This window comes from Lolium perenne, chromosome 2 (assembly GCF_019359855.2).
Source record: "Lolium perenne isolate Kyuss_39 chromosome 2, Kyuss_2.0, whole genome shotgun sequence".
In the NCBI taxonomy this organism is placed as follows: Eukaryota; Viridiplantae; Streptophyta; class Magnoliopsida; order Poales; family Poaceae; genus Lolium; species Lolium perenne.
The window spans coordinates 53,917,115-53,989,203 of NC_067245.2; the positions used below are offsets into that span (position 1 = coordinate 53,917,115).

A 72,089-nucleotide genomic window follows, 5' to 3' on the forward strand; every position below is an offset into this window, starting at 1 on the left:
TATTGAAGTACATGGGGGAGAGTATACCGACATAGCTACTGCTAGAACCCGTAGTCCATGGGGGAACTACTCACGGAGCATGGTGGAGGCGGTGGCGTTGATGGAGATGGCTTCCGGGGGCACTTCCCCGTTCCGGCAGGGTGCCGGAACAGAGTTCTGTCCCCCGAATTGGAGTTTCGCGATGGCGGCGGCGCCCCTGGAGTCTTTCTGGAGTTTCGTCAATTGGTGTCGCGTTTTTAGGTCGAAAGGGATTTTATAGGCGAAGAGGCGGCGCAGGGGGGCACCTGGGGGCGCCACACCATAGGGTGGCGCGGGCCCAGGCCAGGCCGCGCCGCCTTATGGTCTGGTGGCCCTCTGGCCCCTCTCCGACTCCTCTTCGGTGTTCTGGATGCTTCCGGGAAAAATAGGAGGTTTGGCGTTGATTTCGTCCAATTCCGAGAATATTGCCCGAACAGCCTTTCTGGAACCAAAAACAGCAGAAAACAGGAACTGGCACTGTGGCATCTTGTTAATAGGTTAGTTCCGGAAAACGCATGAAATCATCATAAAGTGCAAGCAAAACATGTAAGTATTGTCATAAAACAAGCATGGAACAACAGAAATTATGGATACGTCGGGGACGTATCAGCATCCCCAAGCTTAGTTCCTGCTCGTCCCGAGCAGGTGTAAACGATAAAAAGAATAATTTCTGTAGTGACATGCTACTTACATAACCTTGATCATACTATTACAAAGCATATGAAATGAACGAAGTGACTCAAGGCAATGATCTATAGTTGCTAACAAGTAGATAACATATAGCAAAACTTTTCATAAAGAGTACTTTCAAGACAAGCATCAAAAGATTGCACAAGAGTTAACTCATAAAGCAATAAGTTCATAGTAAAGGCATTGAAGCAACACAAAGGAGGATATAAGTTTCAGCGGTTGCTTTCAACTTTCAACATGTATATCTCATGGATATTGTCAACATAGAGTAATATGATGAATGCAAATATGCAAGTATGTAAGAATCAATGCACAATTAACACAAGTGTTTGCTTCTAAGATGGAAGGAGATAGGTGAACTGACTCAACATAAAAGTAAAAGAATGGTCCTTCAAAGAGGAAAGCATCGATTGCTATATTTGTGCTAGAGCTTTGGTTTTGAAAACATATGGAGAGCATAAAAAGTAAAATTTTGAGAGGTGTATGTTGTTGTCAACGAATGGTAATGGGTACACTAACTACCTCGCCAACCGGACTTTCAAGAGCGGCTCCCATTTTATTTTATTTTTGGGTGGCACTCCTTCCAACCTTTCTTTCACAAACCATGGCTAACCGAATCCTCGGGTGCCTGCCAACAATCTCATACCATGAAGGAGTGCCTTTTTATTTTAGTTTTATTATGATGATGACACTCCCCCCAACCTTTGCTTACACAAGCCATGGCTAACCGAATCCTTCGGGTGCCGTCCAACAATCACATACCATGGAGGAGTGTCTATTTAGTTTGATTAATTTGGGACTGGGAATCCCATTGCCAGCTCTTTTTGCAAAATTATTGGATAAGCGGATGTGCCACTAGTCCATATGAGAGTCCGTCAAAAGTAAATGACAAGGTTGAAAGCTAAACACCACATACTTCCTCATGAGCTATAAAACATTGACACAAATCAGAGGTGATAAATTTTGAATTGTTTAAAGGTAGCACTCAAGCAATTTACTTTGGAATGGCAGGAAATACCACATAGTAGGTAGGTATGGTGGACACAAATGGCATAGTGGTTCGCTCAAGTATTTTGGATGCATGAGAAGTATTCCCTCTCAATACAAGGTTTAGGCTAGCAAGGTTGTTTGAAGCAAACACAAGTATGAACCGGTACAGCAAAACTTACATAAGAACATATTGCAAGCATTATAATACTCTACACTGTCTTCCTTGTTGCTCAAACACTTTTACCAGAAAATATCTAGACCTTAAGAGAGATCAATTATGCAAACCAATTTTAACAAGCTTTACGGTAGTTCTCCACTAATAGGTTTAAACTACATGCAAAAACTTAATGATCCACTTGAGAGCTCAAAACAATTGCCAAGTGTCAAATTATCCACAACATATGAGGCATTTTCTTTTCCCAACCAAATAACCAATAAGTGATGTAGCTTCCAACTTTTATCATTGAACATTAAAAGTAAAACGAAGAACAAGTGTTCATATGAAAAAGCGGAGCGTGTATCTCTCCCAATCAAGGATTGCTAGGATCCGATCTTATTCAAACAAAAACAAAACGAAAATAAACACACAGACGCTCCAAGTAAAGCACATATGATGTGACTGAATAAAAATATAGTTTCAGGGGAGGAACCTGATAAGTTGATGAAGAAGGGGATGCCTTGGGCATCCCCAAGCTTAGACGCTTGAGTCTTCTTGAAATATGCAGGGATGAACCACGGGGGCATCCCCAAGCTTAGACTTTTCACTCTTCTTGATCATATACCATCCTCCTCTCTTGACCCTTGAAAACTTCCTTCACAACAAACTTCTCATAAACTTCATTAGAGGGGTTAGTACTCAAAAAATTTGAATCCACCTCGGTCCTGTAGTGGCACATTGCAAGAGCTCAATAAAACATTAGCTACAGCTCTCTACGTCTAGAAAACCTCGCTTAAAGTCCACAAGAGACAATGCAAAAAACAGAGACAGAATCTGCCAAAACAGAACAGCCAGTAAAGACGAATTTTAATAAAATACTTCCGTTGCTCAAATCAGAAAACTCAAAACTAATGAAAGTTGCGTACATATCTGAGGAACACGCACGTAAATTGGCATATTTTTCTGATTTTTCTACAGGGAAAACAGCCCAGATTCGTGACAGATAGAAATCTGTTTCTGCGCAGAAATCCAAATCTAGTATCAACCTTCGATTAGAGGCTTCACTTGGCACAACAAAACACAAAACTAAGATAAGGAGAGGTTGCTACAGTAGTAAACAACTTCCAAGACACAAATATAAAATAAAGTACTGTAGCAAAATAACACATGGGTTATCTCCCAAGAAGTTGCTTTCTTTATAGCCATTAAGATGGGCTCAGCAGTTTTAATGATGCACTCGCAAGAAATAGTATTTGAAGCAAAAGAGAGCATCAAGAGGAAAATCCAAAACACATTTAAGCCTAACATGCTTCCTATGCATAGGAATCTTGTAAATAAACAAGTTCATGAAAAGCAAAGTAACAAGCATAGGAAGATAGAACAAGTGTAACTTCAACAATTTCAGCATATAGAGAGGTGTATTAGTACCATGAAAATTTCTACTACCATATTTTCCTCTCTCATAATAATTTTCAGTAGCTTCATGAACAAACTCAACAATATAACTATCACATGCAGCATGCTTCTCATGATTTCCAAACATATAATTTTTATCAAGTTCAAGAATAGTGGAATTAAAACTTTCAAACTTACTTTTATTAATAATATAACAAGGTAGTTGATCAATCTCAAGAGATATGGGACTCCTAGATAAAGTCATGAACTCTCCAATCCCATTTTCATTAGTAGTACAATTAATATTATCAAGTAACATAGGACCATCATCTAAAGCTTTATCATAAACATTTGCTAAGCAAAATTCTTTAGTACCATGCATTTCGACATCAGACACAAACAAAGCATTATCATAAGATTTATCAAAGTAGCATGGATTATCATATATAACAGTAGCATAATTATTCTCAGAAGTTTTACTCATAGGGAATATTTCAAGAGAATCCACAGGAACATAACATTCAACCTCTTTCGGTAAGCATGGAGGACAATCAAATAATGTAAGAGATAAAGAGTTACTCTCATTAGGAGGTTGGCATGGGTAGCTAATCCATTCTTCCTCCTTTTGTTCGTCGCTCTCCTCTTCTTTTTCATCCAATGAGCTTTCAGGTTCATCAATTTCCTCCTCTTTTTCATCCAATGAGCTTTGAGGTTTATCAGTTTCTTCTTCCACCGGTTCCTGCAAATTGTGAGTGCATTCTTGTGCATTAATGTGTCTCTCTTTATAATCAAGGATATAAGGATTATCACCGAAGCATTCTATGCAACAATTAAGGATAGAAGAGACATAATCTTTAAGGTCCTTACAAACAACACAAGTTTCATAATTCTCAACCATGAAGGATTCGATCTCAGAGGCTCCCATAAACACGACAAATTGTTCTACCTCTTCGAACCCATAATGAATATAGCAATTCCGATTATAGTTCTTAATTAAAAATTCCTCACTAAAGCCACATTGAAATTTAAGATGTTTAGTATCCTGTTGAGAGCAACAGTTTATATCATGGCGTTTAAGCAAGATTTTAGCAATTGTATCCACTTTTTCTATCATAGCACTCATTATTTCACCAGCTCTTGATTTCCTATAATTATTATAACATTCTATGAGCTCCAAGTAGGTTGTTGGTTCTCCCATAACAGTAGTTTTTAATTTTTTGGTTTTTCAAATTTTTATGGATTTTTGGGTATATGAGACAAATAAAACAAGACAAAAATAAACTAAGCAAAAGTAAACTACGCAAACTAATACTAGACAGAAATAAACTAAGCACAAATAAACTAGACAAAAGTAAACTAAGCAAAACAAAATAAAACAAAATAAAAAACAGAGAGAGCGGTAGAGTGTACTCCCCAGGTGAACTTATGAGTAGAGCTATGCCTCCCCGGCAACGGCGCCAGAAAACAGTCTTGATGACCCACAAGTATAGGGGATCGCGATAGTCTTCGAGGGTAGTATAACCCAAATTTATTGATTCGACACAAGGGGAGGTAAAGAATACTTATAAGCCTTAACAACTGAGTTGTCAATTCAGCTGCACCTGGAAAAGCACTAGCAACAGGGGTGATGTGAAAGTAACAGTAATAGGAGAGCAGTAGTGTGATAACACAGCAAAGAATAGCAATATGAGAGCGATGGCACGAGAAGATAGTTGATACTACTTCCAATGACATGTAGAACAGGTATATTATGATGAGAGATGGACCGGGGTTCCCAGCGATCTACACTAGTGGTAACTCTCCAATAACAAGTGTTGGGTGAACAAATTACAGTTAGGCAATTGATAGGAATCAAAGCATTAAGATAGAACATCAGGCTTATTAATTATGTAGGCATGTTTTCCGTATATAGTCGTACGTGCTCGCAATGAGAAACTTGCACAACATCTTTTGTCCTACCAGCCGGTGGCAGCCGGGCCTCAAGGGAAACTACTGGATATTAAGGTACTCCTTTTAATAGAGTACCGGAGCAAAGCATTAACACACCGTGAAAACATGTGATCCTCACATCACTACCATCCCCTCCGGTTGTCCCGATTTACTGTCACTGGGGCCATTGGTTCCGGACAGTGACATGTGCATACAACTTGTAGATACAATCTAAGCAACAATATAGAGCTTAAATCTAAGATCATGCCACTCGGGCCCTAGTGACAAGCATTAAGAATAACAAGATTGCAGCAACAATAACTTCACAAACTTTATAGATAGACTAATCATAATGTATCATCCATCGGATCCCAACAAACACAACACCGATTACATCAGATGAATCTCAATCATGTAAGGCAGCTCATGAGACCATTGTATTGAAGTACATGGGGGAGAGTATACCGACATAGCTACTGCTAGAACCCGTAGTCCATGGGGGAACTACTCACGGAGCATGGTGGAGGCGGTGGCGTTGATGGAGATGGCTTCCGGGGGCACTTCCCCGTTCCGGCAGGGTGCCGGAACAGAGTTCTGTCCCCCGAATTGGAGTTTCGCGATGGCGGCGGCGCCCCTGGAGTCTTTCTGGAGTTTCGTCAATTGGTGTCACGTTTTTAGGTCGAAAGGGATTTTATAGGCGAAGAGGCGGCGCAGGGGGGCACCTGGGGGCGCCACACCATAGGGTGGCGCGGGCCCAGGCCAGGCCGCGCCGCCTTATGGTCTGGTGGCCCTCTGGCCCCTCTCCGACTCCTCTTCGGTGTTCTGGATGCTTCCGGGAAAAATAGGAGGTTTGGCGTTGATTTCGTCCAATTCCGAGAATATTGCCCGAACAGCCTTTCTGGAACCAAAAACAGCAGAAAACAGGAACTGGCACTGTGGCATCTTGTTAATAGGTTAGTTCCGGAAAACGCATGAAATCATCATAAAGTGCAAGCAAAACATGTAAGTATTGTCATAAAACAAGCATGGAACAACAGAAATTATGGATACGTCGGGGACGTATCAAGGCGCCAGGTGAGGAAGTGATACCATATAAAATACCTATGAAAATTATTGAACGTGTTATGGATAACCGCTATGAAGGGGATGGAACTGTCCATCCTGGTGATCATTTACTGTTTTTGCATGAATTATGCGGTTTATTCAAATGTGCAGGTATTGCTATGGATGAAGTGAGGAAGAAACTATTCTCTTTATCGCTGTCTGGTAAAGCGGCGCATTGGTATAAATTACTGGATAATGGGGATTTTCTTGAATGGAATGATATTGTGCCCCGGTTTTATTCTAAGTTCTATCCTCCAAGTGAAATTCATAAGGATCGGAATCGCATATATAATTTTTTGGCCTCATGATGGAGAGAGTATTGCCCAAGCTTGGGGGAGATTGAAGTCTTTAATGCTCAAATGCCCCATTCATGAGCTTCCTGGTAATGTTATTATTGATAATTTCTATGCAAGACTTTCTTTTCAAGACAAGACCTTGCTGGATACTTCTTGTTCTGGATCATTTACACGCAAGAAGAGTTTAAAAGGGACCTTCTTGATCGGATCCAAGAAAATACTGAAGGCTGGGAGAACGACAAGGATAGAGAATCAGGTATAATTTATGATTATAAATGCATTGAAGCTTTTATGGATACTGATAAATTTCGTAATATGAGTGCTACATATGGTCTTGATTCTCAAGTTGCTGCAAATCTTTATAAAGCTTTTGCCTCTCATTATGAATTGCCAAAGAAGAATTTTGATAAGTATCATGAACCTTATAAAGATAAAATTGATTCATCTATTAATAAATGCGCTGTAGTTGAAACTGCTGATCATGTTATTCCTGAAGCTTATATTGAAAAAACTCCTTTCCCTGCTAAAATGAAGGAGTACTCTGTTATAAATAGTGCGGTTCATAAAAGTGAAAAGAAACCTGTAGAACCTGAAGAACAAATAAAAGTTGAACCTGCTGTTGCAATAATTAAAGATCTTGTGACTGAAAATGTGGAGGATGGTCATATTATTTTCTGTGAAGATGCTTCTAATATTGTTTCACATCCTAATAAACCCAAACAAGCTAGTGTTCCTATGCTATCTGTTAGAATTGGTGATCATTGCTATTATGGATTATGTGATATTGGTGCAAGTGTTAGTGCTATTCCTTATGAGCTTTACACGGAGATTATGCACGAAATTGATTCTTGTGAACTTGAAGATATTGATGTGGTTATTCAGCTGGCTAATAGAGAAACTATTTCTCCGATTGGTATTGTTCGAGATGTGGAAGTTTTATGCGGTAAGATTAAATATCCTGCTGACTTTTTGGTACTTGGTTCTGCTGCTAGTGATTATTGTCCTATTATTTTTGGTAGACCTTTTCTAAATACTTGTGGAGCTATTATAGATTGCAAGAAAGAGAAAATTTTGACTAAATTTGCTGGTGAATCTTATGAGTTTAACTTTTCTAAATTTACTAAAACTCCTTATAAAGCTGATTTGCCCAGTGATGATTTTAAAATGGAGCAGTGTGCATCTATTGTTCTTGTTCCTAATAATCCTTTGCAGCAACATTTGGAGGATAGCGAGAGTGAAGTTTTTAGGAAAGAAAGAGATGAGCTTGAGGAAATTTTTCTTCGCCAACCCATTCTCAAGCATGATTTACCGGTGGAAGACTTGGGTACAACACCTCCACCAAAGGAAGATCCTGTTTTTGATTTAAAGCCTTTGCCTGATAATCTTAAATATGCTCATATTGATGATAAGAAAATATATCCTGTTATTATTAGTTCTAAGCTTTCAGAGATTGAGGAAGAAAGGTTATTGGAAATATTGAAGAAGCACCGAGGAGCTATTGGCTACACTCTTGATGATTTGAAAGGGATTTCTCCTTCTATTTGCCAATATGCTATTAATATGGAAGATGATGCAAAGCCTGTTGTTGAACATCAGCGTCGTCTAATTCTGAAGATGAAGGAAGTGGTAAGGAATGAGGTATTACGACTTCTTGAAGCTGGTATTATATATCCTATTGCTGATAGTAGATGGGTTAGTCCTGTGCATTGCGTTCCCAAGAAAGGAGGAATGACTGTTGTGCCTAATGATAATGATGAGCTCATCCCTCAAAGAGTAGTTGTAGGGTATAGAATGTGCATTGATTTTCGAAAAGTTAATAAAGTTACTAAGAAAGATCATTACCCTTCTACTATCAGCAAGAGGGATGTTAAAGGAATTCGTAGTGTTCTTGGTCATGCTGGGTTTTATAGGAGGTTTATTAAAGATTTTTCCAAGATTTCCAAAACCCTTACTAATCTTCTTCAAAAAGATGTACCATTTGTTTTTGATGATGATTGTAAGGAAGCTTTTGAAACTCTTAAGAAAGCCTTAACAACTGCTCCTATAGTTGAACCTCCTGATTGGAACTTACCCTTTGAAATTATGTGTGATGCTAGTGATTTTGCTGTAGGCGCTGTTCTTGGACAGCGAGTAGATAAAAAACTGAATGTTATTCATTATGCTAGTAAAACTCTTGATGCTGCTCAAAGAAATTATGCTACAACTGAAAAAGAATTATTAGCTGTAGTCTTTGCTTGTGATAAATTTAGATCTTATATTGTTGATTCAAAAGTTACTATTCATACTGATCATGCTGCAATTAGATACCTTATGACAAAGAAAGATGCTAAGCCGAGGCTTATTAGATGGGTACTTCTTTTGCAAGAATTTGATTTACATATTATAGATAGGAAAGGTGCTGATAATCCTGTTGCTGATAATTTGTCTAGATTGGAAAATATTGCTTATGATCCTGTTCCTGTTAATGATAGTTTTCCAAATGAACAATTGGCTGTAATAAAGGTGAGCTCGCGAGACAGTCCTTGGTATGCTGATTATGCTAACTTTATTGTTTCCAAGTACTTGCCTCCAACCTTTTCAGCTCAGCAAAGGAGGAAGTTCTTTTATGACTTGAGGCATTATTTCTGGGATGACCCACACTTATATAAAGAAGGAGTGGATGGTATTATGCGAAGATGTGTTCCCGAATATGAACAACAAGAGATATTGAGTAAATGTCATGGTAGTGCTTATGGAGGACATCACGCCGGAGAAAGAACCGCGCAAAAGGTTCTACAATCAGGTTTTTATTGGCCAACTCTCTTCAAAGATGCGAGAAAGTTTATTTTATCTTGTGATGAATGCCAAAGGGTTGGTAATATCTCCAGACGTAATGAAATACCAATGAATTATACTCTTGTTATTGAACCGTTTGATTGTTGGGGATTTGACTTCATGGGACCTTTTCCCTCTTCAGAAGGTAACACTCATATACTTGTTGCTGTTGATTATGTTACTAAATGGGTGGAAGCCATACCTACTAAAAGTGCTGATGGTGAGACCTCTTTAAGAATGCTTTTAGATATTATTTTTCCTAGATTTGGAGTGCCTAGATATATTATGACTGATGGAGGTTCTCATTTTATTCATGGAGGTTTTAGAAAAACTCTTGCTAGGTATGGTATTAATCATAGAATTGCTTCCGCTTATCATCCTCAAACTAGTGGTCAAGTAGAATTATCAAATAGAGAGATTAAATCTATTTTGGGAAAGACTGTTAATAAAACTAGAAAGAATTGGGCTAGTAAATTGAAGGATGCACTATGGGCTTATAGAACTGCTTATAAAAATCCCATGGGAATGTCACCTTATAAAATGGTTTATGGGAAAGCTTGTCATTTACCTTTAGAACTAGAGCACAAAGCTTATTGGGCTGTTAGAGAATTAAATAAAGATCCTAAACTTGCCGGTGATAAGAGGTTGTTGCAATTAAGTTCTCTAGATGAATGGAGAAGTGAAGCTTATGAAAATGCTAAACTCTTTAAAGAGAAAGTTAAAAAATGGCATGATAGAAGGATTATCAAAAGAGAATTTAATATTGGGGATAAAGTCATATTGTATCGGTCTCATCTCAGATTCTTTGCAGGGAAATTACTCTCGAAATGGGAAGGACCATATGTTGTCGAGGAGGTGTATCGTTCAGGAGCAATCAAAATTAGCTCTCTCCAAGGCAACGCTACGCAAGTGGTGAATGGACAAAGACTCAAGCATTATATCTCGGGTGATTCTTATAATGTTGATGTTGATATTATTCAAGTGGAAACACCGGAGGCTTTCATCAAAGGGCAAATTGACAGTCCGCCAGAACCCGACTTTGAATAGGTAACAGTACTGGTAATGAAAAGTTCGCAATTTACTTTCCGAACAATATTTTTGCTGTTTTTGGAAAATATGAAAAATTACGAGTTCGAAACGGAGTGGAAAGGACGCACGAGGGGGCGCCACCATAGGCCGGCGCGGCCAAGCCTGGGCCCGCGCCGACCTATGGTTTGGCCGCCCCATCGCCCCTTTCCGACTCTGGTTCGATCTGATACTTTCCGTTTGTCGTGAAAATTTTTGCTATATAATCCCCCGGACCCCTGGAGGTACGTATATCGTTTTCTCGACGTGTTTTGTTTCAAGCTGTTTCTGCCAGGATTTGTTTCGGATCTAAAGCCATCATGTCTTCGTCGGAAACTCCGAAGGATAGCTCCAGCAAGGATGTTGGCAACTTGTACATGGAGGAGCTGAGGATGCACCCCAAGGAGTTGCTGCTCGTTGAAGGAGAACTGCAGGTCAAGGATGTCCAGGGTCCTAAAGGAGAAGGAAGCTTGGAAGACAGGATGGAGAAGCTAGAACAGGAGGTTTTCAAATACAAGAAGATGGCTGAGCGTGAGGTGGATATCTTCCACAGGATTGTGTCCGAACTCATTGCTGAACATGAGAAGGAAACTGGAAAGCTTTGGAGCGACATCCTCTCACTTCACGACACCACCAACAAGCTCCAAGCACAACTCTATGACGTTCAGAATCAGAACTGTGAGTATGAAAACAGGTTTAAATACATAAGCCGTCCTGCTAGTTTCAGGATTCCCGAGACCAAGATGTCGTTTCTTGATGGAGAGCCTCTTCCTTGGAAGTCTGATGACGGGAGTTCATCACCACCATCTCCGCAGGAGTAATTCATCATCGGTATTGGCATCCCCTTGGTTTGTTCCAAGCTTGGGGGAGTGCCGCGGTATCACATTATCACTACCTTTTACTTTTATTGTCAAGTAGTGTCATATCATGAGTAGGGAAGTTATCATATAAGATGGGGTGCAGTTTGGAAGTGTCTCTCCTTTAGTTGGTTATCTATGTATCCCTTGGTGTGAGTTATCGTTATGGAATATTAATGAGAAGTCTTATCATTTACGTATTGCACATCTTATTTTAGTTTGCAATCTCTATTATATGATTTACCTTGTTGTTAGTATTGGTATCACTTTGGGAGCATTGAATAAATCTATTTGGTTTTGGCAAACTTAGCATTGGTCAATAGCAACAACACTTCGAGGTTTAAATAGAAAAGAGAAATACATGTAGTTGTTTCATATCTTTCTTTCTTGTTAGCTCATAGCTTATTATTCTGAAGTTAAAATTGTTTGTGCTTACAAGGAAGATGCATGATTGTTTCTATCACATGTATATTTGTTTGTTTCCCTCGACTCTTATGCTTGCTAATTACCCTTGCTAGCCAAAGACCTGTACTGAGAGGGAATACTTCTCGTGCATCCAAACCTTAACCCAAACCTATGTCATTGGTGTCCACCATACCTACCTATTACATGGTATTTTCTGCCATTCCAAGTAAATACTTCATGTGCTACCTTTAAACAATTCAAAATTAGTATCTCTTATTTGTGTTAATGTTTTATAGCTCATGAGGAAGTATGTGGTGTTTTATCTTTCAATCTTGTTGGGCAACTTTCACCAATGGACTAGTGGCTTCATCCGCTTATCCAATAATTTTGCAAAAAGAGCTGGCAATGGGATTCCCAGTCCCAAATTAATCAAACTAAATAGACACTCCTCCATGGTATGTGATTGATGGACGGCACCCGAAGGATTCGGTTAGCCATGGCTTGTGTAAGCAAAGGTTGGGGGGAGTGTCATCATCATAATAAAGCTAAAATAAAAAGGCACTCCTTCATGGTATGAGATTGTTGGCAGGCACCCGAGGATTCGGTTAGCCATGGTTTGTGAAAGAAAGGTTGGAAGGAGTGCCACACAAAATGAAAATAATATGGGAGCCGCTCTTAGGAGGTTGTCTGGCAAGGGGGTTAGAGTACCCGCTATCAGTCGTTGACAACAACAAACACCTCTCAAAATGTTACTTTTATTCTCTTTATATGATTGCAAAACTGAAAAAGCTCTAGCACATGATTTAATCCCTGCTTCCCTCTGCGAAGGGCCTGTCTTTTACTTTATGTTGAGTCAGTAAACCTATTTCCCTCCATCTCAAGCAAGCATTTGAGTAGTTGTGATCAAACCATTATATTGTGATTTGCTTCATCATGTCTTTTATTCTTCCTTGTTTAGTACAAGTTTTATCTGAATGAATATAGCTTTGCACGTTATCAATGATTATGAAGAAACCATTATGATTGAGTATGCAAGTTGTGCCTTATAAACTTTAACATGAGAGCGCTGCTCAATGAGATAAATATAACCTGTTAATTGTTCTCTGACCAAGAACGAAGTTTGCCATCACCAATTATGATTTCTTATGCACCTTTACTTGTGATTACCTTATACTTGTTTCAAGTTGAGTTATAAGAGGTTGTTTACTATAATGTCTTGTGTGAATGAATATGATGCTTCTTGTCCGTATTTTATTTATCGACTCTTCACTCCATAAACATGTGGTCCTGTCTATCGAGCTCAGTTTCGCTTGGGGACAAGCGAAGTCTAAGCTTGGGGGGAGTTGATACGTCCAATTTGCATCACTATTTTATATCATAATTTGTTGTTATTCATTGATATATTTCATATTGAGACACAATACTTATGTTATTTCATCTATTTTGCATGTTTCATCATTATTGGAGGATCGAGCACCGGAGCTAGGATTCTGCTGGAAAAAGCACCGTCAGAACGCAATATTTCGGAAGATCAACTGTGGGAGGAAATTATACCAAAAATCCTATTTTTCAAGATGACGAAGGAAGCCAGAAGGAGGGGCCAGGAGGACCCAGGGTGGGCCCACACCCTAGGGCGGCGCGGCCCATGCCCTGGCCGCGCCGCCATGTGGTTTGGGGGGCCCACGACCCCTTTCGCCTCCTTTTCTTCGCGAAATCCTTCGTCCCAAAAACCTAAGCCACAGAGGGTACCTCGCGAAGAGTTCTGACCGCCTCTGCGGGGCGGAGAACACCAGAGAGAAAAGAGCTCTCCGGCGGGCAGGAATCCGCCGGGGAAATTCCCTCCGGGAGGGGGAAATCGACGCCATCGTCACCGTCATCGAGCTGGACATCATCTCCATCACCATCATCATCATCTCCACCATCATCACCGCCGTCTCCACCGCTGGACACCGTCATCGCCGTAGCAATTTAGGTTTGATCTTGATTGTTTGATAGGGGAAACTCTCCCGGTATCGATCTCTACTTGTTATTGATGCTATTGAGTGAAACCATTAAACCAAGTTTATGTTCAGATTGTTATTCATCATCATATCACCTCTGATCATGTTCCATATGATGTCTTGTGAGTAGTTCGTTTAGTTCTTGAGGACATGGGTGAAGTCTAAATGTTAGTAGTGAACTATGGTTGAGTAATATTCAATGGTATGATATTTAAGTTGTGGTGTTATTCTTCTAGTGGTGTCATGTGAACGTCGACTACATGACACTTCACCATTTATGGGCCTAGGGGTATGCATCTTGTATTCGTTTGCTAATTGCGGGGTTGCCGGAGTGACAGAAACCTAAACCCCCGTTGGTATATCGATGCAGGAGGGATCGCAGGATCTCAGAGTTTAAGGCTGTGGTTAGATTTATTCTTAATTACTTTCTTGTAGTTGCGGACGCTTGCAAGGGGTATAATCACAAGTATGTATTAGTCCTAGGAAGGGCGGTATATTAGCATAGGTTCACCCACACAACACTTATCATAACAATGAAGATTATTTAGCCGTATGTAGCGAAAGCACTAGACTGAAATCACGTGTGTCCTCGAGAACGTTTGGTCATTATAAGTAAACAAACCGGCTTGTCCTTTGTGCTAAAAAGGATTGGGCCACTCGCTGCAATTGTTACTCTCGCACTTTACTTACTCGTACTTTATTCAACTGTTACACCAAAACCCCCTGAATACTTGTCTGTGAGCATTTACAGTGAATCCTTCATCGAAACTGCTTGTCAACACCTTCTGCTCCTCGTTGGGATCGACATTCTTACTTATCGAAGATACTACGATACACCCCCTATACTTGTGGGTCATCACCCCTCTTGAGGGCGTCGTCTTGAAGTTGATGATCCCCTTCGCGCCCTCCTGCGCCTCGACACACTGGGCATCTGGGTTGGCAGGAGGTCAACCGGAGATGCGGGTCTTCCGGGTGGAGACTTGAGAGGCAACGTCGATGGTGGTGACCAAGGTCTGGTTGCGGCAAGGTCATGTTAGTCGGCTCCGTTCCGGCGTATTCGAATGTCTTCGCGGTGGTCTCTTCTTGATGTGATGTCGAAGCCACCCTCGGGCAGTGTACGATGACCTTCGACGGGCGGTCCGGTGAAGGTCCTATTCGACGCTTGTCCTGCGCATCTCCTCTCCGAGGCTCATTGCTAGAAGCGAAGCTATCGGTCTCTTCGAGGAGTCATCCGTTTGGCATAGGCCAGCTTGAACTTCTTAGCTTTTGTGGGTAGTCAGGCTGGGTGTGCCCTTGTGGCGGGGTGTGTGGTCTTGGGTGTGCTTTGCACTGTTGTTGTTGGTTTTTGCCGGTTTTCTCCTAAAAATCGGGCACCTTCTTTTTAATGAATGAATAAGGCAAAGTTTTTGCCTCCGTTTCAAAAAAAAAAACTACCTCCATCTAAATTTTTTTTTAAAGTCAAACCAAGTGAAGTTTCTAGCCTAGGCTTTATTTCAAACTTAGCTCCGGATATAATCCGGAGACGCTTTGTATTGACATAATGTGATCGATAAAGTGCCGTGTTCTGAAAAAACGGCAGCTCGTTCAAAATTTCGAGTTTTGAAATTCGAAAAGGTCGCAGATGGGCGTTACCTATGAAAAGGAAGCAAACGTTCGGGTCACACGGCAATCTACACCCAGCTTTCCATTTTATCGGAGGCAAACGAGAAGTGGGGAAAAGCGGAGGCGGAAGGCAACCAGAGGAGGCAAGGGCGGCGGCGGGCGAGCGTCCCAAACCCAGCGCGGCGGAAGGCAATCGGGGGTGAGCAAGGGCGCGGCGATGCCGGTAACAAGAGGGCGCGCGGCGGCGGCGGCGGCGGTGGTGGTGGAGGAAGAGAGCGACGCGCCGATTGACATCTCCTCTGATTCCGATGCCGAATCGGCGGATTCGGGGTCGGAGGAGGAGGAGGAGCCCAGCAGCGACGAAGACTACATCGACATCAGCGACAGCGGCGAAAGCTACGTCGACATCAGCGACAGTGGCGACGACGACGACGGCGAGCGGAGCTGCGACGGGAACGAGGGGGAAGCGGAGGCGGGCCCACCCGGCGCGGATCGGAGCGAGGATGCGTCCACAAAAATCGCCGATCTCCTCCGCCGTAATCACCCCTATCCCTTTCAATTATTTGCAACTTATAGTGTTACTGTTGTTTCATTACCCAATGGAAAATGGAGCAGCAGACCTGTAGATTAGTACTGCATAACGAAAGCCTGGAACCCTGTTCGGGAGAAGCGTCATGGTATTTTGATTGCATTCAAGGGAGACTCGGTCGGAGCACCCGCAGATTAGTGAAATCTAGTGCAGCTGAATCAACAATCAAATCATGAAACGCAGTCTCCCTTATAGTGCTATTGGCTACCGTACATATGCTGCATGCTGGAACCCTGTTGTGAAGTAGCTTCACTCGTAGTTTGGATTACATCCAGGGGAGAGACTCAATCTGAATACCTGCTGGTTAGTGCAACTGAATTGAGTCACTGAACATAGTCCCCCTTCTAGGGATATTGGATATAGGAAGCACCGGAATGCTGCGATCTTTGACAACGCACAACCTTCAGTGCCTTCCCTGCTCGGCGACATCAAGACCGAAGCGCAAGGCGAACGCGGGAGCCCGGGGTGTCCGCCAGCTCCTCCCCTAGACTAGGTTTTCCTTTCTTGGGTTGAGTTGTAGTGCAGGGTGTTTGTCCTCTCTTGGACATGTACATATAACCTTTCTCTTTACCTATCAATGCATCGAAACGCAAGTCTTTTGCGTTTTCGCGAAAAAAAAGGGATATTGGATATGACAGCCTCACACGAGGAAATAGGATTCACAAACTATCTAGATATTTTGTGTGGTACACTTTATTTCGAAATATAGGCAGAATGGTTGTATAAATGGGTAGAGCATAGAGCAATTGGGCAGAACCAGCTTCATTTTAAACCAGCCATTGAATGGAGTTGGACGCAACTTGTGTCATGTTTGAGATGGTAGAAGTTAGGACAGGGCTATATGATATTCCTAGACTTTGCTCAGTTTGTTTCCGGAGAAAACTTGAATTTATTGAACATCACGATCCTTATATTTGATAGCACTATTTCCTACATACCCTAATGAGCAGAAATTTTCTTATAGGAGGGAGAAATCTGGAAAGGATTAAGCTGGTGGAGTGCAAAGCATATTTAAAGAAGAATGGTCTTAGCCAAGTCGGGGACATGACAACTTGTGTAGAAAGAATAATGCTGCATTGGAGGTTAGTTATTGGATATTTCCTAGTCAGGATTTTTTCACTTAATTTATGCTTATCTCAATTATCAAGGTTCTGATGAACAGCCACTGCCTAAGATCACATTTCGAAAAATATCACTTCCTGCTTCATCCTTGATTCCTGATTATACCTTCATCACAAGATCCTGATCTCAATATATGGTCATGTGGCATTTCCTCAAAATAGGTTCAAAACGGAGGATCCAGAGAAAATTTATCCTCGGTCATCCTTTAGTATTAACTGTAAAGGTGAAACCTCACTTGTCACACAAGATTTCCCCTGTATGTGCATAGACAATAAAGGGCAATGACCATGATCTTTCAATTCAGGTGATGTCTGTAGAGGCGATGCAGTTTTATTCAAACAAAAGGTTCATGAGAAGAGGTAGTCATCTGTATTTCTGTACTAGCCAGGGTCTCTTTGGAATGGTAGCATGACTCTCCTTGGTGAATATTACAGTGGAAAAAGACACTCAAAATGTATTGGGAAGCGAATAGTAGCTGGTAAAGTTATTAAGGAAAGTTATGGTAAAGAGAAACAACAACACACCTTTACTGTAAGTATTGGTTCCATGATATAATACCTCAATTATTTTTGTTTTCTTATGGCCCTTATGATTATGTTCGTTGTTCAATTTAATAGATTCAAGTGTTCTGGAGCAAAGGAGTAGGTAAATTACCACCTTTGAATCTGCTACTTGTCAAAGGGCGCAATTTATACAGAATGATGACCTTCCGCCAGGTGCGAACTGCTCTTTACCAGAATTAGTTTAGGATTCAGTATTATCGAATGAATTTACTCAATTTGGCGTACTAAGTCTGTGTTACCTTCTAGGTGTTATCTTCTTGGAATGTGATGGATTTATGCATCTCGATTATCAAGTTTATTTATGTTGCCCTTTTGACACTGTATGAGATAGTTTCAGATAATCTTATCGATCTACTCTGTTATTGGGAATGCATAAATTATTTCTTCTAACCGCATTCACCTAAATGAAGTGTAGTTTATTTATACATATTCTGAGGATGTCCCCACCATTCTCAGAGGGTGTGCTTATACCTTCATATACCTTGTCACAAGATGTCCTCCTATGATTTTCAAGTTCACATCGGAATTCATTTGTTCATGTAGTCTTGGACGAATGAAGAGGATAGATCGAAGGCTCTAGAAGAAAAGCACGGCAGAGGAGATGCTGCAAGACGTGTTCGTGCTTTGAATAGACCTAATTCTGGAGGTCACGGTAATTCCTATTCTCAGTATAATTTTGCTTGTCCTTAGAGGTTTTAGTTTCTCTATTAAGCATTATCGCATTAGCATTTGCCCACTTTTGAACTCAATGATGTTGTTGCATATGTGGGTTGATATTCATTATCATTTATGGACCGGAGTACATTTTCTTCTTTGATATTTGAAGTTTGAACGTTATGTTTTGATAACCACTTCTAGAATGATGGTTACGTAGTACATGTAACAGAAGTTTGTGAGCATTTTCTTTGGGGATTTGCTGACTTTAAATTCCCAAGGTTTGGTTAGTCTAATTAATTGGAATTAGGTAGTCTAGAATCTAGATGCAGCTATCTCTCAGAGGAATAAATTAAAATTTATTTCTACATAGAACAGCACAGAAGAGCACGAGATGAGTAATCTATTCACAGTTCTAGCTGCCTGATATGCTTACATACACTTCTTGGCATTTGTTTTGCTAAGCTATTGATTGATGCTACAATTTATTTTCATTTGGGAAGTCCATCCTTTAAGGTCTTATTTTGTTTTACCAGAGGGCTGGCTAATTTTGTTAGTCCATTTGTATTTATCCTTCTGGCAGTTCTCAAGGGCAAGAAATCAAAGGAAAAAGAAAAACATATGTCTCAACTTGGACGGCCCGATGGTGGATCCAGGAGAACTAAAGGCAAAAAACGCACTATGCAATCCTGCAATTCTGATCTTCCAACCAAAAAATCTCGAAAAGAAGAGCACCGAGTTTCTTCTGCAACAGTCTGCAATGGTCTGAATAGCACAGAAGTTAGGGTGAGTAAAAGAAAAGCTGGTTCTAAGCAAAAGAACACTGTTGGTAACAACCATGCTCAGTTTGAAGGAAGGCGCTTCGGTTCAGCTTCTCATTCGCAGACACATCCCGGAAATTCAGTTGGAATAAATCAGCCTTTATTTGAGCGGCCCCAGCGGCCACCTCCACTACGTGAAGTTGGTAATGCCTGGCAACCTCGTATGGACGGCAGATCAATAGCATGCCCAAACCCTTCAATGGCTTTCGAACATCCAAATGCAGCACCGGCTGGCTGGCGTCCACCTCCAAGCAATCAACCTGGAGTGGTGTTTCCACCGTTCAACATGTCACGAACTATGTACCAATCTCATTCAGATAGAGCATATGTGATGTCGCAATACAAATATTCTGGTGGTAGTAATAGGTTTCCTCGATAGGGTGGTTTGGCAGATGTCAGTTACATTTTCAAGACTTAATTAGCGGTCACCGGTCTGAAATGTGGAATCCTGTTCTGGCTTGCTCAAAGCCATTAATTTTTTTAGCGGTGCTTCGTGCAATCCATTTTATTAATCAGAAACTTCATAATTACAATTTGGAAACCAGGGGTTAAATCAAAGCAATAAGATGAAACTATGCTAAGAGCTTCTTATTACCTCATCTCAACGTGACTTCTATTAGATTGCCTACAATGTGTTCTTTTACAGAGAGTAGGTCATATTTTAACTGAGAATTGAGCTGTATTTTAAGTAGTTTGGTTCAGATTTTATTCGAATCAACGTAGAGACAAGCATGCTATCATATAAACCTATGTGCTGAAACTACTACCACCCAGCAGTCTTCTTTTTATCCGTATGCCTTTCTCATGTATGTGCCATCATATCATCATTTTTTTTCAAATATATTCTTATATTGCCTTTCTCATATTTAGCACATGCAAGAACGTGGTGGCTTCCTTTTATTCGTATATTGCCTTTCTCATATACATGCCACCATATTCTTGGGTAATATCACTCGTATATCCTGACACGCAGAAAAACATTAGTTAGAAGCACATACGGTCAGGTTTGGAGTTTTTCTTCTCACCGGTTAGTTTGTAGTCAGCTTCGTATATCTATATCTCTATTCGACGCAGATTTCATATACATAAATCATCTAACTGGCCTAGGTGATGTATAGCATCCGGACTCTATTTCCCAACGTACGGAAGCAACCGGACTCATTCATTAGAGGTCACATTTATTCCATTTCGAAACATAATCGTGCATATATTTTAAATCTTTGGTTTCAGAAAACTCGAATTTGCACGAAATACGGCCAACTTTGGAATTTTTTATCTCACCGATTAGCTTAGAGCCTTAGAGTTAGCATCACCTACCTATATCTACATTCGGTGAAGATTTCATCCACAAATCATCTAGCTGGGTTGAGTGCTCGTGTAGCATCCGGACTCTTTTTTTTTACATTCTTTAGCAGTCGTAGCTTTTCCGTCCTGGAAAATACTCCTTACGCATATATTTTAAATGTCCACCATTATTATTATATGTAGTTAAGGAAGATTAAGCAGGTTAGATTATTTAGCACATATGGAAGAACGTGGTGGCTTCTTTTTATCTCATTCGATTCCTTAGCTATTAAATTTTTCTTGTGATTCGTGTTGATATAACATACTAATGGGTTGTAATTGAGATTTTTCTAGTTGCAACGTGGGTTACAACTGGAATTTTCCTAGTCACAACAGAGTTTTCCCTGGCTGCAAGTAGGCTGTAATTGAGATTTTCTTAGTTGTAAGTGTGTTATGACTGAGAAGCAAATATCCACACCGTTTAAATTTGCTTTAAAATTCGTACTGGTATACGAGTTACACATGAGTTGCAACTAGATTGTAATTGGGACTTGTTGATGTTATGTCACTGATATTTTGTTAAGTCTAAGTCGCCTAAGATCTAAACGTGACTTTTTTTATCTATTTGTAGAGCTAACAGTTTGGGGGTTCTAAGTAGATATAACCTCACCTGGGATACTTTTGTTTTCATTTTGAATGAAATTGGAAGCTATGAACTCCTTAGTTCGAAAACAAAAAGCCCTAGAGTCAGCAACACGTACAAGTGCCTCCTCAATTTTGCGCCAACCGGCTGATCCCACCGTTTCCACCTCATCCCGTAATTTTGAGTCCGTAAGACCGTAACTAACTTTCAGTCCGTGACTTACCACTTTTGCTTCGGTGCGCACCTCTTCGCTAAACTTAAATACACGGACAGCTCAGATCTCTCCGTACCCCTTCATAATCAGGGTCATGATGGGCATTAGGGATAACTAATACATATCTTAACCTTTATTAAAACCCGTACGTTCTATTTAGATCCGTATGCGTCATATACTTGGTATGGCCGTATTTGTACATAGTTTTTTTTACATCGACTCGGTCGATTCGATGAAGGCTGACGGAGCACGAAGCGATGGTACATGAACGTGGAAGCAAGATTCAATATATGTATGGTCGGTGTCTAGCGGGGGCCTGAAAATGAGAAGTTTTAGAGCATCTCCAACCAACCTCGTCCCCCAAAGCGTCCCCCAAAGTAATTTGGGGCGCGCCGGGCTAAAAAAAACGTTTCAGGCGCGTCCCCTAAAGCCTATTTTTGTCCGGCGCCCTGAACCCGTCCCCGTTCCATAGGGGACGCTCCGGGCACGCCGGACAAAACGAAAAGCGAGGCGAACCGACGCGGGCCCGACGCGTCAGTGGCTCAGTGAAAAATCGTCTCCCACTCCCGCCAAATCCCGCCCCTCCCGCCATATCGCGCATATCCCGCCGCGCATTTCTGGCATCCCAACACATATCTCGCCGCCGATTCATTTCTCCTATTCCGCCGATTTGTTTCTCCCTCCCGCCGTCCACCCGCAGCCGCTACCCTCTCCCCATTCCATGGCGCCGCCGATAGCCCCCAAAAAGATGGCCAAGAAAGCGGCCAAGAAACCGTCGGGCAATGCGACAAAAGGGGCGAAAGCGCCGTTCGCGAAGCCGCGGAAGGCGCCGGCTCCGATGAAGAAGCCGGAAGGATGGACCGATGATCAGTGGCATCAAGACTGTCTGCGCCGGAAGATGTCGACGGCGGAGCGGAAAGGATGGAGGGCGGCAGAGCAGGAGAAGAAGGCTCTGGCGGCGCGCCAGCACCAGCACTTAATGGTCGGGTGCCGGTGTACGTTCCGGGAGTGTTCTCTCCATCGTCATCCTCCTTCTACAACGACGGCCCCTCCGGCACTCCTAGGTGCGTGACGCCTAACTTGTCGCCCCACTACCAGGATGCGCTGCCGCATGGCGGCTTCAACCCCAACAACCTCTACTCCCCGGCGTACGAGCAGCGCGAGCCAGGACCCGGTGCGGACGGTGACCCTTTCACTGGCCGTAGGGGGCCGCTCGAATTCGACGGCGTCGGTGCTGAGGGTGCTGAGGAAGAGGGCGGGGTGAGGACGAGGAGGACGATGAAGAGGAGGGGGTGGAGGACGAGGACGACGAAGAGGGCGGCGAGGGCAGCGAGGAAGAGGACGAGGAGGGTGCCGGTGACGATGATCTCGTGGAGGTAGACGCGGACGACATGAAGAAGAAAAATAAGAAGAAGGCGTCGGGCACACGAGGCCCCAAGTGGAAGGTTTTGGAGGATCTTTGTCTGTGCGAGTCGTGGGCGACGGTGAGCCATGAATCTATCATCGGGGCCAACCAAAAATACGGGAAGTATTGGGCGAGGATCAAGGCCGAGTTCGATGAGCGCAAGCTCAACAAGAGCGACTACAACAAAGTGACAATGAAGAGGAGCCAAAAGGCAATGTCGACGCGATGGGCCATCATCCAGGCGTCGGTGAACTCCTTCCATGGATACCATCACGACTTAGTGACCAGAGCCGACAGCGGCGCCGACGTCTCCCAAATGGTACGACTCTTTCTTCCATAATCTGTAGCGCCTACATTGTGTTCGATGAAATGATTCCGCTTCCTTTGGCTAGTTTGATAGGGCATAGAGGTTTACCGGAGGAAATCGGATGGGAATAAGTCGTTCGCGCTGATGTATTGCTATACTAAGCTCAAAGGGAACGAGAAATGGCGGTTGACGCGCCTGTCGCTGTCCAAGGGGAAGGACGCCATTGATCTGGACGCGCCGCTGGCAACGTCGACGGGGCATTCAACTGGCAACAAGGCTGCCAAGGCCGCCTTGGCCGACGCCGCGTCGTGTGAGAAGACGCAGGCGTCGATCACGAAATGCCTCGCGGACGTCTCCTCGACCTTTCTCTCCCGCGACAAAAAGACCGACGAAAGGTGGGCGGAGCTGCTCAAGAGGCAAGAGGAGAAGTTGGAGCTCAAGAAACGCAGGGACGACATGTCCCTGCTGAGAGCGTCGACAGAGGGAATGTCTCCCTGGACGCGGGCGGCGCACAACTTCTTCAAAGGCCAGATCCTCGACGACATCGAAGCCAAAATGGCGGCGGCCGACGCGGCGGCCCAGGAAGCGGCAGCGGCAGCAACCGCGGAGCAAGAGCCGGCTGACGCGTCTTCGACTGCTACACCATCGTCGGCCTATGCGACGGCGCCAGAGCAGACGGAGCATGCACAACACCAGACAGATCGCGACGAGGTCATCGTGATTGACGGGCCTGCATCGACTCAGGATATGTCGCCGTCGGCCAACCCCTTCTTCTAATTTAGCATGCACTATGGTGAAAGTGCATGGAGCCCCCATGTGTGGTTTTGGTAATTAATGACAATCCCTATGGACTAATGTTTGCATTGAGTTATATTTGTAGGAGTTGTCCATAGGCAATTCTTGAACCATATGTTGGCTTCAAGGTTGCAATAAGAAGAAATTGATGAAGGATATCAAGTGTCAAGTATGTCTTGAAGATGAAGATGAAGTGAGCCCTCAAGCTACTTCAAGACATCAACATGATGAAGAATGAAGAAATGAAGTGCAAATTCAAGATGAGCCATCTCGAAGAGATCCTTTGCTTGAGTCTTGCCATCCATATGGTGATCATGGATATGTGAAGATGCGCCGAAGAAGAAGCTCTCCCATGGTGGATTATGGGGGAGCAATCCACAAGACTTCGTCAAGCAAGCACAAGCAAGAAAGGCGTTCCATCTTGTTGAGGTCAAGATCGTCGTCATCGAGCTCAAGTGGAATGCGCAAGTATAAGGTTTGCTCTTGATAGGGTTTGTTTCTCACCGGTCTCATAGTGTAGTTGGAGACCGGTTTATAGTTTAGTTGCCGTACTATCAAGAGGGCTCTCGAGTGAGTAACTCGATCGTATCGTTCGGAGAGAGCTCAAACCTTTGCATCCTTGCATCATCTTTCTTGGTTGTTATTTGGACCTTATCCATGTGATGTTTTAGAGCTTGTGCTTATTCTCATGACAAGCTCTAGTTCATCGAAAACGGATTTCGCATAGATCACTTGTTGCGTTTTCGAGTTTGGTTCATCATCTTTCTTGGTTGTTATTTGGACCTTATCCATGTGATGTTTTAGAGCTTGTGCTTATTCTCATGACAAGCTCTAGTTCATCGAAAACGGATTTCGCATAGATCACTTGTTGCGTTTTCGAGTTTGGTTCATCATCTTTCTTGGTTTTATTTGGATCTTATCCATGTGATGTTTTAGAGCTTGTGCTTATTCTCATGACAAGCTCTAGTTCATTGAGAATGGTTTTTCCATGGGCAACTTGTTGCATTTTCAAGATTGGAGGTTTTACCGGTATGTCTTTTGAGATAGGTCAAACCTTTCTTCATTTGTTTCTATCCTCCTTTGCTGGACTATGATGTTTCTATGCATATTGTTGTAGAGCTCATTGTTGTGATTTCAACGAGCCCAAGATCATCGAAATCGGAGTCCGGATGCAAAAGTTATGCCCGTTTTAGTTTTGGTGTTTCTGCAGTTTTCTTAGGCCGGATATTTTGGAAATATCCGGGTCGGATTATCCGGGCCGGATATTTCGGAAATATCCGGCCCCCGAAATCGTCTAAGGACCGGAAGAAAAGCAGCTCTGGATAGGGGCCGGATTTTTGGCCGGATTTTGTCCAGGTTTTGTCCCCGAGGCCGGATTATCCGGCCCCTGATAATCCGGCCCCAACTTGGGCCGGAATATCCGCCCTGTTTTTGCCCAAACGGCTCGATTTTCTTGGGGTATAAATACCCCCTTCTTCCTCCTTGGGCTGTGCTTCTCTCACTCTCTCTCTCCTCCATTGTTGAACTAGAGAAGCTTGCTCTATCTCTCAATCCCTCCATGATTCTTGCCCCCATTTGAGGGAAAAGAGAGAGGAGATCTAGATCTACTTTTCTACCAATCAAATCCATCTCTTTGTGAGTGGAATCCTCTAGATCTTGATCTTGGTGTTCTTTGTGAATTCCTTTGTTCTTCCTCTCTTATTCCCCCAATAGCTTTTGTAGCTTTGTTGGAATTTGAGAGAGAAGGACTTGAGCATCTTTGTGGTGTTCTTGCCATTGCATTTGGTGCATCGGTTTGAGTTCTCCACGGTGATTCGTGGAGGTGAAAGCAAGGAAGTTGTTACTCTTGGGTTCTTGGAACCCTAGACGGATTCTAGGCCTTTGTGGCGATTTGTTGGGAGCCTCCAATTAAGTTGTGGATGTGTGCCCCAATCTTTGTGTAAGGCCGGTTTCCGCCTCGAAGGAAATCCCTTAGTGGAACCGTGACCTAGGCCTTTGTGGCGAGGGTCACCGGAGATTTAGGTGAGGCGCCTTCGTGGCGTTCGGTGTGTGGTGTGAGTACCGCATCTTGGGGTGAGGCCTTTGTGGCGTTGGTGTGCATCGAGCAACCACACCTCAAGGTGAGCCTCTTGTGGCGTTCGGGAGCACTAAGCAACCGCACCTCTCCACCGGAGATTAGCACTCGCAAGAGTGTGAACTCCGGGATAAATCATCGTCTTCCGCGTGCCTCGGTTATCTCTATACCCGAGCTCTTTACTTATGCACCTTACCTTGTGATAGCCATCGTGCTTGAAGTTATATATATCTTGCTATCACATACTTGCTTGCATTGCTTAGCATAAGTTGTTGGTGCACATAGGTGAACTCTTGCTTAGAATAAGTTGTTGGTGCACATAGGTGAACCATAGTATATATGCTTTGGGCTTGACAAAGTAAACGCTAGTTTTATTCCGCATTTGTTAAGCCCATCTCGTAAAAGTTTTAAATCGCCTATACACCCCCTCTAGGCGACATCCGTGTCCTTTCAATTGGTATCGTAGCAAGGTCTCTCATTCTTAGGCTTCACCGCCTTGAGAGTAAAGATGTCGGTTAGGGGATTAGATCACAATAACTTGTTTATATTTGATGGCACAAATTATGATCTATGGAAAATTTATGTGCTTAATATTTTGCGGGTATTTCCCGGACATGGAGCGATTTCTTGACATGGGTTTTTCTTCTCCTAAGGATCCCCAAAATTTATCTTATGAGGAGAAGAAAAACTCTTGTCTCGATGCTCTTGCTTCTCATGTGTTTTCCATTGTTGTGAGCAATGTAGTTACTTCTTCAATCATGCCTTTTGGGAGCGCTCATGAATTATGGACAAAGCTTCGAGATAAATATGATGTGTCCAATATCATTGAGGATGATTGTATTGCTTCCACTTCCGGCCGTGATGAGTTCTCATCTTCATCCACTTCACCAAAGTGTTTCAAGACACAAGGTAATGATATGGTGAGTGGTGATGGAAATTGCAATGTTGGTATTGAGCTTACTATTGATGATCCTTCATCTATATCTCATTGCAATGGTTCATCTTTGGACTTAAACACATCTAGCACTAGAAATGATTTACATGCTTGTGTTGATAGTCCTTGCATATCATGTGTAAGTTGCTTGAAAAAATCTAATGATGATATGCTTGCATTGTCTTGTGGCCATGATAAAAATGATTCTATTTCCTCTAGTTGTTGTGTGTCTAACAATGTAGAGGAAACCAAAGATTCTATTGGTCAAGACAAGATCTGGAAAGGAGCCTCAAGTAACTCCTCATCTTTATTTCACGGTCCTCATATATGCCTTATGGCCAAGGGTTCCACGGTACCTCCTACCATGGAACCTAATATGTCTCGTGGTGATAAGAATGAGGATGAATATGAAGAAGAGGATTGGGTTGTCTCTCTACGCGATAAAGGTGAGAGTGTATTCAAGGTTCTTTACAAAGATAAAATTGCTAGCTCTCACTTCTTTGAAATCTTGACTACCGCTATTGAGAGCCAAAAACTTATTTGGATGCATGAGAACACCATTGATAAAAAGGGTGCTCTTGAACGAGAGTATGCCGATGATGTAGCATCTTTAAAGAATGATCTTGAAGAAGAACAAGAGACCGTAGCCTCTCTTGAGGAGCAACTTCAAACCCTTGAGGTGTCTCAAAATGAAATATTTGCTAAACTCACTAAAGAAAGAGACCATGCTAAAGCTAAATTAAAATTGCTTAAAAATGAAAAGTTCAAAGTTGGTGTTGGCCATGATAAACTTGTTAAGGATCTAGATGATCTAGACAAGGCCCACAAGGCCTTGGAGAGCGAACACTCTATCCTCACCAAGTCATATGAGCAACTACAAGCTTCATATTTAAAAGAGCATGCTATGTTACCTTCTCTTCTTAATATGTCTTGTGATGATGCTTGTGCTACTAACTCTACTTCTTGTGAAGCATCTATCTTGAAGGAGAATGTTGAGCTAAGGGCTCAACTTGAATTGCTAACTAGCAATTATGGGAAATTGGAAGAAAATCATGGAAAGCTTTCTAGCTCCCATGAGGATCTTCTAGCCTCCCATGATAGGCTAAAGTTAGCTCATGAGACTATCATATCGAAGGCAACACCTTGTGAGCCTCATGTGGATACTAGCACTACTACCCAAAATGCTATATTGCCATGTGCTAGTCCTAGTAATTCATCCACTCATAGTATTGCTAAATCTTGTGATGAATTATCTTCCTTGCCTTGTTGCTCTAACAATGAAGGTTCTACTTCCTCTAGTACTTGTGTTGTTACTAACCATGTAGAGGAAATCAAAGAGCTCAAGGCCCAAGTCTCTTCTTTGAAGAACGACTTGGTAAAGGGTCATGAAGGGAAATGCAAACTTGACACGATGTTAAGTGTGCAACAATCCCCCAATGACAAGAGTGGACTTGGATTCAAATCCAACAACAAGAACAAGTCCAAGAACAACAACAACAAGAAGGGCCAAGTACAAGTCAAAGACCCGGCCAAGATTGTTTGCTTCAAGTGCAAAATTGAAGGGCACCATGTTAGATCTTGCCCTTTGAAGAAGAAGCAAAAAGGGAAGCGGCCTCAAGCTCAAACTCATATTCAACCTCAAGTTGAAGAAATTCCACTTCCCAAGAAGAATCAAGCCAATGCTCCCATTGTGGAGAAATCTAGTGAGAAGAAGGAGAAGAAAAGAACTTGCTACATATGCCGTGAGAAGGGCCACATCTCCTCTTTTTGCACTATTGGTACCTCATCCAACTCTATCTCCATTGATGATGTTTATTCTCTTTGTAAGGATGAGGGTGGCAATGTGTTTGCCAAATATGTTGGTGCTCAAAGTGGTGTCAAGAAAAGAACCATTTGGGTTGCCAAGCCTATTGTGACTAACCTCTTAGGACCCAACTTAGTTGGGGACCAACAATCCAAAACTTGATCAATAGGTGCTTTTTGGAGGGCATTGGAGACTTGGCTACATCATGAAGAATTAAGGGATCTTCATCATTTATATTATATCAAGCCAAGTCTTTTGATTATCTTGCTACAATCATATATCCAATGTTCCTCCTTGCGGTAACATGTTCTCAACTCATTTATATTGAAAGTTACTCGCCCCTTTGCATGTGTTAGTTTTGTTCCTAACATGTGTTTGTATATGTTGTGCTTCCTAATAGTTTTGCTTGAGAAATCAAGTCTATGAATGTTGGGTTGCACACCATGTATTTGTGTTTGTGTTGGAGCCTCTTTGCATCTTGTTGTATCTTATATGGCTCTTATGAGCGATTAATGGACAATCCCATTTTGGGGGAGTGATATTCCTTTGGGAATTTCATAATCCTAAACAATGTGTGTACATGAGGAATATCACTTAGAATTGATATTGCGAGATTATCTAGTCGCTATGTGGTATGTCATCTTCATGAGAAATTCAAATTCTAATGTCCATTAATATCTCTAGTTGGATCTTATTTGCCTCTTGTGAAAATAAATTCCTTATCACATTATGGGGGAGTAATAAGCTTTGTGCATATTACAATCCTAGGAAATGTGAACATTTGAGGTTGTGTCACATAGAATTGATATTGTAAATTATCTCTCATATGTGACATGTTTTCTCAAACAAGTTCCAATTTGCTTAAATGGCTTCATTGCTAATATCTTTGTGGATCTTATTTGTGAAAGTGGTCCTTAGCATGGTTTTCACAATGTGTCCCTCAATACTTTTTTGGAAAACCATATGCTTCAAGTCATACTATTAATTGCTTTGCATGTTGGTATGAATACTATTAATTGCTTTGCATGTTGGTATGAATACTATTAATTGCTTTGCATGTTGGTATGACTAAATGAAGCTATCAAGAAACTATCTTTGCATGATGGTTAACTCTTATCTTTTACCATATGCTTTATTCGTTGTAAATATGATCTTTCGTTTACTTACAAACTACCACCGGGAAATATTTCCTAAATACCTCTTGTCCTAGGACAATTGGTAATCTATTATGAGGTAGATTTTTATTGATCATATTTACATTGGCTCTTGTGTTCAAATTGCCTTATTTATTGCCATGAATTTGTTTTGCTTTGACTCCCATATGTCTTCCTTGCATCTTATGGATCTAATTTGTCTATTCAACTTTCTTAGCATTTTAGTATATATAGGTAGCGTGATGATCCTAGTTTTGTGCATTTTGTCTTCATATGAAAAATCCTAGATAATGCACTAATCTTGGGGGAGCTCTTCTATATTTGTTAGAATGCTTAACATCTCTTGATCTTTATCAAAAATTTGGTTTTGGGAGATATAAAATTTTCTTTTTGGTACTTTGTGCCATCATAAAAAGTATCGAGGGTTTGGTTTATTTGTTGGAACCTTGCTCTCTTGGGAGTTGGTTATCTCATTCCTTTGTGCTTAGGTTTAATTAGCTTCTTATAATGAGATAAGTCTTTGGAGTCAATCTTGTGTTGATTTGATTCTTTGATATAATTTGGACAACCATTGTCTCTTGGTTTATTTGGTGTTTTGTCCAAATTGTATCTTCCTTTGGTTCTTGAAAGTATTGTGCATGCATATTTAATATATGTATATCTTATGGCATGTGTCACTTTCTTTGATCCAATATATAGGGTAAACTCCATCAAATCCTAATTTGACTAAGATGTGCATGAAATTCAATTTCATATCTATATGCACATAGAATTGTGGAGTTTGTCCTATATGTTGTAGTGTGTCTAACTACTTCGGACCCAATTAGTTTGGGGACCATTTTGTACTTACCTTTGTGTTAGGTACAATGGATATGCATTGAATGCTTGTCTCACTCTTGGAAAGAAGTGGTGACTCAATGGTAACGTGAGGCAAGCTAGGATGATCAACGAACACATATCTACTACATCCACACCAATGCTATCTTGGTAACAAGTATCTTCTCATGCATACTTTTCTTGTATCCAACCTTATGGTTGCATCTTGGCATGAATCTCTTGATTTGCAAATGTTGTGCTTCTTGCAAAAGTCTTAATGAAACCTCTTTATTGTGAATGTGAGTAATTTGAGATGAGTGCATTTGTTGGGAAGTATTTTAAATCATGCTCATGATTCATCCATCCCAACTATGCCTATCTAGCAATTTTGTTGCATATCAATTCCTCAAGGCTCTCACATGTGCAATATAGATGAAAGTGCAAATTTAGTTACTTCTTTTGGTATCCCCGTTTGTGATACTTGTTGCCTTTCTCAAATGCATCCCAACTATCTTCTATCCCTTGTTGATATTTGTGATGTATTTTAGTTGTTTGTGGTTGAAGTTCATGAATGTACAATAAGATAAAATTGAGCCTTTGGCCATGCTATTAAGCAAAAATTCTTATTGGTATATTGCATGACTTCGTCTTGAATATCATACTATTTTTCTTGCGTATCTATTTTGTGTGTGCATGTTTCTTTGTGGATAAATATCTTTGTGATATTGCCCACTTAGAGAAACTTATACACATAAGAGATGATACATCTCCTTTTGATATCTTTTTTATTTATTGCATGTTGATTGGTCATGCCAAGCAATATAATTCATTGAAGACTATGATGATGCTTTTTGCTCATCCTTGTAATAGTCTTATAATATGCTTTATCATGCCTTTCACATATCCTCTTGGTTGAGCCTTTTTTTATGGTGCCTCTTACTTGTTGCTCAACTATTTGTTTGTTGCAAGTGTTAAGCTTATTGTTCTATCTATGATCTATTGCAAATGTTTGTGTTTTAAATGGTAATAAGGGAGTGAGGATTCCATGTTATGCATATTGTATTCAAATACAACATTTTAATTTATGCATGTACCTTGGGGAGCTTCCTCATTTGATTTAGAGCACTATCTTGTGGCGATCATTAGAGTTTGATTCACTTGGTATCTTTTATTTTTGAATGATATTATGGGAGTGATGATTCCATGTTTGTGCACTTTATACTCCAATGCAAATTGTCTAGTTTTGTGCACAAACCTTGGGGAGCTTCCTCATATTATTTAGAGCAATCTTCTTGATCTTATCATAATATCTATCTTTCTTTTGGTATCCTCTTTGTGACTCATTTGGTTGCTTGCTTCATTTGTTGAAGCTTCTTGACTTTGTTATCTTTTTGCAATCTTTGATCCTATCTATAGTGTGATTCCTTCCGAATATTCGCCATTGGATATGTGCATTTGATTCCACTCAAATTATGAGAAATGCACACGCTATGGAGGAACTCTCACTATATTAGCCTTTTAAATTTTTCACCCATTTCGGCAATTGGTGCCAATGGGGGAGAAGTTTGGAGGGTTTAGGGGATTTGGTTATGTCTTTGCTTTGTGCTTAAGCATGTGCCTTTATTGCATTGCGTCTTGTTGCTTTGCATAGTTGAATATTTAGAGGAAACTCCACTAGGCTTTGAATGCCAATATATGCAATGAAAGTCAAGATCATTCACACATGCATATATTATGGGGGAGTTTGCTCTATATATTCAACTTATTTGTTACTTAAATTCCTTATATAAACCCTCTCAAAGAGATTGTCATCAATTACCAAAATGGGGGAGATTGAAAGTGCATGGAGCCCCCATGTGTGGTTTTGGTAATTAATGACAATCCCTATGGACTAATGTTTGCATTGAGTTATATTTGTAGGAGTTGTCCATAGGCAATTCTTGAACCATATGTTGGCTTCAAGGTTGCAATAAGAAGAAATTGATGAAGGATATCAAGTGTCAAGTATGTCTTGAAGATGAAGATGAAGTGAGCCCTCAAGCTACTTCAAGACATCAACATGATGAAGAATGAAGAAATGAAGTGCAAATTCAAGATGAGCCATCTCGAAGAGATCCTTTGCTTGAGTCTTGCCATCCATATGGTGATCATGGATATGTGAAGATGCGCCGAAGAAGAAGCTCTCCCATGGTGGATTATGGGGGAGCAATCCACAAGACTTCGTCAAGCAAGCACAAGCAAGAAAGGCGTTCCATCTTGTTGAGGTCAAGATCGTCGTCATCGAGCTCAAGTGGAATGCGCAAGTATAAGGTTTGCTCTTGATAGGGTTTGTTTCTCACCGGTCTCATAGTGTAGTTGGAGACCGGTTTATAGTTTAGTTGCCGTACTATCAAGAGGGCTCTCGAGTGAGTAACTCGATCGTATCGTTCGGAGAGAGCTCAAACCTTTGCATCCTTGCATCATCTTTCTTGGTTGTTATTTGGACCTTATCCATGTGATGTTTTAGAGCTTGTGCTTATTCTCATGACAAGCTCTAGTTCATCGAAAACGGATTTCGCATAGATCACTTGTTGCGTTTTCGAGTTTGGTTCATCATCTTTCTTGGTTGTTATTTGGACCTTATCCATGTGATGTTTTAGAGCTTGTGCTTATTCTCATGACAAGCTCTAGTTCATCGAAAACGGATTTCGCATAGATCACTTGTTGCGTTTTCGAGTTTGGTTCATCATCTTTCTTGGTTTTATTTGGATCTTATCCATGTGATGTTTTAGAGCTTGTGCTTATTCTCATGACAAGCTCTAGTTCATTGAGAATGGTTTTTCCATGGGCAACTTGTTGCATTTTCAAGATTGGAGGTTTTACCGGTATGTCTTTTTGAGATAGGTCAAACCTTTCTTCATTTGTTTCTATCCTCCTTTGCTGGACTATGATGTTTCTATGCATATTGTTGTAGAGCTCATTGTTGTGATTTCAACGAGCCCAAGATCATCGAAATCGGAGTCCGGATGCAAAAGTTATGCCCGTTTTAGTTTTGGGTGTTCGGCAGTTTTCTTACGCCCGATATATTGGCAATATCCGGGCAGGATTATCAGGGCCGGATATTTCGGAAATATCCGGCCCCCGAAATCGTCTAAGGACCGGAAGAAAAGCAGCTCTGGATAGGGCCGGATTTTTGGCCGGATTTTGTCCAGGTTTTGTCCACGAGGCCGGATTATCCGGCCCCGGATAATCCGGCCCCAACTTGGGCCGGAATATCCGGCCTGTTTTTGCCCAAACGGCTCGATTTTCTTGGGGGGTATAAATACCCCCCTTCTTCCTCCTTGGGCTGTGCTTCTCTCACTCTCTCTCTCCTCCATTGTTGAACTAGAGAAGCTTGCTCTATCTCTCAATCCCTCCATGATTCTTGCCCCCATTTGAGGGAAAAGAGAGAGGAGATCTAGATCTACTTTTCTACCAATCAAATCCATCTCTTTGTGAGTGGAATCCTCTAGATCTTGATCTTGGTGTTCTTTGTGAATTCCTTTGTTCTTCCTCTCTTATTCCCCCAATAGCTTTTGTAGCTTTGTTGGAATTTGAGAGAGAAGGACTTGAGCATCTTTGTGGTGTTCTTGCCATTGCATTTGGTGCATCGGTTTGAGTTCTCCACGGTGATTCGTGGAGGTGAAAGCAAGGAAGTTGTTACTCTTGGGTTCTTGGAACCCTAGACGGATTCTAGGCCTTTGTGGCGATTTGTTGGGAGCCTCCAATTAAGTTGTGGATGTGTGCCCCAATCTTTGTGTAAGGCCCGGTTTCCGCCTCGAAGGAAATCCCTTAGTGGAACCGTGACCTAGGCCTTTGTGGCGAGGGTCACCGGAGATTTAGGTGAGGCGCCTTCGTGGCGTTCGGTGTGTGGTGTGAGTACCGCATCTTGGGGTGAGGCCTTTGTGGCGTTGGTGTGCATCGAGCAACCACACCTCAAGGTGAGCCTCTTGTGGCGTTCGGGAGCACTAAGCAACCGCACCTCTCCACCGGAGATTAGCACTCGCAAGAGTGTGAACTCCGGGATAAATCATCGTCTTCCGCGTGCCTCGGTTATCTCTATACCCGAGCTCTTTACTTATGCACCTTACCTTGTGATAGCCATCGTGCTTGAAGTTATATATATCTTGCTATCACATACTTGCTTGCATTGCTTAGCATAAGTTGTTGGTGCACATAGGTGAACTCTTGCTTAGAATAAGTTGTTGGTGCACATAGGTGAACCATAGTATATATGCTTTGGGCTTGACAAAGTAAACGCTAGTTTTATTCCGCATTTGTTAAGCCCATCTCGTAAAAGTTTTAAATCGCCTATTCACCCCCCCCCTCTAGGCGACATCCGTGTCCTTTCATATGGTCTGTAATATGATCGCGCGCCCAGTATTTTGATCGCCGCTACTCTGATCGCGACGGGAACGATCTCTTTTGAATGCAACAATTTGATTCCTGATTGGGGACGGCGTTTGGGGGACGCGGCTGGGGAGCGACGTCCCCAAACGTGGCACGAACAAAACACGTCCCCAAACGCTCAATCCGGCGCGGTTTGGGAGACGCTTTGGAGGACGCGGCTGGAGATGCTCTTAGCCGCCTAGAACCATTCCCCGCTGCTGCTCTTCTTTGTTGTATTCAGAACGATCGTAGCGCGTCTACAAACTGAATGAATTGAGCTATTGAGTGGCAAAAATGGCTACGACTTGTAGTGCGGAAGCTACCATGGCTCTCGCTGGCTAGGTTTAGTATGCACGGAGCACGCTCTAGGCGAACGGCTACGACATCAGCTGGCGCCCGGCCTTGCCCAACACTTGGCCTCCGCCTCGCCGCGCGCCACCGTTGCCGTACGCTGCCGCACGTAGGATACATGACATGCATACGATGGACCTACGGCATTTAATTTGGATTAGCAACTAATCAGTCGTAAATGACCATTTTACCCTTTTTAACTTCTGGGAAGGGGGTGCGTACGGAAGCACACCTCGTGACTTACAGCCGGTACATGCTGGTGTAAAATACACAGAATACGAATCCGTGTACAATACACATATTCCAAAACACAGTCCGATTAGAATTGCTAAAAAGGAACCCTGTTAGTCGCCAATTAGCTGGGTTGTCAGTCCGATTAGAATTGCACAACACAGGCATGATATAAGCCGCAGTTGCCCTAATGCGAGCCCTAAGCTAAGACGTGTGACCCGATCAAGCGAGATAGAAATTGATCGTGATCATGGCGCCAGCTTCCCACACCTTAGCTCCGGGCTATACGTTTTGCCCGCCGGACAGTGAGATCACCGACCACTACCTCCGTGACGAGCTCGCCGGCAAACCCGTCCCCAGATGGATCCACCACGTCGACATCTACTCGGCGGATCCCGAGCACTTGGTGGAGAAGCTCGCGCACGCCCCGGGCACCGGCAAGGACAAGAAGCCGCCGGTGTGGTACTTCATCAGCTCGGTGCAGTGCGCCGCCGGACACAAGACTGCTGGAGGGAGGAAGGCTCGTGCGGTGGTCGGCGGGACGTGGCACCAGGAGAATACGAAGGCCGTCAAGGGCAGCACCCTCGGCGGAGAGGTCAAGACCTTCACCTACGTCAACAAGTCCTCGTCAGGGACTGAGAGACTTGGATGGATCATGAAGGAGTTCGACATCCCCCCGCAAAATGGAGGCGGCGAACGCGTTCTGTGCAAGATTTACCGGACGCCGCGCAAGACGAAGTCGAGGGCATCGTCATCCACCACCACGTCGTCCTCCTTCGTGTCTGACTCCGGTGATTCAAGGAAGAGGAAGGCGGCCAGCGACCACCCGGACGCTCCGACACCAAGCGTGCGGAGAACGGACGATGAGGAACACTTCGCGGAGAACGTCGAGCACGTCTTCATGGAACGGTCCGGCGAGTACCAACACTACGGCGCGGCGGCGTACTGCTACTGGACGACGACGCACGTGCCGGAAGGCGAGACGATTGAGTTGCCGCCATGCGCGCAAGAAAGCTTCCTGCCACCGTCAGAGTTCTACGGCACAACGGACACGCAGGAAGGCGATCTGGATGTTCCGGCGTTGATGGAGTTGGCGCCATGCGCGCAAGAAAGCTTCTTGCCGTCGTCAGAGTTCTACGGCACGGCGCAATACTACGGGACGACGACGCAAGTGTTGGGAGGCGAGATGATGGAGTTGCCGTCGTCAGAGTTCGACGGCACACAGCACATGCCGGGAGGCGAGACAACGCAGTTGCTGCCATGCGTGCAAGAAAGTTTCTTGCCATCCTCGGAGTTCTACTGGACGTCGAAGGCGGCGGATATGCAGGGAGGCGACATTGATCTCGACGAGCTGTTGAAACAACCAACAGGTACTACAAATTACCAGCTGTCAGACGAGGAGATTGAAGCCCTCATCCTTGAGGTGATTAATTGATATGGGCAACAGGAGGAAGAGATCGATGGTTTAGCTTGATTGATCTTGTGCTTGTCAGATTTTGGAGGCGTGTAATGTTTGTTGTAAGCTGCCCCAGATTACCGAGTAGGCCAGATCAAATTCATGTAAAGCTATACTTGTATTTGTGTGAAATATTATTATGAATCAATGGAACATCAATTCTAGCAACCAATCGTTGTGCATGTTTTTTCTGTCACGGTGCACAAGCACAAATAGGCTTGTTAGCATCCAAACTAAATGTAGAACATGATTTTAAATTTAATCAAGTTCATTATGGCTTCAAGGAGAAAATCTTCGCAGATGTACAGAAAACGTTCAAGCAACCAACTGACCCTTAGTTTCTTCAATTCATTCAGGATATGGACTTCCTTTCTTCCTCGCATGTTCCTCGTCGTGCCAAAGGGAAACTAGGACCGAGCAATCCGTTTGCGGAATAACATGCAACAGTTGATGTTTTGGTGCAGCTTCCAAGCCATCCCTTGCCTGCATGCCGAAATGACACTTTTAAACGGGTCCTCCAAGTTTACACCCCCTTCAATCAAAGCACTATTGCTATCTCTCGTAACATAGCCCGATCCAGCCACACGATTTACCAGATCAAGTGAGCCATATGTGTTCACCGTTATCCAAGTATCCAACCACCCGGTAAAGAACGAAGGATATGTTGCGTTCACCCGGTGGAGTACCGAAGGATATGTTGCGTTCATATGCTTGATCGAAGAATAACATGTCGATACACAAACGCGGTGTGTTATTGCAGATTTTTTGTTGGCTTACCTATGTCTCCACACTTTCAGATCCATGAATTGTAGTAATATTTTTTTATACGTGACTATAGGAAACATATAAGATGCCAACGGCCATCCTCTGTGCCGATGGCTAAATATCGGGGCCGTTGGCACATGGCCCGTTCCGGTCAGGCCAGCAGGCAAGCCGTCGGTACATGAAACCTTGTGCCGACAACAGCCGTCGGCACCGGAAAGCCGTCGGTACATGAAGCCTTGTGCCGACAGCAGCCGTCGGCATAGTTTTGGCCGTCAGCACATACCTAGTCTGGCCGTCGGCACAACCTCTCCGTCGTGACAGCGAGTTAACATCGTCAGGTCATCGGCACTACTTTTTTTCCATTTTTCATTTTACTACATTAATCTTAGAAAAATCATAACTAAATCATTATAGTTCAGAAAAATAAAAATAACATATCAAAATTTGCAGAAAAATAAGATCTATCTTGAAAAACATCAAACTTGAAATATTGCAAATATCTCAAAAAAATGCCTTCTCAGAAATGAGCTACATGTTCAATGTTTCATCGCTTCCAGACCGAACGACCAATGTTATGGCAAGAATTGTGGTATAGGTTGTGATAATGTGCCCATATTATGCACACATGTGCATCTTGGGATGACGAACAATGTTGCATGAGGAAGCTTTCCATTCGTCGCACCAAAAAGGTATTTTCCATTTTTCGAGTCATAAAAAGGGGTGTTTTGTGAAGCAATCACCAAATCAAAGTTTCACAATGGTACCACCTTATTTATTTTTAAAAAAATACTAGACCACCTTACATGCATAATTTCCCAACCAGGGTATGTTAAACATTTCCGTCCACCCCTCTTGAAAAAGAATTCCTGCCAAATCGGTAGAAAGTCGGTTAGATTTGAACTATATGTACATAATCTAATGCTCATAAATTTTTGGAAAACTTATTTTTAGGTTCACAATATTCTATTTTAACGAGGCTCAGTCCCGAGCTAAAAATCTTCATGCCCGCCGTTTTGACCATAGTTTGAAACATTCATAAGAAACCCAAAAACGATCAAAACAATGAAAAACCTTCCCGTGTATGTGACATATTTGCAAGGAAAAATATCAAATTGCAAATATCTCAAATAAACCTTTTGAGAAATGAGATATCATATTCAATGTTTCATGGCTTTTAGGCCGAAAGACCAATGTTATGGCTGGCATAGTTTGTGATAACATGCCCATATTGTGCACAGATGTGCATTTTGGGATGGAGACCAATGTTGCAGGAGGAAGCTTTCCTTTCATCGCACCAAAAGGCTATTTTCCATTTTCCAAGTCCTAGAAACTTGGTGTTTTGTGAAGCAACCACCAACAGAAAGTTTCAGAGTGGTACCAACTTATTTTTTAAAAATAGTAGATCATCTTACATGCACAATTTTTCAACCGAAGTATCTTAAACATTTATGTCCACCCCTTGTGAAAAAAGAGAAATTCCTATCAAATTGGTAGAAAGTCCGTTAGATTTGAACTACACGTATATGATCTAATGCTCCAGATTTTTGGAAAAAATCATTTTTAGGTTCACATTATGATATGGATGCCATATGTAGATTCCTCTCATTTTTCTAATCGATTTAGACATATTAGGTATCAAATTCCGATTTACCGATTTGAAGATATTAATTATTCCATATTAAATAAAAAAGACAAAAAAACATTTTATTGTTATTTGAATTAAAGATTAATATTATTTATTTATTGTTATTTACATAAGTAATTGTTTGAAATTCAACAAATAAAGAGATGTGACATCAAGGGTAGGGTTTAATAATAGGATACATATGGTAGTATTATCAGTAAGGTGTCTTTTATTTGATGGAAGCTCGTCCGAAAGGAATAAAGAAGTTAAACGTGCTGAGGCTGGCGCAGTGTGAAGATGAGTGACTAACCAGAAAGTTTTACCACGAGTGCAGTGTGACCTAAGATTAATTGTACTTAAAGTTAAAAATGTCCCTTGTAAGAGTTTAACGAGTCAAAAACAATTTAAAAAAAATGAGTTTTTTGAAAAATTGTAAACAGTTTTTTTTTTAAAAAAAAAAACCCTAGGCCGACGGCTTCAGCAATAGCACTCGAGAATCCAATCATCTGCGGCAACGCAGACGCCTTCCTATCCGTGCGCCTCTCATACTCTAAGCCCCGAGTGCAACACTGCTCCGATTAGCTCCATATATTCTCCGCTAATAAACACACCGGTGCGATCACGATGCAAGCTCGCTATATGCGTTTGGGATTTTAGGTCACGGCGGCTCGCAGCGGTTTTGGTCGTCGCGAGTGACGCATCAGAGCTCGGATTTTTCCTTGTAGCCCGTCGATTGCGTGGCGGCGCGCGAAGGCCATCCGGGCCGGGGAGACTAGGACGACGACGGAGAAGACGCACGAGATTCTTTGCCGCGCGCGACCGGTAACGAGAATAACGGCCAGCACGCGCGCTGGGCCCTGGCTCTGATGTTTCCATGTCGTCTTGGCCACGCGGCTGCGTGCCTCCTGCTCTTGGTGATCCTGTCCTGCGCCGGCCCTGCTGCAGCTACGAGGCCTGCGCCGGCGCACGGCTGGCACTCTTTCAAGCGGTTGCAGGACGCGCGGCGGGGGAGTCGCGTGACGGGGCTCGGCGAGCTCAAGCGGTACCTGGCCACGTTCGGGTACATGCCTGCCGGTGCCGGGGCGGAGCACAGCAGCGGGGAGCCGACCGACGCCTTCGACGAGCACCTCGAGGCCGCCGTGAAGCGGTACCAGTCCCGGCTCAGCCTCCCCGTAACCGGCAGCCTCGACGCCGCCACGCTCAACCAGATCATGTCCCCGCGCTGCGGCGTCGAGGATGACCACGGCGTGTCCGGCGTGGTCAGCCGGTTCACCTTGCTAAAGGGCAATAAGCCCAAGTGAACGCAGCGGTCGGAACCGATCGCGCTCTCGTACGCCGTGTCGCCGACGGCCACCGTTAGCTACCTGCGGCACGACAACGTGAGCGCCGTGTTCCGGCGAGCGTTCGACCGGTGGGCGCTGGTGATCCCCGTGTCGTTCGTCGAGACTGACGACTACGACGCGGCCGACATCAAGGTGGGGTTCTACAAGGGCAGCCACGGCGATGGCGGGCCGTTCGACGGGCCGCTCGGCGTGCTCGCCCATGCCTACCCCAAGAACGGGCGCCTCCACCTCGACGCGTCGGAGCAGTGGGCTTTGAGCTTGGGCGATGGAACGGAAACGACGTCAGAATCCATCGACCTGGAGTCGGTCGCGATGCACGAGATTGGCCATGTCCTCGGACTTGGGCACTCCACGTCGCCGCACGCGGTCATGTACCCGAGCATCAAGGCGCTGCAGAAGAGGACAGACCTCACCGTGGACGACGTGCAAGGCGTGCAGATGCTCTACGGACCCAACCCGAATTTCAGGCTCAGCTCCCTCCACAACCCTTCCATGGCACCAGAGAGGAACAGTTGGGTCGTTTCTTCCGCTAGGTTACTAGTTAGCGCAGTCTTGGTCATACTCGTCACGCACTTATAGATAGACTAGCTAGGGCATGTTTTTATAGGCAAAAGATTTTTATAGGAAAAAAGGTACCAGTTGGATATATAGCGTGATTAATTCTACGGAAGAAGTGTTTCCATTCCTGTATAGATTGCTTTTGCAAAGTCAAAAGGACGTCAGCATTGCAACTGTACATAATATATTCATCAAAAAGTGTAACTATACTGTTTTCTACTTCGGGATTATGCTTAATGACAGTGAAAACATTTGGATACAGAGCACTACATTTGTATCATCTTCCTACTGTGACACCTCAGTCTGAAGTGACAAAGAGCTTTCAGCTCCAGCTTCTTTTGCTTCTCTATGCGACGGCCTTTGACATCGCAAACATTTTCTTGCCAGTATTTGTTAAACATGTCTTGTGCTGAAGCATGAACGAACTCGTGGAAGTGATCTCTCAGTTCTGTGACAAACGAGGTGCTGCCAGAGTTCTTTGTTAAGCATGACGTCGAGGCTTTCATTGACAAAGCCAAATATATGTTACATGAAATTTGTATATGAAATACATAACAAAACACCCTAAAGTGTAGATGTGGGTGCATAGTTAGCACCCATGGTAGCCCACTATTTTGCAGTTAGATATTTCATTGACTTGACCATCCTATATATGTTAATATACAACTTTGTTATTAAGGTGACACATACTTAGTTCGTTTTAGCCAATTGGTGTCATATACTTAGTGTCCTGTTTCAGATTATCTCCATTCTTATGTTCGTAGTAGAAACAATTGGTTTACCCTTCGGTTCAAAATATATGCTCGACATGATAATATGATGACATCTTCATGTGTTTATTTTACCTAAAGCAATTAGGTGAAGTCCCTAGAGTACCCCGAAAAAACTGAGTATTGCCAAATTGCAAAGCGTCCATTCTTTAAGCGTAGTGTTAGACTGTTAGCATAATAATAGCAACATAATATATTTCCTTCATATCGTGATTATGCTTTTTAATGGTGTTCTTTGTGTGTATAAGATGAGTGTCTTGATTATAGTTACATAGTTTATAGGTACATGTTTATTCTTGACAAATGCACCTCTATTTTTGTGGTTGCACTTCAGATAATTGAGCAAAGCATATGTTGGATTGTTCTTATATGGCATACTATGATACAAAGTGCTTTTCTCTACCTTGTTACAGTGACAACTCTTAGTTCTTCTCTGGTGTTGTTGGCTCTATTCGTGCAAAGATAACATGATTGCTTGGTCTCAATTTCTTATCTCATGTTTTTTGTCCTTATGACTATGGAATAATGGTGGTGTTTTTGCAGGGTCTAGATGTCTGATGCACTTTCTCGTGGAAACTTCTCGAAACCATGTGCATGTATCAACGATCAGTAAGCTCATGGTAAGCAAGCCACTTTACAATCGTTGGTCCTTTTAACTGAGACCATATTAATCTTTATATTTCTGGTTGTCATAGCATCTATTTGAAAGAGAAGTTCCTTATTGTTTTAGTTTATAAAATTAATTTGTACATTATGGCGATTATTGATGAATCTGTTCCCACTACTTGAAAGTAATACCAGCAACAAGTTACGAGCCCAAATCAAACATGCTATATGCACCATAAGAGAAACAACACACAGACAACAAAATAGGTTGCGACAATGCGCGTCAGGTCCTTCTAGTACACTCCTAATACTAATCTAAAACCAGTCCCAAACATTTCCCCTGGCTCTCTCACGCCCACATGAGCGTCGCCGCTGCAGCGACGGACGGATGCCCTCCAGACCTACGTACTTCTCACCTCCTGCGCTTCTGTCTAGGCGATGCCGGCCAGCCGAACACGCCCTTGTCTCCTACCGTCATGCCGCCTCGAGGCCCCGCTGCTCCCACACTGGTATTCTGGCTTGTGGGTCCGCCGCCTTCCGACTCGCTGATAGCCGTGCAGAGCACCAGCAGCACCACCGCCGCCTAGTGCCGCATGATTTAACAACAGCTGTGTGAAAAGATGAAAATTCAATTACATGGAAGCCAAAGTGATAATGTAGTAGGATAGATAATGGGAATTACCATGTCAACTAATAAATCTGGAGTATTAATCTACCCATACACAAACAACTACTGGTAATCTAAGTTTAATACAAAATACATAGATTTCTTTCAATGGGAGGGGGGGGGGGGGGGGCCCCCCCCCCACCAGCTTTGTCCAAAACTTAGATTTTCCTGGGAGCTGTTTACAAAGATTATTTTTGGCCTTTTGCACCCCAAATACTAGTATTTTGTCTCCCCCCCCCCCCCCCCCTCCCCAATTTGCTGTCAAGCTCCGCAACTGTTAAAAAGTCTCATAACAAGAAATCCTAAATCCCCTGCTCCTTGGATCTGATCATCTTGCTCCAACTATACACTCCTAACACTAATCTAAAACCAGTCTCAAACATTTCCACTGAGCTCTCTCACGCCCACATGAGCGTCGCCGCTTCAGCGACGGACGCCCTCCAGATCTACGTACTTCTCACCCCTGCGCTGCGTCCAGGGAATGCTGGCCAGCCGAACACGCCCACGTCTCCTCCCGTCATGCCGCCTCGAGGCCCCGCTGCTCCCACACTGGTACTCTGGCTTGCGAGTCCGCCGCTTCCCGACTCGCCGTTAGCTATGCAGAGCAGCAACAGTAGCACCAACACAACCTAGTGCCGCATGATTTAACAACAACCGTGTGAAAAGATGAAAATTCAATTACATGGAAGCCAACGTGATAACGTAGTAGGATAGAAAATGGGAATTACCAAGTAATAAACCTGGAGTAATAATCTTGCCATACACAAACAATTACTAGTAGTCTTAGTTGAATAGAAAATACAGACATTTGTTTCGATGGGAGGGGTGAGGGGGGCGCCGCCCCCACCAGCAAGACTCAAAGTCTAAGTCGTGTCGCACGCGTTAGCCGCACGCGGCGAGCTCCACCCCTCCTCATGTTTATAGGCTGGAGCTGAGAAGGAGGGAAAGGTTTTCGTTGAAAATTCAAAACTCGGCGCCAAAATTTTAGCCTCTCCACCCACCGATTGCTTCGTTGCCACTAATATTGTTTCCGTTTGTGTTGCCCCTTATTTACAGGGGCTATTTGATAAAATGCCCCGCTTTACTTTGCCATTTGCCTCAAAGGGCATATTTACTTTGGCATGGATGAAATGCCCTGCTTTACATTGCCCATTTGTTAAAATGCCCCGTTTAGGTGATTTGCTGGTACTAGTTGAAATAATATCCTGTCAAGTCTTAACTAGTTCTCTAACCTGCAATTAATCCTTTGGCCCTGAGCGGATTGACGTAGAGCTGGGCCACCCGTACACATCTGCCTCTCTCTCCTCCATATACGAATACGCACTTGCGCAGGTCAGGAGATGGCGAATTGGCGATGACCGGCCGGCCGCCGCATCCAAGCCCAGTGTCGTGCTTTCTTTTCCCCCCGGCGTCCCTCTCAGCTCCTTCGTCCGCGTCCCTGTGGTAGGGCGACTTCTCCGGCGTGGCGGGGCCACTTATGGCGGCGGCGGCGCGTCGCGGCGACTCGTGGTCCGGATGAGAGGGGTGAAGTGTTGGGACGCGGCGGCAGAGAGAGGGCGGCGCCGAGCTTCGTCGCGACAGTCGGACAGCTCGTCGTCGTTGCCGGCGTAGCCTGGCTTTGTCCCTACGGGAGAGATACGGGCGACTAACAGATTAGCTTAGACAGGTTTGCATCAATCCACTTTAACATGCAGTAAATCATTCAAATGGGGCATTTTAGCAAATGAGTAATGTAAAGTGGGGCATTCTATCCACGTCAAAGTAAATGTGCCCTTTGGGCCAAATGGCAAAGTAAAGTGGGTCATTTTATCAAATAGCCCTATTTACAGTGATTAGTCCATCATCCACAAAATTAGCGCCTAACCACACATGGTATCAAAACCATTATTGTGTCTCTGGTCGGTTAAAAAAGGATGTATATCCCGTAATTGGGTCCCGATTTTCCTAAAAGCTGCTCCTATGATAACAGATGTGGCCGGATTTGTTGCCTAACACACTTTCTCCCTTGTGCTTCGAGGAAACAATACTGCCTGCCTGATTTTAGGCCATAACCACGCATGCGTGGTACCACAACCATCAATGTCTCTGCTCGCGGTTAAAAATAGGTGCATATCCCGTAATCAATTATGCCTACCTGATTTTCCGGAAAACTGCTCTCACTAGTTATTACAAGATTTAAGGAAGACACAAGACCAAGTCTCACTTTATTACTTTCTATGAGAATAGCAGATGCGGCCAGATTTGTTTCCCATAAGAAAGTTTCTCCGTATTTGATGCTTTGACCCATGAGCTTACCCCCTCCCTAGTCCCAACCATAACTACCTCCTCTCCACCCGCCGGTTGCTTTAGAGCAAGTTTAACAGCTGGCGAGGCCAAGATATCAGAGTCGTTTTTCTTCGTGGTGGGAAGGATCGCGGTTCCAGCTTACAGCGCGCGCTAGCCAGTGCACCAAATATTCAGCTTTGGATAGTGCAAACTACCGCACGCACTAAAATATTTACAGCGTGGCCTATTTCGCAGCCTCTGCTAGAGGACGCAAAAACGCGTTGGGCGCTGTAAATTGACGGTTTTTTAGCGCATAACTAGTTTATAGCCTCTATTGGAGATGCTCTAAGCCTCTAACTAACCACGCATGGTATCACAACCATTAATATCTCTCCTTAGTTAAAAATGGTACATATCCCCTAATTGGTTCTGCACACCTGATTTTTCTGAAAACTTCTCACACTAATTATTACGAGATTTAAGGACGCCGCAAGACCCGAGTGTCGCTTTAGTTAATGCGTGGACATAAGGTGGCCACTGGTCCGGCCTCAAATTCTCTCTATTGCTTCGACCACGACTCATGCATGAGTCAACTCCCTCCTTGCCGTGAGGTGGGTCATTCAAATTTGTTAAAAATCAACAATGCCAAGTTTAACCAAGCTTTTAGAACAACACAAACCTATGTAAACGGAGAAGGTGCTAGTACTATTCCTCAAAGCAGCCCCACTAACTATTCCCTGATTTAAGGAGCCATAAAACCAACTGCCGCTTCTTTTCACATCAATAAAGAAAGTTTGACCAATATTATTTTAAGACTATAAATTAACCTCTATCTATTATATCAAATCAATGTAGTATTATAGTTCATGTAGAACCATAGCGTGATTATATATATATATTTATTTAAACAACCTCCGTTTGGAAATAAGTGACTTAACTTTGTCTAGATACGAATACATCTACACACTGAAAATGCGTCTACATTAAAGTGTGGATTTTGTACACACAAGCATGGGTGTGGGTGTACTCTGTGCCGTCCGATTGAACCTGGAGATTCGTGCAAAGTCTGGCTGGATGGAACATTTTCCTCCACAACTCTCATTTTCCTGTCACGTCACTGGCCTATTTTCTCCTGCCTTTTCGCCACCCGACACGGTTCGTGGCTGCTCATGTCGGGGACAGACCCAGGTAGAGACGCGTAGGGGCCCGGTACTCCATCCCCAACCTCTCTCCCCGGCCATCTCTTCCGGTCGCGGCAACTGCTCCCCGGCCATCCCAACCTCTCTCCTCTCCTCGTGTTGTAGGTGCTGGGAAAAGATCCTTGATTTCCCCCAGCCACCACTCCATCCCCCAACCTCTCTCCTCTCCTTGTTGCAGTGCCACCAGGTAGCTACACGGTGCCGCCGGGAGTCCTGTCCCTGGAGGCGTCTCCACCGTGCCGTTGATCAAGCAGGTACAATATGCCGTCGCTGAGATCTGATTTTGTTCTCTTCCCCCTTCCTTGAGTGTTGAAACTGTACATACAGCATGGTCTGCGGCGTGCAGGCAATGGCCGCTGTGGTCTGCGGTCTCCATATATCCATCTTCTTCCTCCGGTATCGAAGGGTGAGAAGGAGGGCCGAGGGTGGAAGAGATCCCGCGACGTTTGACGCCGGGAAGCACATGTAGGCGGCTTGAGTGAGAAGGGACTAGGAGGCGGTCAACATCGGGAAGAGAAGCAGCGGCCGGAGGTAGGAAGGGAGTTGACCATCTAGAGCCTATTTGTTCTTCTCATTTATTTTCTGATCCGATTTGGTTTGTTTTACGAACTAGATTTGCTTCCACTTTTGCTCGTGTTCCTGGTACTTTGGTCATATATATCTGGAGGGAATATGTTGTTGACGATGTGTTTCCGTTCAACCCAGATCCAATTTGTTCATTAGCTGTTCTTCATCTTTCATCTTCATGCCATGCATCATAGGCACACCAATTTTTTCTTCCATTTACTGTAGAAAAATACTATGTTTTTTCTTCATTGTAGCATGTGTTCGCAGTGGCATGTACAAGTCTGACCATATTTTCCTCTGGAATTTCTGATGCGGCACATTTTGTTTGACGTAGTCCTGTGCACTTGACAAATTAGAATGTGGTGTCTCATGTGTTCCAGATTCATTAATTTTGGATCCAAGTGTGCAGTATTCCATCCCTCTTATCTTCTCTCTTTCACCAAGGATTTGTAGCATATGGTTTTTGTGTCAGATTATTTCCGTGACTTGAGTTCCGAATTGTTTCCGGGTTAATGGTATAATTCTTACATAGTATTTGTTTCCAAGTTAATTGATTAGCTCATAAAACAAAGATGCAAAAGCCTTCAATATATAATATAAAATTGGGCAGCGGTATCTAGCAATCTATTCTGTCAATGCAAACAATTTGTATCAGTGCAAAGAACACTAGCAATCTATTCTATCCATGCAAAGAACACTAGCAATCTATTCTGTCAATGCAAAGAACACTAGCAATCAGTTTTCCATTTTCTCTTGCAAACAAATGCTTGCTAGCTCAACTTGCTACCCTGGTTCCACTAAGAAAAAAAGTAAGTAGGCAAAAAAACAGTAGGAATCTCTTCTGTAATTGCTAATTTTCTAAGTCTAGCAACCATCCAAAAAAATAAGATGATGGGATGCATCTCTTCTGTCTATGCTAATTTTTTGACTTTAGATCGGACATGGGGATTCAGGTTACGAAACAGACAGCCTTGGATACCGTGGCCACGGCGTTGAAGAACCTATTGACGGGGAGGAGATACTTGACGAGGTGAGTTCGATTCTCCAACATGTAATCTGGAAACCCAAGCTGTTTTTGAGTTCATATAGTGCCTTAATTTCAACAACAACAAAAAACACAGGTTGTTGCCGGCCATGCCGTCGAGGAGGAGCATGTCGCGGAGAAGCGGAGAACTGGTATTCTTCAGAAGAAACCACGCAGGTAGAACAAATGTAGCGCCTGTGGAGGCACCGGCCATAACTCTGCGACATGTACTGCTGGAGTGGAAGTAGCAGATGCTTTGTGCAAGGACTCCAACTATATCTTAGCTATTTTCTTGACATTATCTGTTGTTTTTTTTAGATGAACTCTGCAATACCGTATCTTGGCTACTGTAAGGGATTTCTAATGTAATTTTGTTGACCTGTTCTATTGCATTTCCAGTTCAGCTCTGCAATGCCACAGCTTAGCTATTTTATCGGTTGAGACATGAGATTTCTCAATCATGTGGTGTGCACTTTGCACTATGTTACAACAAATCTTTTGTGCTGAGCAAAGTGTTATATGGTAGTACAGAGCAACTGAACTAACTAGAGGAATGCCAGTATGAAAATGTTGTACGGAGTATGTGCTTACAATGGATTTGTCTGTTTTCTATTTGCTCGTTAGCTCTCCAATTTCACATCTTAGCCACTTCGCTGCTACAACCAAATGGCAGCTGCAGTCACAGAATGCCCTGGCTACATGGTAGTCTGGTGTGCAACCATAGCTGCTAACTGACTACCTACTGCTAACTGACGAGCTTCTTTGCTCCGGGACGCCCAAAGCTGAATCAAACTAGACGAGCACGGACCCATCGCTGCAAGAGATTGCGGACGCTGTCGTTGACGGTGGCTAACCACCTCATCGATGCCTTGGTACCCTGCATCAGATGAAGAGTTGCTGTCCACGAGCTGAACCACACCGGCTGCTAGCTCGACGCCGCCGGTGCCCATGCTCTCCGCCACATGCTCCTCGCAGGTGATTAACAGTTATGGCGTCGATGGGCAGCTGAACTAACCTCAAGAGGAACAAACAAACATAATCTGTTCATTACCACCCCCGCCGTCAAGTTCTTGCTGCTCACTGTCGCCAACGCTCACTTGGCCGTCTGCTTCGTAACCTGAATCCCCAAGACCGATCTGAGAACAAATATGAAACCACCACCTGTGCATTTTTTTACTCTGAATATGCTCTGAATCCTCTTCTTTGGTGCTGCTTTTTTTACTCCGTGGTCCGGCGCCGGTGTCGCCGCATCCTCCGCTGCAACCACCACCTGTGCATCGATGGGCCGATGCATCGCCGCCGCAACCACCTCCGGTGTTGCATCGATGGCCGCAACCGTTGACGCTGCAGCGTCCTCCGATGCCGCAACTGTCGACGCTGCCGCGTCCTCCGCTGCTGCAATCTTTGGCGGAGCCGCACCTTCCGCCGCATCCTCTGGTGGAGCTGCACCAGCCGCTGCACCCGCCACCGCATCCTCCGGTGGAGTCGCACCAGCCGCTGCATCCGCCCCCGCTGCCCCATCCTGCGGCGGAGCCGCACCCGCCGCTGCCCCCGAATCCGGCGCCGCCGCCTCCGCCGCCGGTGCTGCTACACAGGGTAGACTGTGACATGGTGCTGCTTCAGTTGAGAGACGGTGGTGGATGAGAATGGAATCGGGAGGAGCGGCTGCTGCCGGCCGTGTCGGGTGAGAGGGGAGACACAATAGCGGGATGGTGGAGTCAAATCCGTGTTTGCTGGCTTTCTGCTACTGTTTAAGAACCCATCATTTTTACAGAAAAGAGGGAAAAAGAGCAAAATAACTTCTCTCACCTAGCATCTTTGTCCGAATCTCGAAGCATCCAACGGCTCCGGTAACACCCACACCCATGCTTGGGTGTACAAATGTATTTCCGTAAAGATAAGTCATTTATTTCCAAATTAAGAGATTACTTATGTTTGAGTTATGAGAAAGGCTTGTGTCCACTTTACTACTTTCTCCCTCGGTGGTTTTAGTTCAAATTTGTTACAGATGGAGTGCTTACTCTCTTTTTAGATGAGATGGAGTATATTAAGTAGTAGTCAGTGCACTTGAATATTTCGCACAAAAAAAAGTGCACTTGAATATTGGATACAGTCAGGCGCACTAGACGATCATCATACATTTTGTTTACTTTTCAAGCCTAATAGCACACTCAAAGCCATAGAAAGTAAAAGTGGATTTACACACAAAAATACACAGCTAGCTTCATCGACTTTGTAATGCATGCATTCTAGTACTACCACAAGTTATGTGACGTTCAAATATGGTCATAAAAATTAACATGTTTTCAAAACCTGTAATGTAACCTATTTGAATTTACAACAGAACTCGTGTTCAGAAGCAGAGTGCATTTGCAAGTTTCTCTTGTCTCAATCGGATCAACGTCTATAACTAAATCTTCTATCTCAGAGCGTGACTTGGAGCCCCAGCTCCCATTGACGCATGCTCGTCCCCAGCCTTGAGGCACATCTGCAGCATGGCATTGCAGACGTAGCGGCCATATCATCCAACGCCTTGCGCTTGGTGGCCGCCATTCTGGACCTGGCGAACGTGGTGCAAGCACACACATGTGGTACAAGAATCCAACAAAACTACTTACATGGTACCTGAAACAACACAAGATTGATACATTATTTCCAAAATTGCTAACATGGAGGAACTTAACCGACATGTAGCAACAGATGCAAGGGGAAACCACAATGCTTGAAACTATTGTGCCCAGCAACACAACATAGCTGTTGTGTCATAATGGTTCCATCCACCAACACCCAACCAACCAATCAGTTCCTGTTACAAAGTCTTTCATTTTCAACTGGACAACAATGCAAACCTCCACATAAAAATGGGTACATGAATCACGATTCAGTACAAATACATGATAATTAGCAAAAATACCTACAACTTTGTTCTTCTTTATTCATAAAATTTGGCAGCATCAGTACTTTTCTTAGCATCAAATAAGTACCACGTCTTTAGAACTAACCAGAAAATAGCTCCAAACATGTTTATACCAGCCATCAATCTAATGGGGCAAAAGTGGAAATTCGTCTAGAGCTCGGACAAAATCCTAGGTCTGGTAGGTTAAAAGTTAAGAACATTTTACATTATAGGAACTAAGACTGTGATCTAATATAGCTCAGAGGTGGGCTAGCATCTCATGTTCCTCATCCAAGTGTACAAGTTCTAAACTGATGTCCAAGTTTTACATGGTATGGGACTTGTCTAAGTTTGTATGATAGATCGATAAAAAATTGTAACACAAATCAGGGGTGGAGATATGTCCATCAATAGCCTTGCATTCTAATTCTTCACTCCACAAATAATATTTTCAAGAATGATATTAATAGATGTACCTAGTTCTGGAAAATCCAAGAACAGAAGCATCACAACAAGTATAAGATCAAGGAGCCACAACAGGTCCATAGAAGCATGAGCGGGTGAAGCAAGGTCCCATCATGGAGACTTGATTAATATAAATAGTAGTTTGAATGAGCAGTTGGAAGTATATCAGAGTTATACTTATCGGTGGGTGTCATTATAAGAAAAGAAGAAGAAACATCCAGGTTTATGTATGCATGAAGAGGCACTAGCTAGTCATAGTAGACAAGTAGAGCAAAGCTTTAGTCTAGCGAGTCAAACATGAAACGTTTCTCAAAGCTCTATTAAATTATGACATAATACATGAGACAAACAACTCGGAGTACAAATTTCAGTACTAGTATCAAGCAATACACAATTCATCGCAGATTGTAATCTCCGAGTACAAATTTAAGGAACAACTTCACCACAGCATGCCATGCCACCCCCAAGAACGGGCGTGTATCAAGCTTTAGTCGGCGTGCTCGCCCATGCCACCCCCGAGAACGGGCGGCTCCACCTCGACGCGTCGGAGCAGTGGGCTTTGAGCTTGGGCGATGGAACGGAAACGACGTCAGAATCCATCGACCTGGAGTCGGTGGCGATGCACGAGATTGGCCATGTCCTCGGACTTGGGCACTCCACGTCGCCGCACGCGGTCATGTACCCGAGCATCAACGCGCTGCAGAAGAGGGCAGACCTCACCGTGGACGATGTGGAAGGCGTGCACATGCTCTACGGATCCAACCCCAATTTCAGGCTCAGCTCCCTCCACAAAGAGCCGGACCCTTCCATGGCACCACAGAGGACCAGTTGGGTCGTTTCTTCGGCTAGGTTACTAGTTAGTGCAGTCTTGGTCATACTCGTCACGCACTTATAGATAGTACTTGGACACAGGCAAAAGATTTTTATAGGCAAAAAGGTACCAGTTGGATATATAGCGTGATTCTACACAAGAAGTGTTTCCATTCTTGTATAAATTGCTTTGCAAAGTCAAAGGGACGTCAGCATTGCAACTGTACATAATACTATACTGTTTTCTACTCCAGGATTATGCTTAATGACAGTGAAAATATTTGGCTACAGAGCACTACCGTTGTTTCATCTTCCTACTGTGGCACCAGCTCAGTCTAAAGTGACAAAGAACAAAGAGCTTTCAGCAACACGGTAAGTATTTCGGGGTACATATTGATTGAGTTGAATGAATATGCTTGAATTTTGTGATGTGCGATCTTGTGTCTGCCTTGTGGCCTTATATGCTACCTAACTGAAGGATGGCAATCTTGCCCGTTTGCTGATTGCGTCGCGTCAGAAATGCATTTCATCCTGAGGTGTCACTGGTCTCGTTTTTGTAAGGTTTGACATCTGAGGCGTGAGATTGTGGTAAGTTTCCACCCTGTGGTTTCTTCTTGCCTGCGATGATCTGTGCCGTTGGGACTTGCCTGTGGTTTCCATTCTTCAGTGATAAAGAGCGACGCGCCGATTGACATATCCTCTGATTGCGATGCCGAATCGGCGGATTAGGGGTCGGAGGAGGAGGAGCCCAGCACCAGCAGCGGCGAAAGCTACGTCGACATCAGCGACAGCGACGGCGATGAGGAGGAGGAGGAAGGGAGCTGCGACGGGAACGAGGGAGAAGCGGATGCGGGCATACCCGGCGCGGATCGGGGCGAAGCTGTCTGCACAAAAATCGCCGGTCTCCTCCGCCGTAATCACCTCTATCTCTTTCCATCTCGCAGCTTGTAGATAGTGTTACTGTTGTTTCATATTTCAATGCAAAATGGGCCAGGAGCGTAGCCCTGTTTATATGATAAACCTGTAGACATGGAAGAAGCTTTACCGGTACTAGGGATTGCATCCAACAAGGGAGACTGGCCCGAGCACCTGCAGATTAGTGAAATCTAGCAGGATTTGTGTGGTACACTTTGTTTCGAAATAAAGACAGAATGGGTGTACAAATAGATAGACCATAGAAGCAATTGGACAGAACCAGCTTCGTTTGTAAACCAGTCATTAGATGGAGCTGGACGCAAACTTCTGTCATGTTTGTGATGGTACAAGTTAGGACAGTGCTATATGATATTGCTAGACTTTGCTTTTTCTCAGTTTGTTTCCAAAGGAAACATTGAATTTACTGAACATCAATTTCATAGTACTATTTCCTGCATACCCTAATAATGAGCAGAATTTTCTTACAGGAGGGAGAAATCTGGATAGGATTAAGTTGGTGGAGTGCAAAGCATATTTAAAGAAGAATGGTCTTAGTCAAGTTGGGGACCTGGCAACTTGTGTAGAAAGAATAATGCTGCATTGGAGGTTCGTTATTGGATATTTCCTGAATTATACACTTAGTTGATGCTTATTTTCTTAGCTACCACGATTCTAATGAACGGCTACTGCCTAAGATCATATTTCGAAAAATATAACTTCCTGCATCATCCTTTATTCCTGATTATACCTTCATCACAAGCTCTTAATCTTAATATATGGTGATGTGGCATTTCCTCAATAGGTTCAAAACGGAAGATTCAGAGAAAATTTATCCTTGGTCATCCTTTAGTATTAACTGTAAAGGTGACTCCTCACTTGTGACACAAGATTAACCCTGTATGTGTATAGAAAATCAAGGGCAATGACCATTGTCTTTCAATTCAGGTGATGTCTGTAGAGGCGATGCCGTTTTATTCAAACAAAAGGTTCATGAAAAAAGGTAATCATCCGTGTTTCTGTATACTAGAGTATCAAGGGTCTTTTTGGAATGGTAACACGACTCTCCTTGGTGACTATTACAGTGGCAAAAGGGACTCAAAATGTATTGGGAAGTGAATAGTAGCTGGGAAAGTTATTAAGGAAAGTTATGGTAAAGAGAAGCAACAACACACTTTTACTGTAAGGATTGATTCAGTGATATGTCATCTCTATTGTATTTCTTTTCTTATGACCCTTCTGACTATGTTCGTTGTTCAATTTAATAGATTCAAGTCTTCTGGAGCAAAGGAGTAGGTAAGTTACCACCTTTGTATCTGCTACTTGTCAAAGGGCGCAATTTATACAGAATGATGACTTTCCGCCAGGTGGGAACTGCTCTTTACCAGAATTAGCTTAGGCTTCAATATTATCAAATGAATGTACTTAATTTGGCATATTAAGTCTGTGTGACCTTCTATGTGTTGTGTTCTTGGAATGTAATGGATTTATGCATCTCGATTGTCAAGTTCATTTATGTTGCCCTTTGACATTGTATGAGATAGTTCCAGCTAATCTTATCAATCTACTCTGTTGTCTGGGAATTCATAAATTATTGCTTCTAACCGCATCGACCTAAATTAAGAAGTGTAGTTTATTTATACATATTCTGAAGATATCTACACCATTCCCAGAGGGAGTGCTTAGACCTTCATATATTGACCTTGTCACAAGATGCCCTCCTATGATTTTCAAGTTCACATCGGAATTTCGTCTAGACTTGGACGAATGAATTAAGACAGATCAAAGGCTCTAGAAGAGAAGCACAACAGGGGAGATGCTGCAAGACGTGTCCGTGCTTTGAATAGATTTTGCTTCTCCTTGAGAGTGGTTTTAGTTTCTTCTATTAAGCATTATTGCATTAGCACTTGCCCACTTCTGAACTCAATGATGCTGTTGCATATGTGCGTTAATATTTAGTCACACACACCGGATGTAGTGTTAGATGCTGTTACTCCATCCGTTCCTAAAAAAGCTGCTCAACTTTGTCAAGATACAGAGGTTCGTTATTGGATATTTCTTTGAGGTGTGCTGCAGGAGATGCTCTCACATGCCAAAAGAGAGATCGAGTCCAAGGAAAAGAGTATTTTCTTGGGGCTCGAGAGATTGAATAGGTAGGACCCCGCAAGTTGTTAATTCACCCGCGGGGAGTTCACACAAAAGGGAATGACTTATTCTTAATGAAAAAGTGTTTTCTGAACCGAATGTGAAAGTTAAGGCTTTAATCTTTGAAATAATGTGTAAATATGGAAATCTATCATGTTCCTTAGCAAGAACAGAAGCTAGGTGAACGCCCTCTAGACAAGCTTTTTTATGCTTCAAGGGCATATTCACATCACGGTATAAAATGGCAAGCCGAGAAAATCGTTCCGTTCCAGTTTTGAAGGAGCCATCAATGGATAATTTCGTGGAAACAAGCTTTCACCACCCCGCTATATTAATATAGCAACCATATAATACAATCAGCATTAGTTTCAGAATGAAAAAAGTGTGCTGGAGCAGCAGCAAAAACATACCCAAAAGAAAAGAAACAAAATGCAGACTAACGCGGCGACGGTGACCCACTACCGTGCACCCTCCGTACCACCACACTCCCGCGCCTCCTCATCCTCTCCTGCTCGATCCCGCCGGCCGCCGAAGGAACACGCCGCCGCCATCCATCTCAGCCTCCAGGACGCTTCCCGTCCGGCCCTGACCTCCTTCCTCCAGTCGATCCTCCCTCCCGACCAGGCCCTGCCCCTGCTCGATCTGCACTGCACCATCCCCGTCCGCCTGAGCAGCTGCCTGCGCTGGCCACCGGAGCTCCTCCATGGCTTCTCCGGCAAGCAAGGTATGGTTTTCTTCCTCCTCTTCTAGTTGTCTCTGCTAGTCTGCTGTCTACTTGTTTGTAGATGCTAGTTGGTAGATACTAGCTAGTAGTTCTTGATCTCTGGTGTGTGCTAGTTGCTGGTAGTTGTTTGCTGGTAGTTGCTGCTGCCAATTGATGAAGTTTCTGCTGGATATTGTGTATTTTCGTTGCTCCTACTGCTTGTAATTTGGTTGCACTGCTGCTGTTTTTTTGTAGAGTTCGGCGGCTGCTTCTACTGCTGCAACTACACAATCTCTCAAAAGAAATTCAGATGACATGGCCTGGGAGTTTGCAGTCTGTTGTGATCCTTTATTTGCAGAGAGTGAAATGCTTGCTGGAAGCATTGGAGTATGGGATAGTATGTAAAAAACTAGATATATGTTTGCAGTTTTCCTAAATCCTAAACCGATAAATGGGCAACCGATAAAATCAGTTAACTTGCCGATTCACCGATTAATCGTTTCTCCTAGGGTGGCCGATCAGTTACCAGTTACCGATATCCCGAACATTGTCTAAAACCACAATTTACCCCGGGCTCTCTCATGCCCACATGAGCACCGCCGCTGCAGCGACGGACGCCCTCCAGAGTACAGGTACGTATTTCTCACCTCCTGCGCTGCGTCCAGGCGACGCTGGCCAGCCGAAAACGCCCCCCTCTCCTCCCGTCACGCCGCCTCGAGGCCCTGCTGCTCCCGCGCCGATACTCTGGCCTGCGGGTCCACCACTTCCCGACTCGCCGGTGGCCGTGCAGAGAAGCAGCAGCAGCAGCAGCAGCACCCCCCAGTGCCGCATGATTTAAGAGCAGCTCTGTTGAAAGATGAAATTTCAGTAACATTGAAGCCAAAGTGTTAATGTAGAAGGACAAATAAACCTCAAGAGCTCTTCTCTACTATCCAAGAATTGTGCATCAGGTAACCTATAATATTTATAATTTCACAAGATAATGGGAATTACCATGTTAAGTGATAAACCTGGAGTAATAATCTTGCCATGCAGAAACAACTACTAGTAATCTAAGTTGAGTAGAAAAATACAGACATTTGTTTCAATGGGAGGTTAGATGTCATGATTGGCATATCTTAATTATGTATAACCAAACCCAATGAACCACAAAGGTTTTCGATAATCTGCAGAGGGAGAAAGACCAACAGAAACATCATACTGAATAACCAAGAGCTACAAAAACTTTGTCATTGATATGTATCCATGCCATTACAGAAAACTCTAGTGTGGTATGCATCCCAATTGGCCTTCGACATTGCAAAGTAATACAATCTAAAACACAAAAGAACACTAGACTATTAACAATCATTTGCATAGCAGACCACTACCAGCAACAAGCATATCAATCTAATCTGCACAAGTATCTTTTTTTTTAACACAACAACATCACCAGATCAGTACCAGCAGCTACCATTATCACAAATAACAATCGATTTCGAAGCATCAACGGGATATCATGGCATCACATCAGTAGTAGCACCAGCAAAAACGTACAGTACGTGAAGAAAAAAGGGGATGGGAGGCTCACCTTGAGGGAGCTCGGCCCGGGAGGAGCGGGCGGAGTCGTGGACGACCGACGATTGCGTGTTCCGGCTGGGACGGGGACTAATCGGAAGTTGCTAGCGCCGTCGACCTTCAAGGAGCGGGCGGGAGCAGACCGAGACGGGCGGAGAGGGGCAAGTCGGCCGAGTCGGGCGGACGGTGAGGGAGGACGGCGGGGTTCGGCCGAGGACGGAGGAGGCGGAGGGTCGCCGGCGGCCGGCAGGAGTGGCGGCGGCGGGCTTCTGCGGGTGGCGGCGCGGGCAATACGTGGGGAAACCTAGCGTCCTGCTCTGTCGTCCTGTCGCGAGTTTGTAATGTGGAAAGAAATGACAAATGCACAGTCTAATCCTTGATATCAAATTGACAAAATTCTAGCTAGGCACTGGCAGTGGGGATTTGGGAAAGAAGAAAAATTACCTGGATTGAGAAATTAGGGACGAATACGGCTCGAATCAGTGCCGGCCGCTGCACCTTCGGGCCGCACCGTGGGTGTGCGTCCGTGCCTGTGCACTGCGGCGACCTCTGGCTGAGGACGGCGGCGCGTCGCCGCTGCTGCCGTGCCTCCCCTGCGTCCCACCGGTTTTCCCTAAATTTCTAACCCTAGCGCGCAGGCTCCAGTCCGCTCCTTTTCTGTTTGTTTCCGTCGAGAAGGAATCAGCCCCGACTCCCCGAGGAGAGGATAACTAGAGCGTAGTTGCGTGCTACTGGTCTCCAGACATCTGAGCCGTTCAGTTGAAATTGGCAGGAACAGGATTGAAGCGGTCCGATCGCTCGAGGCAACATAATTGAAGTGTGTTTGGTTTGTGTCCAATATTGCCCTACAATTTTTTTTGACTAGTCAATGGGTGTGTTTAGATTGCTACCAAATCATACCCTACCAACTTTTTAATTCGTGACTAGAAGATTGGTTGTTATTTGGATAGTTGCCAATTTTTTGGTTTGACAGTGCTTCACTACCAACTCTAGTTCATTTTTTAGCCAATATTGGCTAACTTGTGGCTAAGGAATAGCTCAACCAAAATATTAGGTGTGTTCGGTTTGTGCCCAAGATTACACACCCAATATTGTGGTTGACATATTCATTGGCCACAAGTTGGCCAACATTGGCTAAAAAATGAACTAGAGTTGGTACTGAAGCATTGGTAAGCCAAAAAGTTGGCAACTATCCAAACAGCAGCAAATCTTTTAGTCGTGACAAAAATATTGGCAGGGTAAGGTGACATGGCTGTAGACAAGGAGCTACTTGTTGGAGATACAATTTCCCTGCCCCCGCACCGGCCTATCACAAAGACCAAGCCATCTGCTTCAGTAGTCCCTGAAAACGGGTGCGACTCTACGGTAGATGGGCCTGCAATGGCCACCAATAATAGGAAGAACCACACTAGTCAGCTAGAGAAGGAGAAGTTTAAGAAGCAGAAGTCGAATCATATAACCGTAGCATCTATGGCCTGACAAGGAGAGCATGTAATAGGTCCATATCGCACCCGTTCGCAAAATGTGGCTAACAGGGTCCTTTCCAAGAAAGTTCGGGATTTGCATCACAAACGGGAGAATCTGGAATTCAACGAATACATCACCCATTTAACATTCAATGTGCCGGAGAAATTTGCCACCCAGGGCATGGAAGGCAAGTCCACTTTGAAGTTCATGGATATCGATAACATGTTGGACCAGAGTGTGCTCGATGCCTCGCTTGTCAGGCTTTTGGTCAATGTACCAAGCCAATTGTAGTACACGAAGGAGTGCTGTTTGCATAGTCGTTGATCCTTATCACTTCAACGTGCATAACATTGAGACAGTAAAAGGCAACAACATGATGGTAGAGTTCCTATAGAATGCACTTTGAGTTCATAAGGACAAGAAGTACCTGCTCTTGCCCTACAAGAGGCAGTAAGTCCTTCTTACTCTAAATTTGTACTAAGTTTTTCTTCTAAGCATATTTTTTGGAAAAAAAAACCTAGCTAGACGACTAGTAATGGATAGAGAAGAAGCAAACTTTATTCATAGTTACAAGTACATGCATGTACTAGTGTATATATCCATGTGCTGATTTAATAAACCTCACATGCATGCCCATCTATGTACAAAATATAGAAACAAACACCCACTTTGTTTTTTTACATTTTGCATTGGGACATGTTTTGTTAGAGTAATATGTTTGAAGCACTAATTGAGTTATTTGGTGCCCTCCTATTAAACTGCTACTATCTGGAATTTCATTGATATTTCATTATGCATGTGATCACAATCTGAAAGTGTCTGGCCTATAAATAGTTTATTTAAGTATTATGTATGGTTAATACATTGTTGTTTTGCTCACATGTTTGCACAGGGACCACTGGATCCTAATAATTATCACACCCATAGAGCGAACAACCTATTACTTGGATTACGTGGGAATCATAGAATCCTCGGAGAGCACTAAAATCTCGACATTTCTACGTGAATCTCTTTTCAGGTTTTCAAGTTTGGCAAGGGAATCGATGAGCACGAGATCAATGAAAAGGACATTCAAATTGTCCAGTGTCGGTTGCGTTTCGCAGAAGACTGATATGTCTGCTGACTACTGCCTTTTGTGGCAAACGGACAAATTCATACATTTTCAAGAGAAATTTTCACGGGTGAAGACATCACAAAATATTTTCGGGCATGGTGCAAACTGAATTTGACAACTATGAATAGTTTGAATAGATCCAGCTCTCTTTGTGAGCATCATCAAGCATCAAGTCATGGCGAAAAGTGGGATTTTCTACTATGGTGACGACACATTGCAGAGCCCTTCCTCATAGGAATTTTGCCTTCCAATTGAGGTAGGCTTTGTTCACTAGCACACCTGATGTATCCTTGTTCATTTCTGTGTTTTTATATAATTAAGTTGGTCATGAATCATTATAACATGTCAATGATTGCTTTGTTTCGAAGCATGCAAAAGACATCACTCTTGATATCTATGATCAGTTGAAAGGACACGGATGTCGCCTAGATGGGGACGGGGGAGGGGGTGAATAGGCGGTTTAAAACTTTTACGATATGGGCTTAACAAATGTGGAATAAAACTAGCGTTTACTTTGTCAAGCTCAAAGCCTATATACTATATTTCAACTATGTGCACCAACAACTTGTGCTAAGCAATACAAGCAACTATGTGATAGTAAGATATATAATTTTAAACACGATGACTATCACAAAGTAAAGTGCATAAGTAAAGAGCTCGTGTATAGAGCTAACCGAGACACGCGGGAGATGATGATTTAACCCAAAGTTCACACTCTTGTGAGTGCTAATCTCCGTTGGAGAGGTGCGGTGGTTTAGTGCTCCCGAACGCCACAAGAGGCCTCACCTTGAGGTGTGGTTGCTCGATGCACACAACCGCCACAAAGGCCTCACCCCAAGATGCGATAGTCATACCACACACCGAGTGCCACGAAGGCCTCACCTTATTCTCCGATGGCCCTTGCCACAAAGGCCTAGGTCACGGTTCCACTAAGGGATTTCCTTCGAGGCGGAAACCGGGCCTTACACAAAGCTTGGGGCACGCATCCACAACTTATTGGAGTTTCCCAAGAAATCGCCACAAATACCTCAAATTCGTCTAGGGTTCCAAGAACCCAAGAGTAACAACTTTCTTACTTTCACTTCCACGAATCACTGTGGAGAACTCAAATCGATGCACCAAATGCAATGGCAAATCCTTCACTCTCAAATTCCACCAAAGCTACAAAAGCTTGTGGGGAAAGAAGAGAGGAAGAACAAAGGAAATTCACAAAGAACTCCAAGATCAAGATCTAGAGGATTCCACTCACAAAGAGAAAGATTCGATTGGTAGAAATGTAGATCAAGATCTCCTCTCTCTTTTCCCTCAAACGGGATTAAGAATCATGGAGGGATTGAGAGATAGAGCAAGCTTCTCAAGGTAAACAAATGGAGGAGAGAGAGAGTAAGAGAAGCTGCAGCCTAAGAAGGAAGAAGGGGGGTATTATACCCCCCCCCCCCCCCCCCCCGAAAATCGAGCCGTTGGGGAATACCAAGCCGGAATATCCGGCCTAAGTGAGGGCCGGAAATTCCGGCCAGGAAAATGAAATTTCCCAGGTAGGGGGGGGGGGGGATATTGTAAGTTCGGCCACTAAATCCTTACCATTTTCCGGGGGCCGAAATTCCGGCCCTAACTTAGGCCGGAATTTCCGGCCTGGGAAAACTGGCACCAATAGCAAAACTAGAATGACCATAATTTGAGCATCTGGACTCCGATTTTGATGATCTTGGACTCGTTTCAAAGCTAGTAACAAGATCTACAAGATCATGCAGGGAACCATCATAGTCCAGTAAGGTAGAATATAAATAAATGATGAAAGGTTTGACCTATCTAAAAAAGGCATACCGGTAAAAACCTCCAACCTCGAAAATGCAAGAAGTTGCCCATGCTAAAAACCATTCTTGATGAACTAGAGCTTGTCATGAGAATAAACACAAGCTATAAAATATCACATGGATAAGATCCAAATAACAACCATGAAAGATGATGTAAAGATGCAAAGGTTTGAGCTCTCTGAAGGATACGATCGAGTTACTCACTCGAGAGCCCTCTTGATAGTACAACAACTAAACTATAAACTGGTTTCCAACTACACCATGAGAACGATAAGAAAGAAACCCTATCAAGAGAAAATCTTAACCTTGCACGTTCCTCTTGAGCTCGATGATGACGATCTTGACAGCAGCAAGATGGAACGCCTTTCTTGATAGTGCTTGCTTGACGAAGTCTTGTGAATTTCTCCCCCATAATCCACCATGGGAGAGCTTCTTCTTCGAAGCAAGTTCACATATCCATGATCATCATATGAATGGCAAGCTTCAAGAAAATGATCTCTTCGAGTTGGCTCATATTGAACTTGCACTTCATTTATTCATTCTTCATCATGTTGATGTCTTGAAGTTAAACTTTAGGGCTCACTTCATCTTCATCTTCAAGACATACTTGACACTTAATATTTTTCATCAATTTCTTCTTATTGCAACCTTGAAGCCAACATATGATTCAAGAATTATCTATGGACAACCCCTACAAATATAACTCAATGCAAACATTAGTCCATAGAGATTGTCATTAATTACCAAAACCACACATGGGTGCTCCATGCACTTTCATCAGTTTGCTTAAAACTAATGCCTTGATATCGGTTTGAATAATTTGCAATGTATGTTTCATAGAACTAGTGCACACTACTGTTGTAAGAAAAACTAATGCTCTTTTTATCTATGCATATATGTATCTGATGTCATACTTTTTGGGGGTTCAGTTATTTCTTATCTGAAGCTTAAATATTAGCACACAAATTGTCACCAATCCATCTTCTGCATAGTGACGTAATATCGTATACTTTTCCAGGTACCCAACAACACTGATTTGGTCGATTTCAAAGGTACCTATTTTATCATGTCTATGATTTCTGTTCTTAACATTTTTTATAGTTCTTAGAAAGAATTTTTTTTCCATATCCTGCCTTGGTATTTTGAGATATCACATTGAATATTATATATTTTGAGCTAGGGTATGTTTTTGATACTTCTACATCGCGTGGTTGTCGACACTTCTCTACATCACATGGTTGCTTAATTATCTTTAGCATTATCTTGTTCTATTTTGCATGCAACAGTAGATGCCGTTTTGAAGATAGGGCATATGAGGATATCACCCACATGAAGATACAGATGAAGCTATCATCCATGTGAACATACCATATGAAGCTATCATCCACATGAAGATGAAGATCTTTTTCTGGGATAGTATTGTTTACGACCTTCAAACTTGTTGTGCTACAAACTTCAAAAGAGGTGATACATGTATGTCACAAGATGTAGTTAAGACATTCAGAATATGTATACACTCTAGAAACTAATTGGTGAATTTGTTGTATATGTACTTTAGACCAATATGAATTTTATTAATAGTACAATAAATTTCTGTATTCGTGTAAATCAACAAGCGTAGTGTAAATCGACCAGCGTACCATGCTGGCTTGCATTAATACTGCAATATATTATTTTATTACTGTATATCAACCAGCTAGCCAACCTAGATTTATAATTCTGATTTTTTATTCTGGTAAATAAAGCACCGATGACCGGATAATTAAGTAATGTCACCGCTATCACAACAGAAGTGACAGACATCATCTAATATAGACGTCACAGACGACAATATGTACGTCATTGGTCACACGGTACCGGTGACAACCTCATAATTCTGATTGTCAATGAAGTTGTTGAATATCCTCACCAATGACGGAATGGTTGTAGGACTGCATGTCAGAGGTACATTATTAATGGCGGATGATCGTGTCACTGGTTTATCACTGATGCCTTCAGATGTGGTGGTTGTCGAAACAACTAATTGATGGCAATATTGTTCCAATCCTCACCAAATCTGGTTGTTGCTGACTATTATTTTGATATGTAGTTGTCACTAGTACTTTACTGTGAACCCCCGCCTCATCACCTACCGATGACACTCGGTTCTGCAAATTGTTAGTCACAAATACGTGGATCAAGCGACGTAAGAAATGCTCGTCACTGGCAATAATTACCAGTGGCTGTATACTCGTGACGCCCGCCTCTACCGTCAGCAGTGTGAAAAACACGCCCGTCACTGGTAAGCAATTCTGGCGTAGTAAACATTCCTTAAAGGCTACATGAGAGGCCACATTGGATGGTAGTTTTCGCCTCGTTGTCCTGCACTTAGGACCATGTTCTTACCTTTTGAATCAAGACTGAGCGTACTACCACACGGAGGCCATACTCGATAACTCCTTGACTAACTAACTTGCATGCCTAGTATTTTACATGAGTCACATAGATTGGGCCTTTCATTTGGCCTAGACATTAGTGTGTGAAAAACATTTGTGTTGCGGTGAGGTTACATTGAGGTGGACTCCTGTGAAAACCAACCTCCCCTTGCAGTAGACGGTTCCGCGTCAAAGACGGCCGACTTACGATAGCGCTAGACCTTATGGCATGACTTACGGACTACGCGAAAGTAAGTTAAAGATCCTGGTAGACCTACCCTCTGCTAGTGTCCTCTCAAAGGGAATCAATGGAGATAGAGTGAGTAAAGTTGTGCACCCTTACCGGATTAAATCATTTCAAAAAATTCCCTTTTAAATGTTCAGAGTAGAACTAGTTTCTCCTCTCTGTCTCTGTCTCTATATATATCTTTGACTTGTACAAAGATAACTTGCTTTTTGCAAAAGTAACTCCATAGAAAGCCTCACATAACTGATTGTGTTGCAAATAGGTTAATTAAGTCTTGGAGAGTACATATATATCTACTTAACTGGTCACATTGTCACATTTTCTACAGACAAAGTCGCTCCGACAAATAGTGGGTTCTACGTCGACATCGATGAGTATCTTCAGGTTCCCAAATAGCATCCTGGAGATGCGGAATGGGTGTCATCGTGATGCGGAATGGGCGTCATCACCATTGTTCCAACTTCTAGCTACAGCTTACAAAGCTTAAACGCATTAGTGCGCAAGCTTAATTAAAGTTCAAATATGTCGATGAATGTGGCATCGTCATCCTTGATCTCCCCTAGAATGGTATCCTTCAATCGTTGGCCGCTCTTTAACTGACGAATTATAGCTACTGTCTTCGAGTCTTCAGGCAGTCAGGCAGTACCCTGACAAGAGGCGGCAAGTCGCCGGCGACGAGAGGAGGCACGGTCCCCGGTCTCGTGTGGACCACAAAAAACCGAAAGGCGCTGTCTCGTTTCAAATAGAAGGCTGAGAGCTGGACTTTTTCTTTTGCGTGCCTAAAGCATATGGCCATATGGGCCAAATCAAAATCCCAGTCCACTCCTGTCCACCCTGTGGATACGACCGTAGGTGGACAGATAACTACCAGCTAAGCAGCTGATATGAATATTTTCCTATGAATATAGAGATAGATATGCTAGTTTACGTCTCTTTAATGTATTTGATCTGTCCTTCCATTTTGCCCTATTGTACCCCCACCAAGTTCTCTATGTAGCTCAACACCAACCACACAAATTCTTTTTACCACGGGCATTTCGGTCACTATACAATTTCAATATTTATTTTATTTTTGAAACAAGGTATTTCAATAATTATTGCCTAATTAAATGCGCATTGATTAATCGCCAGCTGCTCTGGAAGCGGAAGAAGAAAGTTAGTAATGCAGCCAGCCTATATATGGAGCTAAAACGCGTAGGTACATCCATTAGTTAATTTCTGGGTTCGGCCAAAACTCAAAAAACACGACGTATTTGGCGACCTTGAAGATGAACTTGTCATGGTGTTGGTTACTTCTGCAGGTGGTTTTCGCAGCCGAGCTGGTACTGGCCGCGGTTTCTGATGCTAGGGTACAACTCAATCCGAAAGACATCAAGATGACGATAGAGGTATATACATCTCCATTTCCATTTCCTTATATTTCGGGAATAATTATTTTGTTCCCTCTCTGACCTGCCGTCGATCATGTCTATGTGGCATGTGTCTACCACTGTCTATATTCTTGTTACAGAGCAAAAACGGTGAAATTATTGACTGCGTTGACATCTACAAGCAACCAAGCCTCAATAACCCCTTGCTGAAGGACTCCAGAGACCAGGTTAATTATCCTCAAATTATGCATATAAGCTACTGAATTTTCTTCATATTTGTACCAACTGATGGTCTACCTTTGTTCTCTTATCCAATTATGCATATACATATTATTTGCAGAAAGTAAAAACTGAATTAATTGTAGGGTAGCCATAATTTATTTATGAACCTAAGTATGCATAGATCTGAAACTCAATGTGTGTGCAGATAATGAGAGATATAGCCAATGCCGTGGCAAAGCAAGAAGATCTGGATATGAAGATGCTGCCTGTGGAACAGGAATGGCACAAAAGCGGAAGGCAATGTCCTATAGGGAGCATCCCCATCATGAGGACGAACCCAACCGTTTTTAACCTCACCGGTTTTTTTCCACCGCTCCATGTAGCTAATACGACTCCGACTGATACAGCCGGTGCCGCTAACAGAACCGAGGTATACTATGTGCATTGAATGGAATTCTGCTGATTTTATCATAGGGTTTTAGCTTCCGCCTAAATTTTCATATTTCAGACCATATTTGCAGATTTTTTTCAATACCAACTCAAAAATAGATAAATGTTGACATTCATCCAAAATTTCTTATTTTGATTGAAGTTTGTTTCAGAATTCGAAATTTGGTTTTTGGTTTTCTTCTGACAATTTTCCATAATTTTTGGATATAGGCGAATTTCTCGCATCTCGTTCTGATCTAAAAACGAAACGTGTCTAAATTTTAGTTTGCATGTTGTGAAACAATCCCCAAAGTGAATGGAAATACATGCACTTTTGTTTTGCAATCTCTTTGTAGTGTTTAATTCATTGCTAACTACTCATATAAATTTGTCAAGTTGTATTGCCATAGCAATTTAAATGAATGCAGAATTCTGTTGCCATGTCCGGTATTGGGAGCGACATGATTATGATATTCTTTAGGTTTGTTTATTTCTAGTGTATTCAAGTGTATTTAAGACTTTAAGAAAACAGAGAGGGGTTATTCTAAATCCCCCAAAATCCTCAATAGTTTGTTTACCAAGCCGTGTTTTGATGAGATAAGCCTGGATATCCCACAAATCCTTTTATTTTTGCCTATACTATTTACAAAGATTAGACGGGATTGGGTGAAACAGAATGATTCACCAAATACCCTCCGGTTTCCAAACCCTTGGGATGGCAATATAAATGAGAGAAGTAAACAAGGACTTACAGAAAACTTTGCGCGTGAATATAACAACATGTGTGTTGAAAGCTCACTTTGATTTTGATTTGGGTGCAGTTCGCCGTAGCGATTGCTGCGAACGGGCCGTACCGCGGTGCGTATGTACTGCTGCCGGTGTGGAAGGCAGCGCGCGTCCACGGCTCGGAATTCACGGCGACCTTCCTCATCGTCGGTGGCACCGTGGACACCGGTTTCCTCCCTACGCCCGGCCAGTTACCGCCGGACGTCACCAACCAGATAGGCGTCGGCTTCTTTGTACGTACACACGCAGGCAACATATAAGAATGTAAAATACAAGGTACGATTTAAAATGAAATATTTTATGTACTGTACGTGTTTTGCAGGCTAATCCCTCTTTGAACGGCGGAGACAATAATCCTCGGTTAAACGTATTCTACACGGTGAGAAAAGAGTACCGTACGTCTGATGCGATGCATGCATACGCGCGTGCTCTTGAAACATATATAGCTATCTGAACCTGATATTGTTTAATGTAATGTGTATAGCCCGATGGTGGCAAGAGCCAGTGCTACAACTTGCAGTGCGGAGGGTTCATTCAGACAAACAAGGACATCGCCCTCGGAGCTAGCATCGTCAATGGTGCATCTGATGTAAACGATCATGTACCATACGTGCTAGTCAGTATAGCAAAGGTATGTACATGTAATTAGTAATGCATTATCTGTGGCATACTATTACGTTCTGAGATGGAGGGAATAAATGCCTACATATTACATTATATATACTCTCTCTATTCCAGTTTATTAGGCTCCTAGTGAATTGCAGGAAAAAAATCGCTAGTTAGGCACAATATAAACAAGAACGGAGGGAGTAGTAGATTATTTCTTTTTCTAACAAGTAATGGTAATGGATATGCTTTGTTTTAGCAAACAACTCATTGCATTCAAATATGACATTCAGTACAAGAGATCGAGGAAGTGAAAGTCCTTGCAAACAACGGAGCTGGAAACAAATGTGGCTACACGCACAAAACAGAAACAAATGCAAAAAAAAGCCGCAAGCGTCAATCGATTGCGTTGGCCTCCGTTTTGAAAAAGAAAAACAAAAATAAATGGTTATGCTGATGGTTCGATGAATGCGCAGGACGCCGCAGGGCCTTGGCACGTGCTGGTAAACGACACGGACCTGGGCTACTACCCTCGGCCGATCTTCCCATGGTTGTTTCCGGAGGCGGTGGCGAACGTGGTGGGTGGCGCGGTGCTCAACACCTGGCCCGGCGGCAAGCACACCGACACCGTCATGGGCAACGGACGCCGCCCCCCCGGCGATGACAGAACTGCTGTCGTTAAGGGCTACATTGCCATCAATGCCGCCGGAGCTCAGGTGGTTGACCAACTCACCCTTGGCGTCCACACCGCACCCAGCTGCTACGACTTCACCGTACTTGACTACAGCGAAGACATGCCGGGCATCACTGTTGCGTTCGGCGGGTCTGGTGGACCGGACTGTAGTCCGCGACCTGCATAGCTAAGAGGTTGATTGAATCTAAGAGGCACTCCAGCTCAATAAGCAATAAGAGGGTAGAGTAGGGCCAGCCATTTCTTTTGAACTTATACTTATGCAAAAGTATGCTTATCGATTTCATTTGGGGCAATCTATCAGCAACAGTTTTCCCTATTATTTCTGGCTTATGAGGTTTGAGCTTATTATTTATGTTGAGCTATGGAAAGTCTAATGCCAATATACTTTACATCGTCTTGCCCAACTGAATTGTCTTTCTTTTTCAGTGGTCTAATGCAAAAGTGAGTAAGAAAGTTTAGCGTCCACAGTACAACACGGTACAGATTTTGGGGCACTTGCTTCAGGGCACAATATAGCTATACCCTAAAACATTGTAATTCAGGGCACATTTGTCTAAGTGCCCTGATAGGACATACCTATGGGGCACATATCTAAAATGCTTTAAAAAAATAAATCTATGAGTGTACATATCTAAAATGCTTTAAAAGATATGTTGATGAGGGCACATACCTAAAGTGCCCTAACAGAAAAGCCATACGGTACAGACTCAGTTTTAGAGCAACCAACCATAGGAGAACTAAAAATTCATAGTCAGACTATATAAATGAATTAATGTCACATATTTATCTATCGTTTTGTTGCTAGGTACATTCTACACTTCAAAAGTACATATTAATATCTGGTTGTACCTAATAGAAAAATAATGGCACTCTCTTGCAGTATTACCTATTAATCTCAAATCACAATATCTTGGTTCCAGAAATCAGTCTCCAGTCCAAACCTTGGTTCTCGCTCCGCAGAGCACAACTAAGAGTGGCTACAAAATGGTAGTCACTCATGAAGTATCTCATTCTGATCTACAAAACAAACGACAACGAAGAATATCAAGTATTAGTATGAAATAGATTAAGCAGTAAGAAGCTCGATCATGCTCCATCACCTTACTTGTCAAAGCTATGTCCCTCTCCTCTAAGTATGCAATACCACATACCGACTAGTAAGCCCAAAGGCGAACGCTAGGGATCAGCGGGTTGTAGCTACAGCCGGTTATGGTACACAAAATTTCGTTAATTGTACAATTATTTTCCGAACGTAACATTTTTGTGTGTGTAATATTTTCAAAAATGTTACATCATTTTGTAACATTTATATGTAGAATATCCAACAATTTTTCCTAACTCATCAACATTACATGAACACACATGTAGCATTGGTGGAATTTCTCATGTATATACACAAAATTATTTTACCACTTTGCTCATACTTACATAATAAAAATGATGCACATATGTAACAAATCCCAACGTGTGTAACATCGACAAATATCCCCAAAAGTTTCCATTCGTCAACGACCATGGCAGCAGGACCTTGCCCGATTCGAGCTCGTCGTAGACGAATCTGACTTGTTGGAGGTTCGTCGGAGCCAGATGCAGTGACTCCACGGCCAACCCATTGTCGATGTCATCTTCTCCGGCTCTAGTGGCTAGGTCTCGCCCTTGCCATGACCATCCATGGTGACAACCAATCCATTGCCGATGTCGTCTTCACCAGGTCCGACGTCCAGTATTCGCCCCTGTCCTGAGCTCGTCCATTGCGACCTTCAACCTAACGGAGAATGTAACATCCCAAATTTTCAAACAAAGAAGAAAATGAATTTCCTTTCTCCAAAATTTGGAACCAACAAAAACTTTTACTACATATGATGCTATGCATAGTGCTCATACCTAATCCTTGTGTTATTGCCATGATTGTTTGTTTATTGCATTGAACATATTTCCAAAACCCTAAACCCTAACCTTCTCAAAACCAAATAAATCAAATATGAAGAAACAAAAATAAAATAAAAAGACCTATGTGACACTTAGCCATATTACCAAACCTTGCCCTATGCCTTCATACTCTACCCAAATGGTTTGAAACCATTACTAAACCTAATCTAACCCTAATTGGACCATAGACCATGCCTAAGTGAAGCAAAGAAAAGGAAAATAAGAAATTAAGAAAAATGCACTTCATCACCTACATGTGCTTATGGCTATTTTGCAAAACTTTGACCTAGGCCAATTTGGCTTGTGCCAATTCTTGTGAAACACCAATATATCAATAACAAACACTTTTGCATCAAAGAAAAACAAATCAAAGCAAAGGAAATATCAAAATTCAACTGCATATGATAATGGTCACTTGTGCCATTTTTAATATCTTACCCACTTTGAGCCCTTTTATTAAGAGATTCTTAAACTAAACCACCTCAACTCTTGGCACCTCATCCAAGATCTTATGAAAGTGAACAACTTGGTCAAAGTCAAACTTGATGGTTCAAAGTCAAACACTAAATATAAGCATGCAAAGTAGCAACCTCAAATCAGATTCTAGATTCCCTCCACTTTTTGAAATTTCACAAACCAACTTCAAATTTCAAACCAAGACCACCAATGGATGCCAAACATTGTTTAGAACCCAACCATGAAGAATTTTGGTCAAACTTCTGTAGGGATTCGTAGCATAGAAAACAAAAAAATTCCTACCGCGAGAACGCAATCAAAGCCAAGATGCAATCTAGAAGACGGTAGTAACGAGGGGATGAACGGGACTAACCCTTGAAGATTTCCAAAGCCTACGAGATTAGATCTCGTTGTTGCAGTAGACGATCACTTGCCGCTTTCAAAAGCGCGTAGAAGATCTTGACGGTGCCACAATCGGGCAGCACCTCCGTACTCGGTCACACGTTCGGTGTTGATGAAGACGACGTCCTTCTCCCTGTTCCAGCGGGCAGCGGAAGTAGTAGATCCTCCTTGAATCCCGGCAGCACGACGACGTGGTGGCGGTGTTGATGGAGATCTCCGGCGGAGCTTCGCTAAGCGTTTGCGGGAGAGGTGGAGGAGGAGGGGCGGCTAGGGTTTGGGAGAGGGGGTGGCCGGCCACTATGGGGTGCGGCCAAGGC

The 72,089-nt window shown here is 43.2% G+C and overlaps 2 protein-coding genes, 2 long non-coding RNA genes and 1 pseudogene across 7 annotated transcripts; 4 read left to right on the forward strand and 1 right to left on the reverse strand.

Moving 5' to 3' along the window:
• Window positions 1-15,375: 15,375 nt before the first annotated feature.
• LOC127332635 (uncharacterized) lies at window positions 15,376-19,554 on the forward strand. Of its 2 annotated transcripts, none has more exons than XM_071826016.1 (8): window positions 15,376-15,858; window positions 16,876-16,993; window positions 17,195-17,256; window positions 17,338-17,392; window positions 17,468-17,564; window positions 17,651-17,749; window positions 18,140-18,242; window positions 18,834-19,554. In XM_071826016.1, the coding sequence occupies exons 1-8, from the start codon at window positions 15,540-15,542 to the stop codon at window positions 19,448-19,450; spliced, it is 1,470 nt and encodes a 489-aa protein (XP_071682117.1). In that variant the 5' UTR covers window positions 15,376-15,539; the 3' UTR covers window positions 19,451-19,554. The 2 variants fall into 2 exon arrangements, with proteins under 2 accessions (XP_071682117.1, XP_051214913.1); XM_051358953.2 differs by having other exon boundaries at window positions 15,377-15,858; window positions 18,140-18,248.
• Window positions 19,555-40,201: 20,647 nt separating this feature from the next.
• Window positions 40,202-41,257, forward strand: LOC127332636 (metalloendoproteinase 1-MMP-like; annotated as a pseudogene).
• Window positions 41,258-46,689: 5,432 nt separating this feature from the next.
• Window positions 46,690-48,746, forward strand: LOC127332638 (uncharacterized). Of its 3 annotated transcripts, XR_011751598.1 has the most exons (4): window positions 46,694-46,997; window positions 47,071-47,274; window positions 48,245-48,340; window positions 48,432-48,746. It is a non-coding gene; the product is annotated as an uncharacterized lncRNA (long non-coding RNA). The 3 variants fall into 3 exon arrangements; XR_007870571.2 differs by having other exon boundaries at window positions 46,690-46,997; window positions 47,071-48,340; XR_007870570.2 differs by having other exon boundaries at window positions 46,690-46,997; window positions 47,090-48,340.
• Window positions 48,747-56,660: 7,914 nt separating this feature from the next.
• Window positions 56,661-58,531, reverse strand: LOC127332637 (uncharacterized). Its single transcript, XR_007870569.1, has 3 exons — window positions 58,267-58,531; window positions 57,836-58,147; window positions 56,661-57,111 (listed from the first exon to the last, which is right to left on the reverse strand). It is a non-coding gene; the product is annotated as an uncharacterized lncRNA (long non-coding RNA).
• Window positions 58,532-67,626: 9,095 nt separating this feature from the next.
• On the forward strand, window positions 67,627-69,315 carry LOC127328581 (protein neprosin-like). Its single transcript, XM_051355174.1, has 5 exons — window positions 67,627-67,635; window positions 67,721-67,918; window positions 68,008-68,064; window positions 68,170-68,316; window positions 68,768-69,315. Exons 1-5 carry the CDS (start codon window positions 67,627-67,629, stop codon window positions 69,149-69,151), a joined length of 795 nt encoding a protein of 264 aa, XP_051211134.1. The 3' UTR covers window positions 69,152-69,315.
• Window positions 69,316-72,089: the final 2,774 nt, after the last annotated feature.

What these genes read in the sequence shown, in the direction of transcription:
- LOC127332635 (XM_051358953.2), top strand. Translation starts at nt 15,540, where the DNA reads ATGCCGGTAACAAGAGGGCGCGCGGCGGCGGCGGCGGCGGTGGTGGTG. An exon ending in AATCGCCGATCTCCTCCGCC is followed by an intron (nt 15,859 to 16,875) that starts GTAATCACCCCT and finishes ATTTTCTTATAG; the next exon opens with GAGGGAGAAATCTGGAAAGG. An exon ending in AACAACAACACACCTTTACT is followed by an intron (nt 17,565 to 17,650) that starts GTAAGTATTGGT and finishes TCAATTTAATAG; the next exon opens with ATTCAAGTGTTCTGGAGCAA.
- LOC127328581 (XM_051355174.1), top strand. An exon ending in AGATAGGCGTCGGCTTCTTT is followed by an intron (nt 67,919 to 68,007) that starts GTACGTACACAC and finishes CGTGTTTTGCAG; the next exon opens with GCTAATCCCTCTTTGAACGG. An exon ending in GGTTAAACGTATTCTACACG is followed by an intron (nt 68,065 to 68,169) that starts GTGAGAAAAGAG and finishes TAATGTGTATAG; the next exon opens with CCCGATGGTGGCAAGAGCCA.